The 54,964-nt window shown below is 43.8% G+C and overlaps 1 protein-coding gene and 4 long non-coding RNA genes across 10 annotated transcripts; 3 read left to right on the forward strand and 2 right to left on the reverse strand.

The window, feature by feature from the left end:
• The first annotated feature begins 10,978 nt into the window (after positions 1-10,978).
• Positions 10,979-16,650, forward strand: LOC140622121 (uncharacterized). Its single transcript, XR_012021840.1, has 2 exons — positions 10,979-11,389; positions 16,323-16,650. It is a non-coding gene; the product is annotated as an uncharacterized lncRNA (long non-coding RNA).
• A 791-nt stretch (positions 16,651-17,441) lies between these two features.
• On the reverse strand, positions 17,442-23,983 carry LOC140641245 (uncharacterized). The gene is made up of 2 exons (XR_012037788.1): positions 23,436-23,983; positions 17,442-17,645 (listed from the first exon to the last, which is right to left on the reverse strand). It is a non-coding gene; the product is annotated as an uncharacterized lncRNA (long non-coding RNA).
• A 9,022-nt stretch (positions 23,984-33,005) lies between these two features.
• On the reverse strand, positions 33,006-39,850 carry LOC140641262 (uncharacterized). Of its 6 annotated transcripts, XR_012037815.1 has the most exons (4): positions 38,150-38,548; positions 37,596-37,726; positions 34,951-35,149; positions 33,006-34,417 (listed from the first exon to the last, which is right to left on the reverse strand). It is a non-coding gene; the product is annotated as an uncharacterized lncRNA (long non-coding RNA). The 6 variants fall into 6 exon arrangements; XR_012037818.1 differs by lacking the exons at positions 37,596-37,726; positions 38,150-38,548 and adding an exon at positions 39,258-39,850; XR_012037820.1 differs by lacking the exons at positions 37,596-37,726; positions 38,150-38,548 and adding an exon at positions 38,555-38,609.
• On the forward strand, positions 38,626-45,237 carry LOC140641254 (uncharacterized). The gene is made up of 2 exons (XR_012037803.1): positions 38,626-38,727; positions 44,797-45,237. It is a non-coding gene; the product is annotated as an uncharacterized lncRNA (long non-coding RNA).
• Positions 45,238-47,952: 2,715 nt separating this feature from the next.
• Positions 47,953-54,049, forward strand: SPATA31E1 (SPATA31 subfamily E member 1). The gene is made up of 4 exons (XM_072840803.1): positions 47,953-48,276; positions 49,030-49,099; positions 49,624-49,684; positions 49,946-54,049. The coding sequence occupies exons 1-4, from the start codon at positions 48,091-48,093 to the stop codon at positions 53,988-53,990; spliced, it is 4,362 nt and encodes a 1,453-aa protein (XP_072696904.1). The 5' UTR covers positions 47,953-48,090; the 3' UTR covers positions 53,991-54,049.
• Positions 54,050-54,964: the final 915 nt, after the last annotated feature.

The raw sequence follows: 54,964 nt of genomic DNA on the forward strand, positions 1-54,964 counted from the left end.
ATGATCAGGGACTTGAAATGGAAAATTTCAAGCACATGATTGGAAAATTGGTATATGGATAAACTACCCTGAATGGGTCAAAAATATGAAGATATTTGTTTTTCATGTGAATTTTCACCAAAGGATCACCTCAGCAGAGGAGTATTTTAATAATCAAATACATAAAATGACTTGTTCTGTGGATACGAGTCAGCCTCTTTCCCCAGCCACCCTTGTCATTGCCCAATGAGCTTATCAACAGAGTGCTCATGGTAGCATGATGGAGGTTATGCATGTGCTCAGCAACATGAACTTCCATTTACCAAGGCCAACCTGGCTCTGCTCACCACTGAGTGCCAGCCTGCCAGCAGCAGAGTCCAGCACTGTCTCCAATATGGCCCAGTCCCCAGGGTGATAAGCCAGCTAGTTGGTAGCAGATTGATAACAATGGATAGCTTCCATCCTGGAGGGGACTACATTGTGTGCTTACTGAAATAGACACTTGTTCAGGATACAGATTTCTCTTCCCTGCATGCAGTACTTCTGCCAAAACTATTATCTCTGGACTTACAGAATGCCTTATCCATTGCCATGGTATTCCACACAGCATTTCTCCTCATTAAGAAGCACATATCATAAACAGACAAAGTGTTGTGATGGGCCTACGGTTATGGAATTTGTGGTCTTACCATGTTCCTCACCATCCTGAAGCAACTGCTTAACAGAACGATGAACATTGAAAACTCAGTAACAGTGTTGCTTGGGTGGCAAGATTCTCTAGGGGGTCATATGTGATCTTAATCAGTACCTGATACGTGGTGCTATTTCTCCCATAGCCAGGGTTCACAGGGGCAGGAATCAAGAGGTCAAAATGGAAGTAGTAGCATTGTTACCCCAAATGAACCTTTAGAAAAGTTTTGCTTTGGGCAGCCTGGGTGGCTCAGCGGTTTAGTGCTGCCTTCAGCCCAGGGCGTGATCCTGGAGACCCGGGATCAAGTCCCACGTCAGGCTCCCTGCATTGAGCCTGCTCCTCCCTCTGCCTGTGTCTCTGCCTCTCTCTCTCTGTGTGTCTCTCATGAACAAATAAATAAAATCTTAAAAAAAAAAAAGAAAAGTTTTGCTTCTTGTTCTCATGACCTTATGCTCTGCTGGTCTTAGTTCCAAAGGGATGAATGCTTCTACAAGGAGACACAAGAATTCCATTTAAATGTGAGTTAAGACTGCTGCCATTTGGCCACCATCGGCTCCTCACGCCTCTGAACCAACAGGCAAAGAAGAATGGTAAGTTTTATCCATCCTGACTATCAATGGGACTACTTGCAGACAACCAATTCCACAGTGAAGGTGAGGAAGGGTGGACCTGGAATACAGGGGATTCCTTAAAGCAACTCTTGTGAGGCCTAGACTCTGGGATTAGGTTCAACAGAAAATTTATAACAACCCAATCCAGGCAGGACTACCAATAACCAAGACCATTCAGGAATGCAGGTGTGGGTCACCCTACCAGGAGAAGAACCTCGACCAGCTGAAGTGCCTGCTAAAGATAAAGGGGATACAGGATGAATTGGGAAAGAAGATACAAGTACCAGCTATAATCACGTGACCACTTACAGAAATGAGGAGTATAATTGTCTGGAGTATTTACTCCTTTCTTTTGTTTTGAATATACGTGTGTGTGATTATGGCTTTTTTACTCTCCTATTATCATGTAATATTAGGATGTATTGATTTTATATCCTAGTACATAAGCATTATTGATTTCATATTAAGTTGTGTTACTCAAGGACTTTACCTTGAGTAACTGAGGTTCTCAGGATGGGGTTTAGTGCATTTTTTGTTGAATGTAAGACTGTTGTATCATGTTAAAATCAGGTAGAATTATGACTTTCTTATTGTCTTTATCAGAGGTTAAGTATGGTATAAGGAGATTCATATGAGTGTCATGTTGACGTAGGGTTTATTTGTGATGGCTAATTTTATGTGTCAATTTGGCCGCGCAGCACCCAGAATAAACATTAGTTCTGGATGTATCTGTGAGGGTACTCCAGGTGAAATTCATATTGAAATTGTTGGACTCAGGAAAGCAGATTGCTTTCCCCATGTGGGTGGGCATCACCTAATCTGTTGAGGGCCTGACTCGAATAGGAGGCGGAGGAAGGAAGAATTTGTCCCTGCTCTTCATTGTTGCACTGGGACATCTCATCTCCTCTTCTCCTGCCCTCAGACTAGCATCTACATCACTGGTTCCCCTGGTTCCCAGGCCTTTGGAATGAGACTGAGTTACATCAGCTCTCTTGGGTCTACAGCTTGCAGACAGTAGATCATGGGACTTCTCAGCCTCAGTTATTGTGTGAGCCAATTCTCCATTATAAATACACATGCACAAAACACACAAAGTACTACACATGCTACACACACACACACCACGTGCAAGTTCTTTTTCTTTGGAGAACGCTGATTAATACAACAGGTATCCACCATCATGATATTATGCAAATAGTTTCTGTTCCAAAATCTCCTGTGCTCCATCTGCCCATCCCTCTCTCCACCCAATCCTCGGACAACCGCTGATCTTTTTACTATAGTTTTGTCTTCCAAAGCGTCATAGAGTTGGAATCACGCAGTACATGGCCCTTTTAGATTGTCTTCTTTCACTTAGGAACGTGCATTTAAGGTCCTTCCATGCCTTTTCATGGCCGGATATGTCATTTCTTTTTATCGCTAAGTGATCTTTCATTACATGAGTATCGATAGCACAGTTTTTTAGTGTAGGCTTTTGTATGTGTATAGGTTTTCAACTCATTTGAGTATATACCACGAAGTTTGATTGACAGATCGCATATATAGAGTATATTTAGTTTTTTTAAGAAAGTGCCAAATTGGGATCCCTTGGCGCAGTGGTTTGGTGCCTGCCTTTGGCCCAGGGCCCGATCCTGGAGACGAGGGATCGAATCCCACGTCGGGCTCCCAGCGCATGGAGCCTGCTTCTCCCTCTGCCTATGTCTCTGCCTCTCTCTCTCTCTCTCTGTGACTATCATAAATAAATAAAAATTAAAAAAAACATTTAAAAAAAACTGCCAAACTCTCTTTCAAAGTGGCTACACCATTTCGAATTGCCTCCAGCAGGAATTAGAATTCCTGTGGCACCATATCCTCACCAACGTTTGTTGTTGTTGCCGTTCTGGATTTTGGCCATCTTAACAGGTATTTTATTGTTGTTTGGATTTGTAATTCCCTAATGATGTATAATACTGAATATCTTGGCATGTGTTTATCGGACATGTTTATATCTTCTTTGTTACATTTACTAAGTTCTTTTTTTGCCCATTTTTAAATCAGGTTGTTCAATTTTTTTAGTGCTGAACCTTGAGAGTTCTTTGTATATTTGTATAGGAGTCTTTTATAAGATTTGTGTTTTACAAATATTTTCTCCCTATCCATGGCCTGTCTTATCATTCTCTTGATATTCATTTCTTTTCTAAGTTTCTAACATTTTTATTTGTGTGTTTCTTTGGGATAATATCTCTTGCTTTTTGTTCAAGTTAGCTAATTTTTTCTGCAATATGTAATCTGCAGTTAATCTCATCCAGTGTATTTTTTATCTGAGCTGTTTTAATTTTAATCCCTACAAATTTGATTTGCATCTTTTTTATACCTTCCTTGTCTCTACTTCACATGTCCATTCCTTCATGGAGCTTCTTGAAAATGTGGAATGTAGTTATAATATCTGTTTCAATTTCCTTGTCTACTAATGTTTTCACCTCTCCATTTCGGGATCAGTCTTTTTTTTTTTTCTGGATCAGACTTTTTTTTAAAGATTTTATTTATTTATTCATGAGAGACAGAGAGAGAGAGGCAGAGACACAGGCAGAGGGAGAAGCAGGCTCCATGCAGGGAGCCCAAGGCAGAACTCGATCCTGGGACTCCAGGATCACACCCGGGGCCAAAGGCAGGTGCCAAACCGCTGAGCCACCCAGGGATCCCCCTGGATCAGTCTTAATGGATGGTTATTTTTCCTTCTCAATGTGGTTCGATTGTGCCTAATAATTTCTAATGGATGCTAGTCGTAATTTTTATTTTTTTGGTGCTGAATATTTTAGTATTTCTATCAATGCTCTTGACTCTGGTTCTGGGATGTAGTGAAATTACTTGAAAATAATTTTGTCCATTTGGGGTCTTGCTTTTAAGCTTTTTTAGCTGGGGTCCAACCAATGGATTGTTAACATCTTCCCCACTTTTCAGGACTGAGTATTATTCTAAATACTCATGTATGGAGGATTTCCCATTCTGACTAGAGACCAGGTATTTTTCTAGGCCCTCTGTGAGGAGCCAGGGATTTGTTCCATCTTTTGCTTTTTTTTTTTTAATTTAGTAGACAGAGAGGGAGCATGTGCGCATGTGCACACATTTGAGTATGTGTGAGCAGGAGGAGAGGCAGAGGGAGAGGGAGATAGAAATCCAAGCAGACTCCATGCTGAGCATAGAGCCCTACACAGAACTTCATCTCACGACCCTGAGATCATGACCTGAGCCGAAACCAAGAGTCAGATGCTCTACGGACTGAGCCACCCAAGTGCCCCCCTTCTGATACTTTGAGGCAGTTCTTTCTCCTGCCTTGGGAAATGCTCTTATATGAGTGGGCTGATCTGTGCTCATAAACTTCCATAACCTAGTTTCCACTCACCTATCCTGCTTTCTATGCCCTCACTGACTTGCCACATTCACAGTGGGGCTTGTCCAATTTCTAGAACAAGCCTGGCTCTTTGCAGGCAGTTTTTATTCCTTCAGCCTAGAATGTGCTTTCTCAGCCTGGCTTGACTGGCTCCAACTGGCATTCAGCACTGAGCTCCAATATTGCCTTTTCTTATGCAAATGTGATTCTCTAATTTTCTCTCAAATGCTGTTTCTTACCTTCAAATTGTTTTGTGATTTAAAATAACCAGTTTGTGTATTTTGGTTTTTTTTTTTTTAAATGTGCTTTCCTAAGCTGTCTTACCCAGTAGTTGATAATCATATGGGGACAGGAACTCTAATTTTTTGTTCACTACTGAATTCCTTGTGTTTTGGTTGACAGAACCCTTGCTTAACATCTATTTAACTATGGAACTTTGGCTTAATTACTGATTAATTAATAATCTGCATCTGTCAATTTTTACAGCAATGTAGGCCCACTATTGTATGACCTATAATATCAACATATTTATGGTTTACAGTAATACTTGTTATACGATGTTATTTATTTTCTGCAAACTGATCCCCTAGGATCTGTATTCAGTAATGATATTTAAGTGAAAGTTCAACATTATATGTTAGACTCTTTTGGTTTTCCACTCATCAGTTCCTGAGTTTTGAATGACATTGAAATAAATTTGGTAGAGTCAGAACTACATTTTTCCTGAAGATATTTTGATACTAACCACTAGTAATATCTTTTTCCATTTTTTTCTGATTCTGAAAAAAAGTCCCAATTCTGACAGTCTTAATAAAAAAATTTCTTGAATTTTTTTATGACTGGATTGTACATTTGAGTGACTGGATTGTACACTCGAAACTAATTTAATACTGTACATTAACTAACTGGATTTAAAATAAAAACTTGAAAATAATCTTCCAAGTCAATGAAAAACAAACTGTAATTGAAATTTTAAAATTTAAGAAGATATTTTCTGAGTTAATTATGTTATTGCTCTGAACAAAATATCATCTTATCATCATCTATTTAATTTTGTCTGCTAATCTATACTAATAATTGGCTTTTTATAGGCCTTGGAGAAATCACATTGGCCTAAAATATCTATTATTCCTATTAATAAAATTTAATTGCAAATAGGTTAGGAGAATATGGATGTAACATTAGACATATTACACAATTTAATTAATGGGAAAATATTTTGCAAATACTTAGTAAGCCACTTGTATCAACTGTCTCCTCGCTCTGGATCCAATTTATTATTTTATTTTTCTAAAGAGAGAAAATCCTTACAATGAAAAATTATCAAGTTTTTTCTACAACAGTTAAGAACACAATTCAGAATTACTTTGACTTTGGGGATTGTTCACTGTTAGGCAACAATTATACATTTTATAGGTTTTCCTGGTATGAAGCGATGTTGGAATTTCTCATCAAAATGTCCTGCACTCTGATGAGCAACACAGCAGTGACATCTATCTGCAGTGCAGACTGCTTGTCGGGCAGGAGGCACAGCTTGCAGATCCTGACGGAGTCATTTTGGTCCCATCAAGACATAAAAACTTAGATGCAATCTTGATTCCAGGAAGGAAGGGAGAATAGAGAGGAAATTGAGCTGAGTGAATCCTTTTTTCCTCCCTAAAGGGGGATAAATGTGTTGATTCCAAACATGTGTAAAAAGCAAGTAAGCAAACATTTGCTGTTTACGAAACCAAACTCTATAGGCTTACCGTGTTTGTGGGAAAGGTCTGATTTTGCGATAATTCAGGACCTTTCATCTAAAGACGTGTTTCTCTTTTCACAGCCAGGCCATTCAGGAAGCCACATTTTATGCCAAATACTCTCTGCCAAGTCTCAGAACCCATTTTCTACAATGAAACTGTAAAATCTTGAGCTGGTTTATGTTACTAGTTAATATGATGTGACATTTTTCCAAATTTATTTACAGTTTCAAGAGTTTGACCTGTCTCCTTTAGAAGTCTGTAAGGATGGGGCACCTGGGTGGCTCTGTCGGTGAAGCATCTGCCTTCGGTTCAGGTCACGATCCCGGGGTCCTGGGATGGAGCCCCATGTCAGGCTCCCCGCTCAGTGGGAAGTCTGCTTCTCCCTCTCCCTCTGAGCCAACCCTCTACCCACCCCCTAATGCTCAGCCTCCCACCCTGCTTATGCTCTCAATCTCTCAAATAAATAAAAAAAATCTTTTTAAAAAAATGTCCAGGGTACCTGGGTGGCTCAGTGGTTGAGTGTCTGTCTTAGGCTCAGTTCATGACCTTGGGGTCCTGGGATCAAGTCCTGCATCGGGCTTCCCCCAGGGAGCCTGCTTCTCCTTCTCCCTGTGTCTCTGCCTCTGTCTCTGTGTCTCTCATGAATAAATAAATAAAATCTTAAGAAAAAAAGAAAAAGTCTGTAATAACTTTGAGAGGGAGTCCGTGTAATCCTCTCCCACACATTCCTGTGAGTGTATTTTGTCTGGCTGGGCCAACTCCAGGATACCACAGACCCCTTCCTTCTCCTAACATGGGTCTAGAGTCACCAGTTTATGCTACCTGTTTCACCTTTGAAATCATCTGAGTGTGCAAATGAGACATGCTTCAATCCCCTTGTATGACAGAAAAAGAAACTAAAGCCAGAGCATGTAAGAGATTTGCCTAAGGCGGTGGGACCACTTTGCAACTTTCATGGGTGTATTAGTTTCTTAGAAAGGCTGTTAACAAACCCCATAAACCTAGTGCTTTAAAGCAACTGGAATCTTTTATCGTACAGTTTTGGAGGTCAGACATCTGAAATGAGTCTCCTGAAGTGAAGTCAGGAGTCAGCAGGGCTGCTTTCCTTCAGGAGGCTCCAGGAGAGAAGCTACACTCTTCCTTTCCCAGCTTCTGGTGGACGCCCACATCACTTGGCTGGTGGCCACATCCTCCACCTTGTAAGCACATCACTCCAACTCCTGCTTCTGTGGTCCCATCTCCTCCTTCTCTCTCTCTGACATATGCTCTGTCCTCTGAGGACCCTAGTGATCATACTGGGGAATCTAGGACCATCACAAAGTCCCTAATGTGCAAAGTCCTTTGGGCCCATGTGGGGGTCACATAGACACAGGTTCTAGGGACTAGGGCATGGACATCTTCCAAGGGCATTATTCTCACCCACATAATGGACACATTTGCATTATGGACTCTTTCCTCCATTATAAAATATTGAAAGTTACATCACATGACTGTAGTAGTATAAAGACAAATGTAATCCAGCCTCATTTTTTAAGATATACTCATTATTATTATATTCATTTTTTCCTCATAATTTTAGAAGATGTTAAAGTTAAGCCGTTTTGTCAGCCTGCTGTACCTCATGGACCAGATGAAAAAGCTAAAAACTGCAACTTGAGTCTTTGGACTTCCATTTTCTTCCTCTTTACACTAAATTTCTTAGGTCTGGCTTGGGATTTCAGACTGAACTGTGCTGTATTTCAGGGTGCTTTGGGATGTGCTATCAGGAATGGCTTTCTTCGACTTGATTAAGAATGTACTTGGTAATGCAATGTTTTGGCTGATGCCCGCTGTCGTTGAGGCTGTCCTTAAACAAAATCCAGCAGCCACCCACCCAGGAAAGATAGTCATCACACCCACAGAGGTCTTTCCTCACCAGAAAACACTTTTCCAGAGAGGTGTTTTAATTTTCCCACCTCCCACGCTCTTCTACACATTCTGGATTATGCCAAGATCCAGGAGGAAATTAAATTTTCCTCTGGAATTAAATTTTACCTTCTCCAAATTGCTAGCACACGGCATGAACGAGGAATCTGACAGTTTATTATATGACTTTGTGACTATTGAAGGTAGCACACTCCCCCAGCTAAGGGATGACGAGGAGATGGCCCCAGGCCTCCACCTACGTTGGGTTCCCTGAGTTCCCTGATTTAAGAATCAGCCTCCAAGGGGATGAACTATACTCCCCATGGCAAGAATCTTTTCTTCCTCATCCACACACTGGGATAGGTTTTTTGTCATGTCTTGACCCAGTTTTGAGGCTCCAACTTGAAGCCAGTCAGTTCCTCCTCTTGAGCAACTGGTTAACTCCACACCCAGCCACTTGGCCTGGGTGGTGGGCTTTCACACACCAGCCCACTAGCCCCTGCCCCAGGGCCAGGTACCAGGCAGCTCGGGACAGTGCCTCTGCCTTACAGCGTACTAAAATGGTTCAAATTAGCCAACCCTAAGCCTGTCTCCCCTGTTCCTTTTCAAAAAAACCACAATAAAGGTCCTTGGCCACATTTCCCCCCCAACTCCCTCTGCCTCTCCACTTCTCCATGTGACTCCCATGTGGCACTCCATGGTGCAGACTCCCTCCTGTGAGGACCTGCAAGTACAATAAACTCTCTTTTCAATGGAAGTCATCTTTTGATCTGTTGACCTTAGTATTAAGATACAAACATGTCTCCACCTCAAATACCCATTGAAATAATGAGACTTGGGACACCTGGGCGGCTCAGAGGTTGAGCATTTGCCTTTGGCTCAGGTCATGATCCCGGGTCCTGGGATCAAGTCCCACATGGGGCTCCCTGTGGGGGAGGCAGAGGCTCCTCCCTCTGCCTCTGTCTCTGCCTCTCTCTGTGTCTCCCATGAATAAAAAAGTTTTTACAATAAATGAAATAATGAGACTTTTCACAATATATGATTCCATGAATTTAACAATGGGATGTGTGAGTTGAAAGAATGAAACCTGAACATGCCATTAGGAGTGCAAAGATGAATGAAGGTACGTTTAAGGAAAGAATTAATAAAATCTGCTTCACGATTCACCTAATGGGAAGGCAGACAAACACTCACTTTATTGAATATTAATCACCTGTAAAGGATTTTGTAAAGACTTTTTTTTAATCGTCACCACGAACACATAAATTGAGAGCTGCTATCTCCTTATTAGAGATTTAGAAATTGAGGTTTGAGAAATGTAAGTAATTTCTTAAAGTCGCATAGTAAGTAAGTCATTTGGCCAGATATCAGTCAAGTCTGACTCATCACTGCCATTACAAAATCCAAGATTATACGTTTAGGTTTCTGCAAATATTTTTGAAAAACAGGAGTTGGGAATTGAAGCCAAAATTCTCAGTATCAAGCTGAATGTGGAGAAAATCCTTAAAAAGATTCCAAAATTGAAAATGCATCTAAGGAGAGAAGAAATTGTAAAGTGTTGGGTTTGGTAGGAACAAAAGAGATCTCCATGTCATTACAGAAAAGTCAAGGGCTCTGGTCCCTTTGAAATTGGTTTACTTTATCCAAGAGAGATGAAAGCCTCTAAAATAGAAGGAAACCCGCTGTTCCAAGTCGCCTTGTTTTCTGCCTTGTCCTGCCAGTTTCATACGATTCAGGCTTTGACCTTGTCATTTCCACCCTGAGGACACTGTAAATAAAATGTGCAATTGTCATGACCTCAATTGATTCTTTTCTATTAAAATTGTCATTTATAGCCTACTAATTCTTTGATCAAAGTCTTTGCAGCACAGATAAAATACTTTGAAATTTTTAGGCCGTTATTTATATTCCACTAATTTCAGTTCTTTTCTGTCTTAATTTTACAGAAAGGATAGATCTATCAATCCTGCCCTGTGCAGTATCATATTATATTTTACTAAGTCTCGTTTTTGTCATGATGCCTTTTTTGGTGTATGGTCATTACTTTGCTCAATCAATTAACAATTATCCAAAGTCTTATAGGCTTAAGATTCGTCAATTTTTACCCAGTGAACTATTTTACCACTTGCAGTTTTATCTCTTGTCAATATTACTTCAGGTCAATTATTTCCACCAATTATAAAACTGTGCATGTTTATTATCGCCATTTAAAATATTATCAAATTGTGTGACCTAGTAGTATTTTTACTGCAACCAATTAATAGCATCAATTCTAGTTTTTTCTCAAATTCTTCTACCGGCACAAATTATTATGAATTGGTTAATTTTAGGTGTGATGGCCATCATGTTTTATGACATATTTTCCTACCTGTTCATAAATGATTATTTGGCCTGATAAAAGGTTACCCCACATATTCTATTCAGGTGAGAGAAAAATCTTTCTAGACCTAAAAGCAGCAAAATAGAACTCTAATTTCATGAAATAGTAATTGTGGGAAAAGATGATCATGCTTCTATTAACTCTTGATCAAGAGAGTAGCCTCAGACTTGGAGAATTCCCTTCCATGGAAATAGGAGTCCTTGTAGCCTGTGCTGGCTTATCACCTCGTCTGGGAATAAATTCCCCTGTTCCAGACTTGACATGCAATTCTTTCTTCTGCTTCAATGTGTGTATGTGCCATGTGGCACCTGGCCAAGCCCACAGCCCTACCTATTCCCACCAGGGAGGAAATGAGGCACTTCCCCTGCTGAGATGGATGCATGAAGACCATCGTGGTGCACAGGCCGAGGGGTTAGACCCGCTGCCCATGGAGACCAATGCTCACTACTGAAGCCGATCTTGCCCCGTCCCTTCACCATGCAAGTAAAGCACTGTTCCATCCAGTGCCTGTGTGAGTCGTGTCTTTTTTGGCAGGCCCAGTATGTGCAAGCCGGACAGGGGGCTGACGTCCTGGGACTGCTGCTCTTGCTGGTAGGATCTTCCAGCAAAGGGCCTCTTCCCCTTGGAGCAGAACAGATGTCATCTACTTGGCAGTAATGACAAGACTCCAGCTTTGTTTGAATTGCCGTGCAAGACTGATTGTTCAGTTAAGTAAGTATAATATTGATTTTGTCTTGGATTTCGTTGAAGTCCTTGTGCTATATTTTCAAGAATCTAAGAAGTGTCTATAAATTGGAGATAATTAAATCGAAAACAAAAAAATTCTAAGCCCCTGAGAGCACATTAATCTTCCTTCCTTCCTTCCTTCCTTCCTTCCTTCCTTCCTTCCTTCCTTCGTTTCTTCTCCTTCTTCTTTTTCTTCTTCTTCTTCTTCTTCTTCTTCTTCTTCTTCTTCTTCTTCTCCTCCTCCTCCTCCTCCTCCTCCTCCTCCTCCTCCTCCTCCTCCTCCTTCTTCTTCTTCTTCTTCTTCTTCTTCTTCTTCTTCTTCTTCTTCTTCTTCTTCCTCCTCCCTCCCTTCTTTTCTTTCTCTCTTTCTTTTCTTTCTTTCTTTCTTTCTTTCTTCTTTCTTTCTTTCTTTCTTTCTTTCTTTCTTTCTTTCTTCTTTCTTTCCTACTTCTTTTCTTTTCTTAAGTGTCCCCATAACTATAAATTTTTACTATAAAACCACTGAAGAAACATTGGTATATTGGTGTAGTCTGTCAGAGAATCACTATAACAAATAAAGGATACAAGTTTTGTAATCCAAAAAATTGGGGTTGAATGCTGCTTCTACCATTGAGTAGATAGATACCTGACTGTGACACATTTATCTACACACATCTGGCTTCAGTTTCTCCACTGTAAAGAGAAGCGAACAATACTCATTTCTCAGAATTATGTGGAGACTGAATTATTTAAACTCATAGTTACAGAAATATAATAAATAGTCAGTACATGGTAGCCAATAAGGACTTGGCTTTTTGTTTTTGTTTCTCATAATGAAGAAAGCTTATTTTTGAAGGTGAAAGCCCAACCCTGCATTAATTTTTTCTAGTTATTTTTCTTTTTTACTGTTCCCTAAATCCAAGTAAGCCTTTTTTTTTATTTAATAAATTTATTTTTTATTGGTATTCAATTTGCCAATGTACAGAATAACACCCAGTGCTCATCCCGTCAAGTGCCCACCTCAGTGCCCGCCACCCAGTCACCTCCACCCCCCACCCTCCTCCCCTTCCACCACCCCTAGTTCGTTTCCCAGGGTTCGGAGTCTTCCATGTTCTGTCTCCCTTTCTGATATTTCCCACTTATTTTTTCTCCTTTCCCCTTTATTCCCTTTCACTATTTTTTATATTACCCAGATGAATGAGACCCTATAATGTTTATCCTTCTCTGACTGACTTACTTCACTCAGCATAATACCCTCCAGTTCCATCCACTTTGAAGCAAATGGTGGGTATTTGTCGTTTCTAACTGCTGAGTAATATTCCATTGTATACATAGTAGGTCTTCTGACAAGATGACGAGATTTAGGAATAAAATGCATGCTGAAGGGGAGCTTTACCCTTTAGTCAATTAGCAACATAAATATGGTCGTTTACTTACTGCTACCTTTCTCCAATGGGTGATTTAATTCTCTTTTTATGTATATCTGTCTGTAGGATTGAGGCAGGATGGGGGCACAAGAGACTGACATTTGTGTCAGGTACTGTGCTAAAAGATTTTTATTATTTCTCTCTCAATTCTCAGAGCATTTTTTTAAAGATTACTCATTTAATTTTACTTATCAAGAAATTAATTCTTGGAAGACTTGAACATTTTTCCACAGACAACATACCCAGGAAGAATTGGGCTGAGTTTTGAATTCCCATCTGATTCTATGTTCTTTCTACTGAGCCAAGTTACCACGGACATAAAAATCACATCTTCATAGTCAAGTGAAATGATTATTACAATTACCATTCAAAGATCACCTATGGTAAGAAATACCATTTGCATCCATTATAGATACTTTTATTAATTCTATGTATTGCTTTTAAATTCAGTGTTTCTCTTACACGATCTACAAACTGCAGGCTTAGCTCGGCAGAATCCAAACACTTCACTCAACTTGCATGTCGTGTTATTCTTGCCAATTCCCACATACCCAGCATCAGAGAAAATGAGCTTTTTTTCCCATCATCATAATTACTGAAAATGAGATTTTTACAGAAAGAAATTCCAAAGTTATCAGGGAAAGTAGGCAAATCCAGGAAAGTTGCAAGGTTGCCTATCTTCTGTGATAGAAGAGAAATAGCCTGGGGTATTCATCCCTTTTGGTCAGTTTTTATCAGGAAGGTCAGAATTTGACCAAAAGGACTCAAGTGCTCATATTGTTTTAGCTAAATTGGAAGACCCTATTGATTTTTTTAAGTGTATAGCAGACTGACTTATCGAGGATATATATGACTCCTAAAAGTGATTTTAGTTGATTCATAGCAAATCATTTTTTTTCTGAACCAATTTTAATGCAGTGGAGTTTCATATATATATCAATGCCAAATTACAAAAGGACTAAAAAGGAGGTGAAACATCGTGGTATTGTTTAATCTGGGTAATGTGGCAAGGAGATTAGTCAATGAACTTCAGGATATTTGTATTTGCATAAATCCAGATGACAGGCAAGCATGTCACATCCTTCCTTGCCACACAACACACGTTTCCTTGAAAGTGTATTTACCGACATAACTCTCTGATTTGTCTGGAGTCTCAGTTTCTTCCTCTACTTCTGTTTTTGCATCAGATTTATTTCCCTGCTGAGCATTTCCTCTTAGAGGTTTATATTTATGATTTTCTGTCTGAGAGTATCTTGCTTTATGATTTTACCTTCTTGTTCAAAGGAACCACTTTTGTTTTAGGTCCTGCTTTCAGAATCATATTCATAGGAATAAAATAAACTCACAAATTTAATTTTAAAAATCTTACTCATCAGGAGCAGTGTTTTAAAAATATGTATTTATGACCTTCAAATAAAGTATTGAGAGATCTTTAGTGTGGCAGTTCCTTTTGTGTTCATATTTTAAATAGTTTGATGAAGTAATTAGAAATGGAAGGAATACTTCAATGTTCTCTCTTTCCTAGCAGCCTTAAAGATTTCTCTTGATCGTTTTTTTTTTTTAGTTTATTTATTTATTTAAGTAATCTCTGTGCCCAGTGTAGGTCTTGAGCTCATGACCCTGAGATCAAGAGTTATATTGTCTTCTGACTGAGCCAGCCAGGTGTCCCATTTTGTCATTGATTTTTGATAGTTTTACTAAAAAGGACCAAGGTCTGGTATTTTATTTTGTTTTGTTTTGGCTCACCAAAAACCTCTTGGTTTTTGTTTATTTTAAACACTGAATTTTGCTTCTAATTTATTCTGTTTCTTCTCCTGAGACTCCAATTACACATCTCTTAGAAATGTTGAGTGTGTTCTACATGTCTCTTAAGATTGTATTTACCCCCATGCTTATAGTCTTTCCTATTTCTATTGATTTTTCTTCTAGTTCAACAATCCTGTCCAATATGCTCTCACATTTGTCCACTGATGTCATAATTTAAGATACTATATTGTTTCTTTCTAGAATGCTCATTGGATTTTCATACATTCCAATTCTCTGATAAAACCCTCCATTTTTTATCTTCTTCATCTATTTCTTAAATACATCAGTCAGTTATTTTAAAGCCCCAGTCTACCACAGTCAATAGCTAGGTCATCTGTGATTCTATTTCTATCATCTCTTGTCTCTCTTGGTTACCAGCTTTGTCACCTTGTCTCTTTGCATGGCTGCACTCTGAGAGTGTACTAGGCACATCCATAGAGGATGTGATAACATCTCACACTACTGAGAGGTTTTTTTTCTCTGTTAGATGATGTGTAGGCACTGATTCCCCACATCCAGTATTAGGGAAACCCTTAAAAATAAAGCCTGCTGCCAACCCAGAAAACATTTCCACAAAGATTAAAAAAAAAAAAAAACCAAGAAGAAAATAGTGTTCTTATTGAATAAGCATTAATTTAGCACTGTATAACCATAGACAAACCACTAAAGAGGTTGCGAAGACAGAACGGAAGCCCACCCTTTTCTATAGCTGGGCATACACAACTGTTGCATTCTTGTGAATTGTCTTTCTCTCTCAAAAAAGAAAATTTGAATTTGCGGTGTCTTTTTCATAAGCAGGAAGTTACTACTTGGAGCTAAGTGTCTAAAATTGAACCCCTAAGACAGAAAGACAGTCTCACACTCCTAGGTGTTTGTATTTCAAAGAGATATCTCCAAGATCTCCAAGAAAGACATTCCCAGGCTACAAAGAGTCTGATTTAGCTTTTACACAGATTTATCTACATCTCTTAGAGGCTGAGAGAGCACTTACAACTTCAAATTTCTGAAACAAAATGATACAGAGACATTAGAAGGGCAGAGTTCTCCTTCGCTTATGCACCAGGGAAACTTTTAAGTTTCCTTTTTCTTTTCAGGTAGGTATTTAGCCTTACACCAGTCAGAGTCATACTCAGTCAGAACTGGGTGGCAGTGTGGGTAAGTTTTAGTGAGATTCGGTCTACCTTAGTTCACCTCTAGTCCTTTCAATTGAGAATCTAGAGTGGATCTAGTGGGTTGCAGAAGATCTACTTCCTTTTTTCCACTTCCTCCTGAGCCAACAAGACAACAGCTTCAAAATCTCATAAATGTCTTGAGTGAAGAGTCCACTGCACGCTTCAGTTGGCCCCCAAGTCTGTAACACTGTTACTCTAGTCTCATGTAAATGACCCCAGCAGAGGTCTTCCACCAAATTCAGTAGAGGCCCTCAGGCCAGATGCAAGAGTAGACCTTCAGTGTTAACTCACTGCTTCACTCAGAGGTCCCATCTCAGGCACCTACTGCTGCAGGTCTTTGTTTCCCAAAGACTCTGAGGCTACAGGAGACCTTACTCTACTTTTCAGAAGCTTTAGTATCATGTTTTTACCTTCCACGCAAAATTCAGCAAACATCTTCTGAGAAAAACCACCCTGTGTCTAATGCTCGGAAGATTCCCACTGCCTGACTCTGCATGACTACCAGACCTTTGCTGGATTATTTTGTCCCCACAGGTGGTTGTCGGCCTTGGCCAACTCCTATTCCTCCGCAAGTGCCCAGAGCTGGCAACGCCCCTGGGGATGAAGACAGCTGGCTCTCAAGGTGCCTGGTTCCCCTCTTAGGAATGGCACATCACTCAGCCCTCATGGCTCCCATGGCCCTCTACCACCATTCAAAATACAATCTCTGTGGTGTATGCCTTTGTTGTAGGGGAGGACAGTGCCATGCCTATGGGATGTGCTGGAAGGCAGAAGTGTCCCCCCATCACTTTCTGAGGCTTCACTTCTGGGACAAAACCGCCTGTTTTCTTATTAAAATAAATAAATATATGATCCACATCTCTTCATAGTTTGATGCAACCAATTCTTCAAAAGCACAGATTATACTAACGTCCTATCATTTTTTTTAAGTGCCCACATGTCTTTCTGTTTTGTTTCACTTTCTTTACTTCTGATATTTTTCTCAAAAGACAGCACCTCCATGCCAGGCACAGAGACATCATTGCACCAGTCTATCTACCCAGATTGGCTTCCTCTCAGCTTTTCTGTCTGAGATGTTACTGGTTTCAGAAAAAAAAAAAAAAAAAAAAAAGTCATTAATTTGTTTGTAAACATTAATATGTTTCGATGAGATGTGAGGAAAGCAGAATTTCTTTTTAATAAATATCCTATTTACTTATTTTAAAGAAAGAGAGACAGAGAGCAAGTAGGGGAAGGAGTAGAGGAAGAGGAGGAGAGAGAATCTCAAGCAGATTCCCCACGGAGCACGGAGCCTGATGTGGGGCTTGATCTCATGATCCTGAGATCATGACCTGAGCTGAAACCAAGAGTCTGATGCCTAGTCAACTCAGCCACTCAGGCCTCAAAGCAGGATTGCCTTTCTTTGCATAGCAAAAGAGAAGGATGATTTTATGCGAATAACAACTCCTTAATTTATCTGGCTTGTTAGGTTTATATTCTCACTTTACAGAGTGCACGTTCAATGCATGGGCATATAATGGCTGGGAAAATTTAACATTTGGTTATCAAGTTATAATGATATAGACAGATTCAACAAAGAACAAGTCATACACACACTGCGGTATGAAGAAAATAAATCTTGGATAAGTCAGACGCCACTTTAGGGTGAAGCAGTCTCCTTTTGATTTTATTTATTTATTGATTTGTTCACTGATAGAACAAATATTGATCACTCCTAAATGAAGCACTCTGACAGCCACTGACCAGGAACTGTTCAGAATCCTCATTGGTGGAGAAAGTGATTAGTAGCCACTTATAGATGGATTTGGAAGATGACAGACATTCTCCAAAATGCTGGACTATCAGAAATCAGAGTATCTAAGGGAGAGAAAGCAGGATGTTAACAGCAAAATATGAGACACTCACAACTCCAACCATCTCTATTAAAGTGCTGGCAAAAATTATAGAGCCCAAAAATAGTTTATGTGCTTCATATATCATAGACATTGGTTAGTAAACTACTGCTCGGCTGAAAAGCAAATATCATAAATAACAGAAATTGAGATCGATAATACCAATATCTTGTTGTCTATTCCATAAAGACATATTCTTATGCTTTGAGGTATAAAAAAAAAAAAAATTAGGAGTCTTTATATGCACTATAAGAAAGGCCACAAAATCTTTAGCAAACAGGAAAAATGAAGTCTTTGGTGTGTTCATTATTAAAAACTGCAGCAGGGGGGAGCCCCGCCTGCGAGGCGCTGGACTGGCTCCCCGGCTGGAACACATCGAGCCAGCAGCAGGGCACTAATGCACTGGAATCGAGTTTCGGCCACGGCAGCACCAAGGAGATTCCAACCGGCAAGGCGGGCTGTGTCTCCCCACCGTGCGATCCCTACAGGGTAATTCCCTCACACCTTTGCATCCCTCCTGGAACAGCTGCGCCACCTGCCCGGCAGCTGTTCCACGCTCAGCAACGCCCGTGGCCGTGGTACCTGCAAGCTGTGGGGACAGCGAAGCCTCATCACCAGCACTTCTGTTCAGTCTGTTCCCAGCGATAAATAAAACATATTTGGGTCAAGAGACGACCACTGACTCGGGAAAGCCTTTTAAAGCCACGTCCACTGGGATGCCTGGGTGTCTCAGCGGTTGAGCGGAAGGCAGGGGGCCAGAGGGGGAGTCAATCACCAGTCCAATGAATTAATCAATCATGCCTGTGTAATGAAACCCCCATAAAAATCCCTAACTGGGGATACCTGGGTGGCTCAGCAGTTGAGCTCTGCCTTTGGCTCAGGTCATGACCCTGGGGTCCCGGGATCGAGTTCCGCATTGGAGCCTCTCCTCCTTCTGTCTGTGTCTCTGCCTCTCTCTCCATGTCTCTCATGAATAAATAAATAAATAAAATCTTTTTTTATAAAAGCCCTAATTGAAGGGGCTTCAGAGACCTTTCAGTTGATGAACATGTGGAGGTCCTGCTAGGGTGCTGCACCCCAGGAGAGCATGGGGGCACCCTGTCTCTCCCCCACATGGCTGCCCTATGCCTCTCGTCCATCTGGCTATTCCAGAGCCATGTGCCCTCTACTAAATTGATAATATTAAGTAAAGCACTTTCCCGAGTTCTGTGAGCGATTCTAGCAAATTACCAAACCTGAGGAGCGGGTCGCAGAATCCCTAATCTATAGCTGGTCCAGCAGAAGTATGAGTGGCCTGGGACTTGGTGACTAGTGTCTGAGGTTGTGATGGCCTGGTGGGAGTGGGGGGCCTGCCCTAACTCCCAGTTAGTTCCATCAGAAGTGATCTGAATCGCTCAACACCCAGCCAGTGTCATAGAATCAGAGACTGGGTTCTAGAAGGAGGGTGGCAGCTGGGAGGCTAGTCCAAGGGGACGCAGTCATCTGAGCAGGATGGGAGGAGGGCAGGATGGCAGCCCACCCGCTGCCGGACCCGTTGTCTTTGAACACCTCTCGGTGGGTGCTTCCTCTCACACAGGTGGACCTGCGGAGGCTCCTCTGGGCCAGTGGGGGGGGGGGGCGGGCAGGTGTGAGGAGAGTGATGAGAAAGCCTCACGGAGAGTGAGGACACGAGGGAGAGAAGAGCTGGCAAGCAGGCCTGGGCAGCTGAGTGTGCAACGCTGCCAGCCCTCGCTGGACACCATCTCGATGAGATCCGTATTATTACATAAGGACTTGGAGGGGCCCATGCCCCTACTGTCTGCACCCCTGCTGTCTGATTGATGGGGTCAATCTCCATCTATGAGTAAGATTTCAGGTAAATATCGACACACCTGCTCTCTGTGTCCCCTGGTTTTTAACCCGCCGCCTTCCAAACGGAGGTGTGGTCCTGCAGGGCTGGGGGACCTGGGGGTGACCCCCCAGAGTCCCTTAGGGAGACAGATACACACTCTCTGCATCCCCACAGGCATGGGTCCCAGGTGGCACAGGTGCTTCCATCTGCATCACTCAACCTTCCTTCCAGAACTCTACAGTGAGGACCAAGCACCTGTGCCACTCAACCTTCCGGAACTCTACAGTGAGGACCTTGAGACCAAAGTAGACAGAGGGTGTGAGGGGTATGGAGGGCATGGACAGGCCCACGGGAAAAGTCATTGTAAGCAGAGGGTATGACTGCTTGCAGAAAGGGTGGCAGGAGACAGTGCGGCTGGCAGCGACTTCTGGCAACTTCTGATGCATGTTGATGATGAGATTTGCCTGGAATGCGGGGCCCATGTGCTTTCAGGGTGTGCATGGGGTTGCAGCTGGTGCAGGGGCCTTGCATGTCGGAGGTGCGCAGCGTCATCTGCTAGGTCACAGGGAGGCAGAGGGGGTTTTCATTTTTTATTTATTTATTTTGTTATTTCTATTTGTTTCCATTGAAGTTTGATTTGCCAACATATAATATAACACCCAGTACTCATCCCATCAAGGCGGTGGGGGGTTCAAAATAAACAGACATGATGGAAGCACGGCTCGCTCGGCTCCCAGCCAGGTGGGGTAGGAACCCGTAGGAGGCGGGATGGATCTGAGAGTCAGAAGGCAGGACTGCCAGAGGACAGAGGGCAGGGGTGATACCTGAAATTAAATGCGGGGATCTGGGATCCTCCAGCACCAGGGGCGTCGGAGGAGGCAGAGATGTGGGGAACCTTTCGTTTGGGTCACACCGATCTCAGTGCGTGGATGCCACATTCAGGACATGGAGCAGTGCCTATGTTTCTGAAGGCCAAGTGTCCCGTTTAGGTAGCTAACAGTCTTTTTAATTTTCAAAATCAAACATCCACTCTCAGGGTTTACTCATTTAATGTAGAATATCCTGTGGATAAATGTGCTAACATGTCCAATTTATATTTAATTTTCAGTATCTCGGTTCACTATAACTTTCTGAAGACTTCTCATCCCTTTATTAAATTACACCAGAATAAATGAGTTAAGAACTTAGATTACTTTCCCAGTTCAAAGTTCCATATGCAATTATCCTCTGTTGTCTTACATTATTGCTTTTTCACTTATGTTATTTCTTTAACATTGTATTTCGCATTGCCTCCTATCTACACTTGACTCAAGAAAATCTAACCAGACCTAGTTTGTGGGACAGCTTGTGACAATTTGGGGACGGGGGGAGCATTATTTGATGGCAGGTGTTCCAGAAGAGAGAAGCCCAGCGAAGCCCAGCAGATTCATTCCATCGCCTAGAGGTCTGAATTTTCTATGTGTCTCTACACTCTGAGCACTTTTCTTCCCTTCATGAAGGAGCATTGAAACTTCACATTTTGCTATGGCTCTCTGGCAAGAGCAAGGAGGGATTTTGCTTCTCTCTCTCTCTCTCTCTCTCTCCCTCTTGCTTTCCAGAACCGTTTGCTCTTTCCCTCAGGGTGAGAAAACAAATAGGGTCAAGTAATCACATTTCCCTTCATCTCCCTTCTTTCAAAGACCGTTGGTGACCAGGGAGGCCAGCTGGGAAAGCAGGGTGCTTGGGGATTGAATAAATTAACTCCTTCACTGGTTTCATTTTGTGAGGTAATGATGGTTACCAGTGTCCAAGGTTATAAATCCAGCTTTTCGTAATCATAAAAAAGTAGAAGCAGTCCCAAAGTCCTTCAAGAGGGGAATGACTTCACAAACTGTGGTATGTCCATACAGTGGAACACTGCTCATTAACAAGAGGAATTACTGATTCATGCAACAATGTGGGTGAATCTGAACCGCATTTCACTGTGCAAAAAATCCAGGCCTCAAAGGCTCTCTATTCTATGATCCCACTCGTATACATTCTGAAAAGGGAAAAACAAACGGGGATGGAGCACAGATGAGTTACGGTCAGGGGTTGCAGGTGCCGAGAGGGCCCAATGACAGAAGCAAAGCATGATGGAAGTTTTGTGACAAAGGGACAATCGTGTGTCGTGGCTTTGCCAGCCGATATGTGACCATACATCTTTGTCAACACCCAGAAAGCCATCCGTATACCATAAAGTGTGCAGTTAACTAATGTTAATTAACTCTTAGCTGACGCATGCTGACTGGGAAAACCAACCGGGATGTGGGTGCAACCAAAACGGACCACACACTTTGGCAAAGGAGCCTTCCTCTGCTGCCAGCGAAAACTGTCCTCATGCTGGCTCCTTTGAAGACTGAGGTCATGACCTTCTAGCCTGGGGAGCCCCATTCCTGGGAATTAAGAACTCACTTTTGGGCAGGGAAAGCAAATCAGCACAAAGACACTACCAAGCTGCAGACTCAGAAAGTTGGGAAAGACCCCACTTAGAATCATTTAATTCACCCCTCGCTTCCAGCTTTGTACCTTTGTCTCATTCCTAAATGAAATCATTTCCAGAGAAGGATCAGAAAACTCTCCAGACAGCAGGCTATGTACTTTCAGCCCTCAGGATCAGCACACATCTGTGTAGTAGGAGAACAGAGGTGGGGCCGTCCTGGGCAGGCAACTCCATCTGTTTTTGGGACGCAGTTCCCAGCAGAGCTCACTACAGCAAGGGATGAATGGGAGTTTCTCTAATTGAATGACCGAGGAAATCTTGGGGTTCTCCTCAAGCCTTCACTCGTCCACCTCCACGGCCACCACACCTCACCGAGGAAAACTGCGAGGACCCAGGGGCTGTGGGATTCAATCTGAAATTTCCCACTGACCTAGGGGAAACGTAGAGCAATGAGGAAATAGAGGAAGGGGAAGGTGAAACCTGTTCTGCGCACAGTCACCACAGTGGCCTTTTACACGTGTGGATAGACCGTGTCACTGCCTTACATAAACCCAGGTCACAGGATTCCCTGCGCTTCACGGCACACACCGCCCTGCCCCTGGTGGGGTGACTGTCCTTGTGTGACCCTCCCCGTGCCCAGGGAAGGTCCACAGTCCTGGGCGTTGTATAAGAGGCCTTGCACGCTCCCATTCTTTGCTGACGGTTCTGACTTCACCCGCCCACTGACATCCTATTCCTGGGACGCCCTCCTGGCCGCGTGTAGCTTCACAAGCCACGTGTGCACATTCAAGCTGCGGCTCACCAGCCTGGGCTGGTGCCCTTACTTGCCCTCTGGCACCTATGCTTTGCACTGTTCAAAGTAGTACCTAACAGGCAAGTTTTTTTTTTTTTTAAGATTTTATTTATTTATTCATGAGAGACACAGAGAGAGAGAGGCAGAGACACAGGCAGAGGGAGAAGCAGGCTCCACGCAGGGAACCCGATGTGGGACTTGATCCCAGGACTCCAGGATCAGGCCCTGGGCTGAAGGCAGGCACTAAACCACTGAGCCACCCAGGGATCCCTAACAGGCAAGTTTTAATGGGAGTGATGGGTGAACTCAGCCAGGGGAGCCTTAGATTCTTTTGGACCTGGCCCCCTTAGAAAATCCTTTCAAACCTTTCTTGAGGAATTTTTAAAAAGAAAGAAGAGAGTTTTTAAGAATTGCATACGAGGTTGAGATAAGTATGGCCCCCCTCGAACCTACTGGGGGTCCCTTAGGTGGCTTTGCAAACCAGGCTGGACATAGGCTGCAGGCAGTTAGGACAGTGTCATCCACAGCAGGGAACGCTGCTGTGCCTGGACCAAGGGAATAAGCTGATCAAGCCACATTTTAGGGCAAAAGGTTATTTTTGTTTGTTTGTGTAGCAACGCTTAGGATGGACTGAAGAAGCTAACAATAATGAGATGAATTAATAGGTTACCTTAAGAGTCTTCGAATCAAAGAATGTGGACAGAGGCCGCAGGAGTGCAGAAGAGGTGGATTTCACGCTACGGAGACTGAGAAAGGGCAGAACATGGTCTGGCGGAGAGGCCCTGGGTCGGATTTTCCTTCTGTTTTGCTAAGGACCAAAGCGCATCGGGTCCTTCACCCCTGGACAGTCACAAGGACCTTGGTGATGGGAGGAGGGGCCGGGAAGGCCTGGACACGGGGTTGGAGAACCCGCCACCGCCTGCCCTGCACCCCGCACCCATCAGAGCAGCACCTCGCCGGTTCCCCGTCCCTCTCAGAAAATCGCCAGGTCTTTAGAACCAGGGCAGGCCCAGAGAGACGCTCCTCTGGTACTTTGTCCTCCAGTGTCTGTTTGCTTCGCTCTGGCTGCCCCAGCTGCCAGGGAGGGAAACACACAAGGCCACAGGCGGCAGGTGGAGACAGTCAACACTCCAAATTCTAAAAACTCACGCATCACTATGCCATTGATTCAGCCTCTCATGACCACAGTCTTAGAATCAAGGACTTAAGGCAACACCTAGATGATGACTGAGACTTTTGGCTTACACCCCACCCACCCAGCACCCAGGGATACCGCACCCAGCACCCCACCCACCCAGCACCCAGGAATACCCCACTTAGCACCCCACCCACGCAGCACCCAGGAATACCCCACTTAGCTCCCTACCCACTTAGCACCCCACCCACGCAGCACTCAGGGATATCCAACCCAGAACTCGACCCACCATCACCCAGGGATATCCCACCCAGCACCCCACCCACCCAGCACCCACAGACACCCTACCCAGCACCCAGGAGCACCCCACCCAGCACCCAGGAAAAGCATAAAGCAGAGATACACTTACTGCAGACTTTAGAATAAATTGTTTGAAGATCACCAAAGGCCCCTCTCCACCTATGGGTGTGCCTGTTCAGGATGCTGTACAACCAGGACCCCTTTCTATGTGCATGGTATCCCTCCCAGTTTGTTCTTTAACTATTAGTTTTAATCACAGTATGTTTTTCACCCTGCTGTTTATATTGAAAGACTATCACATAGTCCAATTTGTCAGTCATAAAAATACATTCCACATCACATTGCTATGAAAAATTATTCCCTCCTGTTTTTTATACTATTTGTAAGGTGTTGTGCTTTGTTTTTATTTTGAAATGAATTTTACTTAATTTTTGTTTAGTTTTGCAGAAAAGTTGCAAGGAGCACAGAGTTCTCATTTAGCCTCCACTCATTTTCCCCTAATGTTCTCTAACATAATCATCCTACATTTACCAATACTAAGAAATTAACATTGATGCATTATTATCAACCAAACTGCAGACTTGACTGGAATTTAACTAGTTTCTCCACTGGTGTCCCAAGATGCCAATTGCAATTAGTCACTGCTTCCTTAGATTTTCTCTGATGAGACAGTTTATCAATCTGTCCCTGTTGGTTATGATGCCTTTAGAGAGCCCTGGTCAGGCATTTCATAAAACACCCTTCAGTTTGGGTTTTCCTAGTGTTTTCTCATGATAAGAAGGGATTTCTGGGAAGATTTGGGGAGGAATAGATTTTTAGGAGGATACCACGCAGGTGATGTGCCTGTCCTATTACATTAGATCGGGGAATGTGTGATGTCAACATGACTTATTACTGGTGACATTAACCTTCATCACTTTGGTGCCTGCCTGGTTTCTCCACTGTAGAATTACTATTTTTCCCTTTCTATCCACTCTTTATTAGAAATGAGTCATTAATTCTAGCCCACACACAAGAGAAGGGAAATTAAGCTTCACCTCCTGGAAAGAGAAATATCAAATAATTTGTGGACATATGTTAAAACCATCATACTAATTAATAAATAGTTGGCATTCATCCATGAATAGTGCCTGCAGCAATATTCCTGTGATGTTCTAATGGTGATTTTCTATTTCCCTCGTTCTGTCTGCATTCATTAATTGGAATTTTTCTGTAAGGGCGATTCGCTCTTTCTCCCATGTTTATTTACTAATTCAGATACAGAGTTGGACTCCAAATAGATTAAACATCAAAAGAAGAAAGATGAGAATATAAAACTAACCCAGGGATAGGGAAAACATTATAAACACAGCAAAAACATTAAAGACAATTAGGCATTTCTAATCAACAATAAACACCCACAGAGTGTTAAGAGAGACTGTAACCTCCAGGATACAACCTGTATAGAGTAAACTGGATATTTCTGAAACACGTCTAAAAGTCTAGCTTATCCGGGATGCCTGGGTGGCTCAGAGGTTGAGCATCTGCCTTTGGCTCAAGTCGTGATCCAGGGTCCTGGGATTGAGTCCCACATCAGGCTCCCCGCAAGGAGTCTGCCTCTCCCTCTGCCTGTGTCTCTGCCTCTCTCTCTGTATCTTTCATGAATAGATAAATCTTAAAAAAAAAAAAAAAAAAGTCTAGCATATCCAAAAACCCTTACTAATGAGCTACCAAGACAGCAACCACAGAGCTAAGGGGGTTCCTATTTTTAAAAATCCAAGAGAGATATGGATGGGCAATTTCCAGAAAAGGACCCTAAACATCCATTTGGAGAAGAGATGCTCAATTTACTAGTAAGCCAGCAAACATATGTTGAAACAACGAGATATGTGTCACATCCATCAAAGTGACTAATAAGGTAGGTAATAATAATATGTGTCGGCCAAGATGTGAGGAAATGATCTTTCAAGCCTTTCTGTGTGAGTGTAAATCATGGAACATTCTGGAAAAGACTTTGGGAAACATTCAAAGACATAAAGTAATAGAGTGTCCTGTGAACAGCTACCTCGTTCCTGGGCGTATATCTAAGAGATACTCTTTAATTCATCCATTAGGAGACACAGAAAGGTTGGTGTGTCGTGGCAGGGAATTAGAAACAATTTGTTTTATATTATTAGGTGACTAGATGAGAAAAATAGAGCTGGTGCATGCTCCCGAATACTGCATGACAAGGAAAAACCCCAAAGTCTGAAGAAGTACGCAGAGCAGTGCTGGTAGATATCGAATGCACCAGGAAAAGGGTAAGACACAGAAGAGATTTCCAACACATCGGTATCCACACAGAGGAAAAAGCACAGGTTCAAAGCCACTGCATGTTTTACCAGGCAATGTCTTTAAGGACACCCACCAACATTGGGAGGAGTGCTTTTGTGGAGAAGGAAACAGACACGTGAGGATGAGGGTGGGAAATACTGTGGGAAGGGTGTTTGTGAACCCGTGGAGATCTTAATCACTACAGAGGAAGGTGGCTAACTTATTGTAAGTAATTGACTTTTTTTTTTTTTTTAAGTTAGGAAGCAGTAATTTGCAAATGCCCTATAGCTCAGAAGACACTGGTGCCTAAGGGGAAGGAGGTGAAAAATCCCATTGTTAGTGTAGAAATGCCACTGATTTCTGGGCATTGATTTTGTACCCTGCCACACTGCCGAAATGCTATATGAGTTCTAGCAATCTTGGGGTGGAGTCTTTTGGGTTTTCTATGTACAGTATCATGTCATCTGCAAAGAGGGAGAGTTTGGCTTCTTCTCTGCCAATTCGAATGCCTTTTATTTCTTTTTGTTGCCTGATTGCTGAGGCTAGGACTTCCAGTACTATGTTGAATAGCAGCAGTGGTGAGAGTGGACATCCCTGTCATGTTCCTGATCTTAAGGGAAAGGCTCTCACTTTTTCTCCTTTGAGAAGGATATTTGCTGCGGGCTTTTTGTAGATGGCTTTTAAGATGCTGAGGAATGTTCCCCCTACCCCTACACTCTGAAGAGTTTTGATCAGAAATGGATGCTATATTTTGTCAAATGCTTTCTCTGCATCTATTGAGAGGATCATATGGTTCTTGTTTTTTCTCTTGTTGATATCCTCTATCACGTGGATTGTTTTACAAGTGTTGAACCAGCCTTGCATCCCGGGGATAAATCTCACTCTGTCATGATGAATAATCTTCTTAATGTACTGTTGGATCCTATTGGCTAGTATCTTGTTGAGAATTTTTGCACCTGTGTTCATCAGGGATATTGGTCTATAATTCTCCTTTTTGGTGGAGTCTTTGTCTGGTTTTGGAATTAAGGTGATGCTGGCCTCATAAAACGAGTTTGGAAGTACTCCATCCTTTTCTATCTTTTAGAACAGCTTTAGTAGAATAAGTATTCTTTCTTCTTTAAACGTTTGATAGAATTCCCCTGGGAAGCCATCTGGCCCTGGACTCTTGTGTCTTGGGAGGTTTTTGATGACTGCTTGAATTTCCTCCCTGGTTATTGGCCTGTTCAGGTTTTCTATTTCTTCTGGTTCCAGTTTTGGTAATTAGTGGTTTTCCAGAAACTCATCCATTTCTCCTAGATTGCCTAATTTGTTGGCATATAGCTGCTCATAATATGTTTTTAAAATCTTTTGTATTTCCTTGGTATTGGTTGTGATCTCTCCTCTTTAATTCATGATTTTATTAATTTGATTTTTTTCTTTTTAATAAGGCTGGCTAATGGCTTATCTATCTTATTAATTCTTTCAAAGAACCAACTCCTGGTTTTGTTGATCTGTTCCACAGTTCTTCTGCTCTCTATTTCATTGAGTTCTGCTCAAATCTTTATTAATTCTCTTCTTCTGCTGGGTGTAGGTTTTATTTGCTGTTCTTTCTCCAGTTCCTTTAGGTGCAAGGTTAGCTTTTGTATTTGAGTTCTTTCCAGTTTTTTGAGGGATGCTTGTATTGCAATGTATTTCCCTCTCAGGGCTGCTTTTGCTGTACCCCAAAGATTTTGAACTGTTGTATCTTCATTCTCATTAGTTTCCATGAATCTTTTTAATCTTCTCTAATTTACAATGGTTGACCCTTTCATCTTTTAGCAAGATGGTCTTTAACCTCCATGTGTTTGAATTCCTTCCAAATTTCTTCTTGTGATTGAGTTCTAGTTTCAAAGCATTATGATCTGAAAATATGCAGGGGACAATCCCACTCTTTTGGTATCGGTTGAGACATGATTTGTCTCAATCATGTGGTCTATTCTGGAGAAAGTTCCATGTGCACTTGAGAAGAATGTGTATTCAGTTGTATTTGGATGTAGAGTTCTGTAAATATCTGTGAAATCCATCTGGTCCGGTGTATCATTTAAAGCTCTTGTTTCTTTGGAGATGTTGTGCTTAGAAGATCTGTCATTTACAGAAAGTACCATGTTAAAGATTCTAGTTTTAGTGTATTATTAAGCAAGTATGTCTTAACTTTGGTTATTAATTGATTGATATACTTGGCAGCTCCCACATTAGAGGAGTCAATCCCATTTACAATTGCACCCAAAAGCATAAGATACTGAAGAATAAACCTAACCAAAGAAGTAAAGGATCTATACTCTAAAAACTACAGAACACTTCTGAAAGAAATTGAGGAAGACACAAAGAGATGGAAAGATATTCCATGCTCATGGATTGGAAGAATATTGTGAAAATGTCAATGCTACCCAGGGCAATTTACACATTTAATGCAATCCCTAGCAAAATACCATGGACTTTCTTCAGGGAGTTGTAACAAATCATCTTAGGATTTATATGGAATCAGAAAAGACCCTGAATAGCCAGGGGAATATTAAAAAAGAAAACCAGACTGGAGGCATCACAATGCCAGATTTCAGGTTGTGCTACAAAGCTGTGGTCATCAAGACAGTGTGGTACTGGCACAAAAACAGACACATAGATCAATGGAACAGAATAGAGAAGCCAGAAATGGGCCCTCGACTCTATGGTCAACTAATATTCAACAAAGCAGGAAAGACTATCCACTGGAAAAAGGACAGTCTCTTCAATAAATGGTGCTGGGAAAATTGGACAGCCACATGCAGAAGAATGAAACTAAACCATTCTCTTACACCATACACAAAGATAAACTCAAAATGGATGAAAGATCTAAATGTGAGACAAGAATCCATCAAAATTCCAGAGGAGAGCACAGGCAACACCCTTTTTGAACTTGGCCACAGCAACTTCTTGCAAGATACATCTATGAAGGCAAGGGAAACAAAAGCAAAACTGAATTATTGGGACTTCATCAAGATTTAAATCTTCTGCACAGCAAAAGAAACAGTCAACAAAACTAAAAGACAACCTACAGAATGGGAGAAGATATTTGCAAATGACATATCAGATAAAGGGCTAGTATCCAAGATCCATAAAGAACTTACTAAACTCAACAGCAAAGAAACAAACAATCCAATCATGAAGTGGGCAAAAGACATGAACAGAAATTTCAGAGGAAGACATAGACATGGCCAACAAGCACATGAGAATATGCTCCGCATCCCTTGCCATCAGGGAAATACAAATAAAAACCACAAGGAGATACCAGCTCACACCAGTGAGAATGAGGAAAATTAACAAGGCAGGAAACAACAAATGTTGGAGAGGATATGGAGGAAGGGAAACTCTCTTGCCCTGTTGGTGGGAATGTGAACTGATGCAGCCACTCTGGAAAACTGTGTGGAGGTTCCTCAAAGAGTTAAAAATAGATCTGCCCTACAACCCAGCAATTGCACTGCTGGGGATTTACCCCAAAGATTCAGATGCAGTGAAACGCCGGGACACCTGCACCCTGATGTTTATAGCAGCAATGGCCACAATAGCCAAACTGTGGAAGGAGCCTCGGTGTCCATCGAAAGATGAATGGATAAAGAAGATGTGGTTTATGTATACAATGGAATATTACTCAGCCATTAGAAATAACAAATGCCCACCATTTGCTTCGACATGGATGGGACTGGGGGGTATTATGCTGAGTGAAATAAGTCAATCATAGAAGAACAAACATTATATGGTCTCATTCATTTGGGGAATATAAAAAATAGTGACAGGGAATAAAGGGGAAAGGAGAAAAAATGAGTGGGAAATATCAGAGAGGGTGACAAAACATGAGAGACTCCTAATTCTGGGAAACAAACAAGGGGTGGTGGAAAGGGAGGTGGGTGGGGGGATGGGGTGACTGGGTGATGGGCACTGAGGGGGACACTTGACAGAATGAGCCCTGGGTGTTATACTAAATTTTGGCAAATCGAACTCCAATAAAAAATACATACATACATACATACATACATAAATAAATAAGAAAAAGAAGAGATACATTAAATAAAAAATACAATACAATACAATACAATACAGTACAATAAAAAGAAACTCCACAAACAGGGGACACCTGGGTGGCTTAGCAGTTGAGCATCTGCCTTTGGCTCAGGTCGTGATCCCAGCGTCCTGAGATCGAGTCCAGGATTGGGCTCTCTCTCTGTATCTCTCATGAGTAAATAAATAAACAAAATCTTGAAAAAAAAAAAAGAAAGAAAGAAACCCACAGACCCAATGATATCCATATCCAGGATATGGATAAACAACATGCAACCTAGCCACACAAGGACTGTTATTCGGCCATCAAAAGCAATGCAGCACCGCTATGGTGAGGATGAACCTCACATCGGTCATGATCAGCACAGAAAGGCAGATGCAAAAGGTAAAAGGTCACGCAGGATGCACTTCCACTTACATGAAATTTTACAAACAGGTGAATCCTTAGAGACAGAAAGAAGGTTCTTGGTTGCCAAGTCAGTGGCGGTGGTGGGTGGGAGGAGTGGAGAAAAGTGAGCAACTTTCTAGGGGTTTGGGATCTCCTTTGAGGGCAGTAAAAAGGTCTTGGATCTACACAAAGGTAACAGTTGCCTAGAATGGGGACTGAACGAAACTCCAGTAAATTGTAGACTTTAAAATAGTAAATGATATGTTACCTGAGCTTTACTTCAATAAAAATATAATCTTCACAGTTATCACGGAGAGGAGCAGATAACTCCTCTCTGAAGGGACATAACCTTGTCATAAATCCCTAAATAATTAGTCTCAGCCCTGGAAACTGGGGGAAGCACATCTCTCAGAGTGATCATTTAGAGCAGAAGAACCAGAATGTATCTCACAAGTTTTTATACTCCATGCTTTAACCAGGAAGCAAATAATGGATTTTAATTATGTTTTAGACTATGCATTATTATGTTAATAATTAATAACACTTAATGCTTTTTTGTGGGCTAGATATATGTGGTTATTATGCATAATACATTAAATATATTTATATATTACAGAATTATAAAATTATGATCATATATATTTATATAATTATGTTATACATATTATTACATATATAATGTAAAATTATAATTATATAATTAATTATATATGTTTATAACATATATAATAATTATGTAATTTATACAATAACTAATATGTAATTATATACATTATACATTATGCATAACATGTATTATAATTATGTAATTATGCATCATTATATTTGTGTGTGTGTATATATATATATAGAGACACACACACACACAAACATATAGGTTAAGGAATGAGGCCCGAAGTGAAGTTTGATTATCTTCTCTTGAAGACTTAGAGTAGTTTCACAAAGGGTCTCTCTCTTTGAACAATGGATAGCCAATGAGACGTATCAAGAAGAGGATGGACAAATTAGATCAACATTTTGAAAAGACTACTCTGGCTGCATGTGGAGAATAGATGGCAGCGGTCAAACATGGGTGCAGGTGGGTCATGAGAAGTCTTCCACGGAGTTCAAAGACCACAGACAACTTGGATTTGGCTAACGTCACAGGAGAAAGACTTTCATGGCTGAATTTGAACTGCCCTTAGGAGAAGACCAAAATGACTGGATCTTGAGAGACATGATGTCAGGGATGACATCGGGATTCTGGCTGGCCTGACCACCGATCAGACAGTAATGCCAGCCGTGAGATCCTGGTTCATTTCCAAATGTGCTGGGATTGGGGTGTGTTTGATGATTCCTAACGTGGCTGACAGGTAATCGATACATGCAAGTGGAGGCTGGGTCTGTAACAATTGCTCTGCTCATAGGTGTCAAGCAAAGCGAGAGCCACGGAAGAGATGGATTATTGGATTCTAAAGTGAAACCGGCATCCATTTCTAGTTAATAATTTTAAGCATAGGTGAATTGAAAGTTTGACACCAATATTTGAGTTACAGGAGGATAAATATTAACATTTAGACCAAACTCAAAGTTGTATTTGAATATCACCCAACCTATTCAGGTCTTTTGGCATATTCTTTTTTTTTTTTTTTAAGATTGTATTTATTTATTCCTAAGAAACACACAGAGAGAGGTAGACACATAGGCAGAGGGAGAAGCCAGGTCGCCCACAGGGAGCCTGATGTGAGACTTGATCCCAAGACCCTGGGATCACGACGTGAGCCGAAAGCAGGTACTCAATCACTGAGCCACCCAGGTGCCCCAAGCCTTTTGGCATATTCTAATTAGTGATGTATAACAAGTACCAATCTCACTGGCAAATGGCCTAGGCTTTTCTGAACCAGGCTGAATCTGTAGATCAATTCCCCCTTTTTTTTAGTGAACTTTTTATTGTATAATAGTTTTAGATTTCCAAAAACCTTGTGAAGAGAGTACAGAGCATTCCCATATACTCCACATCCAGTCACCTCATTATTAACATCCTACATTAGTGTGATACATTTGTCACAATCAGTGATCCAATATTGCTACATTACTATTAATTAAAATTGATAGACTTTATTTAGATTTCCTCATGTTTCCTTGTAAAGTCCCTTTTCTGTCTCAGTACTCCATTTAGGATACCACATTACACTTAGTCATTAGGTCTCCTCTACATTGTGATAGTTTCTCAGACTTGCTTTGATTTTGATGATATTAACATTTTTTAAGGAGTACTGGTCAGGTATTTTGTAGTCTGTCAGTTGGGATTTATCTGATGTAGATCATTTCCTGTGTTAAGTCTCATTAAAAAGTAACTTTACAGAAAGCCAACTCTTAGTCCCAAAGTTAGACCCTGTAGAAGGAAATCCCACAATGCCTTGCTTTCCAACTCCTTAGGGCTCGTGAACTTTCAGAGAGCATTCTTCTTCCTCTGCGCACATCAAAAAACACATAAAGGTGTAAATTAATTTCCTAGACATTTGTCAAACTGTCAAATTTTATGTGCACACTTCATACTGTAAATTTGATAAGCAGCAGTAATTAGGTTCCGACTTGCAGTATACATCCAGTCAGGCATTCTCAGATGCGTTAATCGTGTCGGCACTGACCATGTGGTATTATATTTGTTCCTTTCTTTGTCAATCTCCTGTAAGGGACAGTGACCTCTTTGATAAAAAGAGTTTGTTTGTTCGTTCACATTTTTGTCTCCCACACCCAACACAGTGGAGGAGATCATATGAAAATAGGTGGACACGTGAATGAATGTGCGAGATACTGTAGACTCAAATGTGATTGACAGATGAGCAGAGAAGAGCGAACACAGCAGACCTGCCTGCTGCCCTTAGACGTGCTCTTAGCAGGTGGATTCCCATCTGCGGTCCGGGAACTTGGATTTGGCCAGAGCTCCTGCTATTGTGCTGAGGGTAGCGGCTCACGCTGCCTAAACTGTTGGGACAGACAATGTGGTTACGCTGAGCACCTGCTTTCCTTCTGGGAGTCTGGAATCTCAGTACGGGGTGGGCAGAAGGTGCCGACAGGACCAACCTCTGATAAAAATCTTGGACGCATAGACTCAAACTAGCTTCCATGGTTGGTAACAGGACACATGTTACAACTCATAACTCCCTGCTGGAGGAATCAAGTTATGCCATGGGAGTCCAATGAGGGAGGACTCTTGGAACTTTCCTCCAGACTTTTTCCCTTTACTGGTTTAGCTTTGTAGACTTTAGATAACAGCTGTGAGTCAAACTATATGCTCTATATGCTGAGTCCCAGGAGTCCTGGTAAATCGTCGAACATTGAGAGGGGGCCCTCTGGAAATCCCTGATACTGGGTCCAGCATGTACATGTGTGTATGTGCCAGCAGGGGAGCCTCACTCTCCCCTATGATTCTGGCCTTATCGGGACTTCCAGTCACTGCAGCTCAATTCCACAACCATTTGTTGACCAGCAGCATCCACAGGACCTATGCATAAAAGAAAACTGAAAGTGAGGGACAAAGTTGAGTTAGACAAACATGTCAGCTCTTAGAAAATGCATGATTTAGTTCACATAAACCAGTAACCATAAAACAAGTCAGATCATGGAAAGCTAGAAGGGAGGAGAGACAAAAGGGCCTGGGAGGAGAGATGAATGTCACTCACCCAAGGACAGGGGTGACATTCCAACTGTATAATGAAATGACAACAGACTTGCAAAGCAGGTGCAGTCCAAACCCAGCCCAAATGAGATGTATTCCCACCCCAGATTGGTTTGGGATAATCTATGTGGCTACATGTTGATTTGTTCATTTTCTTTCACATGGTTTCAGGGGAAGAGGGAGTCAATTTTCACGGCATGAGCATGACATGCCAGAGGCTGAACCTGTTGTTAAGTGGGCACCCTGGCCCCAGAGTCTCAGCTCATTCATCCTGCAGACACGTCTTAGGGACCGTCTGATCTCAGAGGAATCATGGGAGTATGAGATGATGCATTGCAACTGAAGAAGAATTCCAGTACTTTCATGACTCTGCTTGGGTTCTCTGAATCCAAAAATCGCTTCTCTGGGTCAGGACTTGTGATCCGGGCTGAGGACTCCCTCCAGGGGAGCCATTCAGGACCTCAGGCCGAGGAGGCAGGAACACAGGCAGCAGACATGAGCCCAGAGGTCACATCCGGAATCTGACCAGGACCACCAGGGTATGAAATACGGTGAAACCTAATCAAACATAATGACAAACATAATGATATTATGAACTGGAATTCACCAACCTGTGGAAGGTCGGCACCTCCTCATCTTTGTAGTATAGTGTGAATCACTAGGCTGGAATTACCAGCAGAGCTTGGAGAAGTCCTGATACCCAGCTCACCCCAGACCAATGAGGCTGACTCTCTGCCAGGAAAATGAGTTTTAAAACTTCACAGGAGCTTCCCGTGTGTACCAAGCTGGCATGGAAGTTGCCACATCCTAAAAGAGGGCTGAGTATAAAAGGATTTCGACACTCTATAGCAAAGTCACACCAGAAGAAACAAAAGCTATCATCTTCTGGCATGGTTTAGGGGAAAGGCTGTCCTCAGGCCAGAGCCCAGGAGACCAGCAGCCATCCTGCCATATTTTCCCATGTCATAGCTTCATGGGCATTAAGACCACTGCTGTACAGCATTATATTACTTGGCAAAACCCAGAATCTTGTCCTGTAAGGGAGTGAATTACAACACCAACAGAATTTGTCTTGCACAGTGTCTGCTATGGAAGGAAAATCCTGAGAATTGATGTGGGGACAGTTGGGAAGATATTCATGAATCTGGAACCACCTGAACTCCCAAATTCTGATAAGTCTGCTCTGCCCATAGATGGATCTGCTCCACCCTCATCTGGGAAGATTGATCCTGCTTTATCCCTAAAAAGCTATAATGGCCTCCCTGAAGTAGGGAGTTAACTTGCAAGACATTGCTGATTCTTTTCAAGGCTCAACCCCATCACTCCTCTTCGCTTCCCAATCTACAACTACACTGAATTACCAGCAGACCCCAGAAGGTACAAAGTATGACCTCTGAGCAGGGGCAATGAGCTTCTGGAAGGATATGTGATTTCTCCAGTACATGCACACATTAAAAAAAAGAAGGTGTGTAGAAATGAATATTAAGAGCATGGGTTGAAGGTAGAAGGAATATGAAACAGATCAGAACAGACTTGTCAATACAGACCCGGTAAGCAGAGAGTCTGCATCTAATGTTGCAGCTTTGGGTTGGAACAGGTCCTAACAGTTTGTTCAATTGGTTGATTGGCTGAAACATAACCCAAAAAGTGGCTGACACTAAATAAAGTCATTTATTTCTCACAGTTCTGGAGTCTACAAGTCTGAGATCAGGATGCCAGTGTGGTCAGTGTGGTCAGCTTCTGGCAAGGGCTGGCTTCTGGGTTGCACATTGTCAATTTCTCCTTTGACAGAAGGAGGAAGGGACGTCTCTGGAATTTCTTCCCTAAAGGCCCTAATTCCATTCATGAGGGCTCCCCAAGGACCTCCTCCCAAGACAATCACACTGGCGATTGGAATTTCAGCATATAGACTTTAGAGGACATCAGATTCAGTCTGTTGCAGAGGCTGGGAAAGTGAGAGTGTACTTGTCATTGGAGGTATCCTAACCCACCCTGAGAGGAACCAGAGACATACCTTTCACCAGGACTATGAGAAAAAAATTATTAGCAAATGGAGCCCCAAATCCTTGAAGTGTTCTGTATTGCTCTTTGCTGTAGGCCAGATCCTAGGTGGGAATTGTAGTTATAATTGGAAAACCTAAATGCAAAAGAATCAATTGGATTCAAGGTGGCATGGGCCAAGTGGCAGCACTCTATAGCTAAAGCAGTGATGGCCATAGTAGGCAGCAAAGTCAACTCAGCAATCAGAACAGAGACACAGAGACCCATGGCATTGGCCGCTTGGCCATTGCCTTCCTAGAAATGAAAGAAATGCGAAGTCTGATACTTGATCTGTATGAGCAGAAGAATCCTAGGTCAAGTGAACAAATCTTAACCTGAATCATAAAAACAGAGGCATGGCTTCTCTGTCAATTCCCAGACTCAACCCAGTTTACAGATCCAATACCCCTTGAACAGATGGAAAGCCAGGAGGGGTGACTCTGCTACACTGCGAAAACTTTACTGTTAATCCTTCACCCAGATTTCCCTATGGGGTTACTATGCATTGCAAAAAAGAAAATAATCAGATTTTTCAGAGACTATGGACACTGGCTCTGAATTCTCATTAATTTCAGGAGATTCAAAACATTCCTGTCGTCCACCAATCAGAGTAGAAGCTTATGGAAATCAGAGAGTCAATGGAATTTATCTCAGGCTGATCTTAGAGTTGGTCCAGTGGATCTCTGAATTTATTTTGTGGTTATTTTCCCAAGTCTGGAATGCATAACTGGAAAGACATTCTCAGCAACTGCCGGAATCCCTGCATTGATTCCATGGCCTATTGAGTAAGTACTATTATGGTGAGAAAGCCAAGTGAAAGCTACTAGAACTGCTTGTACTGTAGGAAAGTAGAAAACCATAAGTACTGGTATGTTCCTGGAGGGATTGCAGAGATTAGCACCACCATCAAGGACTTGAGGGGTGCAGAGGTGGTGACAGCCAATCCCTCCCCTCTTCAGTTCACCTATTAAATCTGTGCAGAAAACAGATGGATCCCGGAATAATGACTATGGATTCTCATAAGTTTAATCAGATGGTGACTCTGTGCTCCTGCAGCAGATGTAGTTTCATTGCTTGGAAAAATCAACACATCCCCTGCAATCGAATATACAACTATTGACCTGAAAAATGCTTTCTCCTCCAACCTGTTAGTAAAAACCACGAGTAGTTTCCTTTCAGCTGGCCAGGCCAACAATACACCTCCCCTGTCCTACCTCAGAGGCACATCAACTCTCCAACTCTATGTTATAATTTACTTCACAGGGATTTTGACAGCCTTTCCCTTCCACATAAGCTGTCACACTGGCCCATTACACTGATGATGTTATGCTGATTGGACATCGTGAGCAAGAAGTAGCAACTACTGTAGACTTACTGGTAAGACATTAGTGTGTCAGAGGGTGGGAAATGGATCAGACGAATTTCAGAAGCCTTTTACCTCAGTGAAATTTCTAGGGCCTGGTGGTGTGGGGCACAATAAGATGTCCCTTCTAACTTGGAAAACTTGTTGTATCTGACCTGTCCTACAACCATGAAAGAGATGTGATGCCTGGTGATCCTCTTTGACTTTTGGAGGCAAAGTAGTCCTCATTTAGATGTGTTACTCCAGTCCATTTACTGAACGACCCAAAAAGCTACTAGTTTTCAGTAAGACCCAGAACAACAGAAGGCTCTGCAACAGGTTCAGGCTGCTGTACTAGCTGCTCTGCCACTCAGTCCACATGATCCAGTAGTTCCAATGGTGCTTGAAGTGGCAGTGGTAGATAGGGTTGCCATTTGGAACTTTGGCAAGTTCTTATAGGCGATTTTCAATAGAGGACCTTAGGATTTGGGGACAAAGCCCTGCCATCCTCTTTGGATAATTACTCTTCTTTTGAGAAATAGCTTATAATCTGTTAGAAGAGCTTAGTAGAGATACTTAACCTTGGGCCACCCAGTTACCATGTGACCTCAACTTGACCCCCATTGTGACACCCACCCATCAAGTGAGTGGATGTCACTCGACCCATGATGTCACAAAGTGAACATTTAAAACAGCATTCCATCATCCAATGGGACTGACATATACATGGTTGGGCCCAGGCAGACCTGGGTGGGTAAGTTACACAAAGATGTTGCCCAAATGTTCATGGTCCCTACTCCTGGCACTCTGCCTCCTCTTCCATTATGCATCTATGGCCTCCTCATAGAGAGTTACTTATAATCAGTTGACAGAAGAAGAGAAGAGTTGTACCTGGATCATAGGTAGTTCTGGCATATATGTAGGTATGAGCTACAAGTAGACAGCTGCAATTTTATATCAATTCAGGGGCTGCAGCCAATGGTTTGGCTGGATGGTCAAAGACTTGAGCATGACTGGAAAATTGGTGATGGAAAATTGGGGAAAAGGTCTATGGATGGACTTCTCTGAGTGGCTACAAAATGTGAATATATTTATATCTCATGTCAATGCTCAGCAAAGGGTGACAGCACAAAAGCTTTTAATAGAGTCCATAGGATGACTTGTTCCGTGGCTACTATTTCCTTTTTCTCCAACCGCCCTCGTCATTGTTCAAAGGGCTCATGAACAAAGTGGCCACAGTGGAAGAGATTACGTATGGGCTCAGCAACACTTATTTCCACTTACCAGGTCCAATGAGGCTATGAACCACTGCTGCATGCCCAATCTGATGGTGGCAGAGTCCAATATGGCACCATTCCCCAGGGTGATCAGCCAACTACCTGGTGGCAGGTTGATTACACTGGACCATGTTACGTTCATCATGGAAGAGGAAATGTTTGTTTTGTTCTTCCTGTAATCGGCACTTGCTCTAGATATGTATTTGCCTTCCCTGCAAATTGTGCTTCTGCTAAGTCTACTGTCCTTGGTCTTATGGAATGCCTAACCCATTGGCATGGTATCCTATACTGCATTGCTCCTGAGCAAGGAATGTATTTCATATACGAGGAAGTGCAACAATGGGTCCTTGATGGTGGAATTCATGGTCTTACCATGTTTTCCACCATCCTGAAGCAACTGGCTTGCTAGAACAGTGAAATGACTTTTTGAAGACTCAGTTACAGTGCTGGCTGGATGGCAATAACTTGCAGCAAACTAGTCCCAGGGCAAGGTTCTCCTGGACTGGGTATGCTCTAAATAATGCATCAATATATGATGCTGTTTCTCCCACAGTCAGGATTCATGGGTCAAGAAAGATAGAGCTAGAAATGAGAGTGGCATCTGTATTACTCTAGTGATGTCACTAGGAAATCTTTGCTTCTTGTTTCTGTGACCTCATGATCTGTGGATCTTGAGGCTGTAGCTCAAATAGAATGCTACCGCTAGGAGACATGACCATGATTCCATTAAACAGTTAAGACTGCTTCTTGGCCACCTTGGGCTCCTCAGGCCTTTGAAAAAAACACAAAAGGATGAGACTTAAGATGTTTAATGATCCTGACTACACAGAAAAATGAGACTGTTAATCCACCGTGGAGGAAAAGAAGGGTATGTGTGCAGTACTGGAGATTCCAGAGGCATCTTTCAGTACCACTAAGCACTGTAATTAAAGTCAGTGAAAAACTACACCAATCCAATCCAGTCAGGACTATTAATTGTCCAGACAATGGACAGGAATAAAGGATTGGGTCACCACCAGATAAAAAACTATGACTGGCTGAGGTGCTTGCTGACAGCAAACATAATACAAAATGAGCAGCAGTAGTAGTTCTAAGACCAGTCTTGACCTTGTGACCAGTTACAGACATAAGAACTCTAATTCTTTTTTTTTTTCAAGATTTTATTTATTTAAAGAGAGAGTGCATGCAGGGGGAGGGGCAGAGAAGAAGGAGAGAGAGAATCTCAAGCAGACCCCCCTACTGAGCATGAAGCCCAACCAGGGGCTCGATCTCACAACCCTGAGATCGAGACCTGGGCCAAAACCAAGAGTCGGATGCTTAACCGACAGAGCCACCCAGGTATTCCGGGACTCTAATTCTTATGAGTATTTCTTCCTTATTTTGTTATGAATATTTCTGTGTGAGTCTATCTGTATCTTTGTTTTCTTCCTTCTTTCAGTCCCTTATCAGAGAACATAGATATATGGATTTTACACCATCCTATTGAAGTTATAGGGAGAAGAGGGGACATCTCCAAGGACTTTGTATCCTCCACTAAAGAATGTATTAGTGCATTTTAAGTTGTACGTGGGATAATTGTATCACGTTAGACAGAAGTATAACCTTGTTAGTGTCTTTATTTGGAGATTAAGCATGACTCAAAGAGATGTATGGGTGCTAAATCAACAGGGGTTCATTGTGATGGTTACTTATATGTGACAACTTGTGTGGGCCAGAGTACCCAGATAGTTGACCAAATACCTCTCTGGATGTTGCTGTGAAAATATTTTTATATGTGATTTTCATTTAAATTAGTAAACTTTGAGAAAAGCAGATTGCTCTCTGTAATGTGGATGAGCCTCAACTAATCAGTTGAAGGCCTTAAGAGAAAAGACTAAGATCCTCCAGAGAGGAAGGGATTCTGCCTCCAGAGTTTAGACTCAAGCTGCCACATCAGGTCTTCCCTGCCACCAACCTGCAGAATTCAAACCTGCCAGCTTTCACAATGAGTTAATGTTTTAAAATAAATCTCTTTCTGTGTCCATCTCTGTCTCTATCTCTCTCTTTCTCTCTCAACACACACACACACACATACACACACACATCTTAGAACCCCAACACAGAAAGTACTTAACATTTATAATTAAGAAAAAAAAAAGAATGAATAAAGTATGGAAGGTGGGCATCATATTTATTCAAAATTATTGGCATGTGCCTTGGTTGTTAATTATAAAATCTCTAACAAAAGTCTCTAGTAAATTCACAATAATGCACCTTTAAAGAAAGTATAGAAAAGGACTAGGCTATAAACTAAAACCTAGGGGGAAAAAAAGCAAAGTGAAAATCCAGTAACTACATGAAAAAGTATGAAAAGTGATAATAAAGAATAAAATTAATCAAGTAAAAAACATATACTACTGCATCTAAGAAGGGATATGTAATCATACATCAACAAAATATGAGAATGTGATTTGCTTCTCCTGGAGGCGGTGGAACCAGGTTGTCAGTTTTCTCCAAACTCTGAGCAAGCCAGTCTGGATTTGATTCTCCTGCACAGAGCTACCAGCTAAAGAGCTCATCTGGTGGTTTTCTTTCCCTTGGGGAATTGTTGATAGACTATCCATCACACACTTAGCGTAAGCCAGAGCATAAAGAATAGCAGTGTCAACCAAAATGGTGATTATTAAGAATGACTCTCATCCCCAAGCTAGCATGGTATTATCTCACAGAGATGAGCCTGGTCAAGAAGCTCAGAAGCAAGGCAACTCACGCTGGAATTCCCACCAGGTACAGGGCACGTGGCTCTAGGTTCAGCTGTTCATGGGATGGATTGGGAGCTCTGATTACCACCCTTATCAGGGTAATGAGTGGGTCAGATTGAGCAGGGTGGAGATGCACAACGAAGAAATAAGTGTATATACTCATGGCTGGCTGACTCGTAAAAGAAACAATGATGGGGCACCTGGGTGGCTCAGTCGGTTAAGTGCCTGACTCTTGATTTCAGCTCAGGTCAGGATCTCAGGGTCATGAGATCGAGCCTGGAGTCAGGCTCTGAGCTAAGCAGGGAGTCTGTTGGAGATCCTCTCTCTCCCTCTGCCCCCACCTTGCTCGTGCTTTCTTGCTCTCTCTCACTCCTTCGAATAAATAAATCTTTAAGGAAAAAAAAAGAATGATAAGAAAGGCTGCACAATTAAGCAAAATGAAATGCCAGTGAGTCATCATGACATCTGAATTTTCAAAATGATAATGAAGAAAGTAGAGAACAACCCATCCTCCTATACATGCCAAAAAGGGGGGGGGGGGATCTGTCCCCTTTAAAAAGTGTTCCCTTGGAAAGTATTTTCAAGGACATCTTCTCTTACCCACTCATTGGATTTCTTCTGAATATTTATGGCACGGGTATATAATGAATGCCTTTACGTAGAGCATGAATATGAAAACGGGCAGGAGCAATCAACCCAGCATCAGAATGTGTTGCTGAGGCAATGTCTGGTGCTGCAGGATTTCTTGGCATCAGGGCTGGATGTCAATCTGGCTGTGACCATGATGGTGTCTGTGGGGTGTTGTCTACTTATGGACACAGCTAAGGGGACAAAATCACTGACTACAGCTGACCTTCCCTTGTCTGTTTAGGGAGATGGCCAGGGCTCAGAATGGTTAAGTAAATTGTACATTTTTATTAAAGCAATAATCCAAAAGAGCTTTCTTTGAAGAGTTTAAATATTATTTTGCATTTCTGATGTTATGTACCACTTGAAGGGATGGTCGGCTCTTAGCACCAGTGGGACACCTAGGAGTGGTCCATGGGTGTCTACTGTTGAATAAAGTTGCATGAACTTCTAGGAGTTTCAGAGAAGCACAGGGTTTGCTCAGAATAATTTTTTTAAGATTTTATTTATTTGAGAGAGAGAGAGTGAATGAGTGAGAGAGAGCAGGGAGGGGGGGCAGAGGGAGAAGGAGAAGCAGACTCCTGGCTGAGTGGGAAGCCCAACCAGGGGCTCGATCCCAGAACCCCAGGATCATGATCTGAGCTGAAGGCAGATGCTTCACCAACCGAGTCACCCAGGCACCCCTCAAAATAATTTTTTTTAATTTAAATAGGGTTAGGAATTAGTCTCAGTCCCTTTCTGGATCACATTGAGCCATTTTATTTTTTTAAGATTTTTAAAATTCATTTATTCATGAAAGACACACAGAGAGAGAGAAAGAGGCAGAGACATGGGCAGAAGGAGAAGTGGGACTCAATCCCAGGATCCGGGATCACAACCTGAGCCAAAGGCAAATGCTCACTGAGCCACCCAGGTGCCCCACACTGCCCATTTTTAAAAAGGGGTAGAGAGAATGTAGCAATAGCATTGATTTATCAATTTCTGCTTCAGACCTCTGAAAACTCATGCTCCACCTTCTATGTTCTCCAGAAAAGGACAAACATCATTATTATCATATAAAACATGACCACACAAAATTCACATACGTCCTCATACAATCAACTGCACAGGTAGAAACACATGTGGCCAACCAGTCAGCTTGGTGACTGTAGCTGGGATCACTGGAGCCAGCTGAGCTGTTCTGAGTCAAGTCTGCCCAGAGAGATGCATTTTAAAGGAAACTTGCTGAAATGGAGCATAAACATCATACTGGAAGCATCAGAGCCCAGGCCCCCAAAATACAAGTAAATATCTCACTGTCAAGGAAGATCCATGCATTGTTCCCTTTCTCTCAAAAGTCAGAATCAGAATCTTTAAGTTCTTTGATTTAATAGAACAGGTCTTATCAAACTTGATATTTAGTATGTTCCAATGTCTTAGTAAAACCTCCTTCAGGTCCACTTCAACTTCCTTGGGCTTCTGAGGATGCAAGAAGCCAATTAGTGCCATTTTCATAAAAATCTTCCAATATATATAGAGAGGGATGGTCACTTCTTTACTTTGTTGCTTAAAGACTAAAATAACCCAAATCGTTGACCTTTTGTCACATATCTTCTTTTGATCCTGAGAGTCATTTGATTGGCCTTCCTGGGACCCATTGATAGATTGTCTTTTCGTCTTGTTGAGGATTGCTTTTCTGGGCTCCATACTTTTTCAGTGTTCTAAAAACATACACACAAGCCTATTTTTAAAATTCAAGATCTCTTCTTGGAATATTCTGGAGTAGATGACAACCACTCACACCTCACCAGCATAAATGAGAGCACCTGTTATCCTGCTCTTTTTCCAGCATCATGTTTTAGTTTAGCGAATCTGAAGACTGAAAACACATTACCATATCCTCCAGAGTGTGCACTTTGCTCTGTCGATGGAGGTCTTAGGTAGTGAGGCAAAGCGGCAAATTGAAAGGATATAGATTATATGCGGCAAAAGCATCCTCTGTATTGTGAAAAGGACAATAAAAGATCCTGCAGGTCTCATTGAGCTGGCTTTATTCACAAAAATGTTTATGTTGGAACTTGAACTACTTTCTAACATGAGGTACTAACATGAGTATTAAGAAATTTAGTTTCTTGGACAGCATTTCACTGCAAGCCTGGGAGAAATGCAGAATTATCTGGATGTTCTTGTCTCTTTCAGGGAATATCCTATAATGTGGGCCCAGAGCTTGGGCAGGCCCTCAATTTACCCACGTGGATTTGAATAGATGACACACAGGGCACTAAAGAACTGAATGTTATAACCTGCGCTATTGAATGAGCACTCCCAGGTAAAGCATTTATCAAATCCTGGCGTTCATCACAGAAAAAGTAAGATGGTACACCAAGTGTTCCATCGGCACAGAACTTATGATGTATCAGATGAAGCGCCAAGGAAGAGGGAATCAGGGATGCAGTCCGTCTCCGTGAGCATCAGTGTTGTCATGAAGGACATCATGCCAGCTCCAAAAAGGCACAGCTCAATGTCTACCCAGCGTAAATATGTAGAAATGGTGTTTTTCTTCTAAAAAGATACGTATTATACATAAATATTAAGATCAGTATTTATAAATAAACAAGAAAAATGCTCTAAACATGAAAAGCATATCTAAATTTCTTCAAAGGCAGCTATATATCTCACATTTTTACTTTTCCCCATGTTTTATTTATGAGAAGTACTTTTCTGTGGGTCACCTGGCAAGCTCAGGGCTTGTTCGCCTCAGAGTCCCTGGCCTAAATTCAGATACGTTCGCACCTCCTCCTCTTTGCTTTAATAAAAGCTCACCACAAGCATGAGGTCTGGTCTGATCTGTTTTTTGTCAAGTCACGGTCACCTTGCTCCAAGAGCCTGGATGGTGTGCCAGCCAGATCCAGGTCCCGCTGCCTGGCATAATCAGAGCACAGCCAGGGTGACAGCCACAGCTCAATACCTTCATTTACTGCTGAAAATCTCTAGCCAAGAGGAAGCAAGTGCCATCCACTAAGAGTCACAGATCTGCGTTTTACTATTTCAGGTTTGGAAACTATCAGAAGGTGATCTTATTTGAATCCAGCTTATTGTAAACAGGGCAGTGGGGAAATGGGCAATGCACGGCTTCAACACTCAAAGTCATGCTGGGGTCTTCAAGGTGTTGAGAACAAAGACTGCTCTAGAGCACAAAGCATCCCTATAATCGTTTTTTCTGCTCCCTTCCTTATGAGGCTGTCGGGCATTTTATTTTTGCTATGTTCAGTTTTATTTCCAGTGGGGTTGTTTACATTACCATGAAGTGTCTTGACTTTTAAAAGTTATGTTAACATTTATAAATTATTATAGAAGATGTAAGGGATAATGAAAAGAAAACCCATAGACATCCCAACCTAAGAATTGCGGTATTGTCCACATCTTTGGAGGTGTCTGTACTTCCCTCCCCACCCCGTTCCTCAATCCTGTTCATCACTCTCAGTATTTTCTTTATAATTTTACTAAAGTAAATGCATTGCTAAATAACACGTTATTTTGTATCGTATAGTTGTGAAACTAGAACAAATGGAATCATCCTGCATAAATTTTCTGCAAGTCGCTTGTGTTTTATTTCTTCCTCAGTAGTGTGTCTACATAACTTGCTTTTACGATGTTTAGCTATAGTTCATGCACTTTGACTTGAGCATGATACTCTGGCATATTGCAGAGCACAGACTTCTCACTCGATTAGACTGGGTTGTTCCCCATTTTTTGCTTATGTAAAATGGGGGAGTTTCTCCAGCTCTAGCCTTGGAATCGCTCTGTCAAAGGCCCACTCTCTTCAGCCTGTACCAGGTCATGATAAAGCGTTTTCCAAAGCAATGGCCCTAACTCACAGCCCCACTATAGTCAGAATAGATGTGCACGAGCACATCGTCACACAGGCAGCTTTCAGCGATGCCAGCAAAACACTCCGTATCAAAGACATTCTCAGAACCTAAGCTGCTTTCTAGATACTAACGTGAATGTTGAGAAATTCAGGGTCTCGGGTAGTGTTTTGCTGCAAACCTGTGAGAAATGCAGAATCATTTGGATATTCTTATCTACTTAAGGGAGTGCTCTCAGAAAGAAAGGAGGAGGGAGACAAAATATTTGTAGAAATAATGGCTGAAAACTCACTGAATTTGATGGATTCAGTGTTTACCTACAATAAAATAAAAAGAAGCAGATCCGCTCTTAAATAAGTCACAAACAGTGATGTAAACAACACAGTGGAAAAACAAAGTGGAAATTTTGAAGCAAGACAAGAACTTCTCTTCATACTCCAGAGGACCACAGTTAGAATAACCACTGACTTCCCATCAGAACCAATGAGGGATGGCCTTGAAATGACAATAGTCAACAAGTTGAAAGAAAAAAAAATTGTTGAGGCACCTATGTGGCCCTGTCGGTTCAGTATCAGACTCTTGGTTTCAGCTCAGGTCGTGATCTCAGGGTCCTGGGATCGAGCCTCACGTCTGGCTCTCTGCTCAGAGAGGGGTCTGCTTCTCCCTCCCCCTCTGCTCTTCCCCCTCCACTTGTTCTCTCTCTAAGATAAATAAATGAATCTTTTTAAAAAATTGTCAACCCAAAATTCCATATCTAGTAAATCTGTCCTTCAAAAATGAAGGCAAAATGAAGATATTCAAGGTATACAAACTTACAAGAATTACTAAGGGAAACCTTGGAATTGAAAAATAAAACAGTAAAACAAAAGAAGAACTTGATTCTTAGATTTGAAAATGCCAGATTTGTTAAAGAATGTGTGTGAGTGTGTGTATGTGTGTCTACAGAGAATGTTCTAAGAGTGTTTCTGCCATTCACTCTCTACTGATCTCAGAAGCAAAAATGCTAGAAACTTACAAAAAAAAAGTACTTTGAGGATTTAACTATTTCAATCTGCTTTATACTTATTTAGCTTTGTAAATTTTGAGTAACTATTCATTTTCTAAGTCCCTCTAGCTGAAGATAGTGAGAATTGAAATAAAACATTTTAAAATGTTTCCAAAACTCACACAGCTAAGGGTGTGATGCAAGGCAAAAACATAATATGTGGGGACGTTGGAGATGCAGACAGATAGCACCCAAAGAGCAAAAGTTCCTGGGAATTAACCAAAATTCAGGGACGACTCCAGATTTTTAGAAGCTATGAAATTGATGGAGCCCAAGTAGAGATTTCAAGGGAAGCAGGTATTACTTGAGTTCCGGGAGGGACAAAGAGCAAATGGACAAAGGGGAGAGAAGAGGAGTGGCAGGCCAGGGAGTGTGGAGAGATGAAGCTGCAGAGCCAGGTGGCAGGGAGGGGCTGCAGTCCTACTACTTCTGTCCCCTCACTGCCCTCAGGAGCCCTTTGTGACCAGACCACAGCTCTGTGATGTGGGCCTGGGGCTCTTGTCCCCAAGTCCACTCCCAGGGTTTAGTGGCCTGCAGGCAGCCGTGCAACCTGGCACTAATGCATTTCAGAAAAAAGAGATGGAGAATTACCTCTTCCCTCAGAAATACATTATTGCTAGTTGGCTGAGCTCCGGTCCCACTTCATGGGCAATTAATATCATCTTCACCTTCCTGTGTGGACTAGGACTCTTCTTCCTGTTATTCTCCTACTTCCGGAATGATGCATCCTTACCACCACACGAGAAACACAGAAACAGCAGGAAGGTAAGGAACCCTTAGCCCAGACCCAGTAGAGCATGATCCCATCCACTTTTCTATTAGTATTTCTACTTTTCTGAATCACTGGAGAGACTCCTGAGGTAGGAAAGAGCAGCACATGCATTGCCAGGAAGAGAGCAGAACACCATCTGTCCAGGGACAGGCCAGACCAGGAAGAGGTTAGAGGGGCACGAGGATCTCTACCTGATGATCTCAGGCCAGGAGTGCAGGTGTGGTGGAGGGCCCCAGGACAACATCCTCAACACACACCACCAGTGGCCGAGGACGGGATGGCTGAGGGCTCCATCTGTAGCACAGATCAGGCCCCTGAGAACCCATTCACCAGCCACCTTCCTGGGGCAGGTGTCTCAGGTGAATGTTGCTCTGTCGGGGCTGATCAAGGGCAGCGCTGGGCTCAGGAGGCCCCAGGAAGCAGCTGGAGTGGGGCTCTGACCTCGGGGAGCAGGGTCTTACCTGAAGAAACGCAGATGCTGCAGGTCTGAGAATGTGTGTGTTTCTTGAGCAGAGGATCAGTGACAGAGGAATTTCTCACGTAGAAAATCCTTCTGTACATTCTTCAAAGAAGAAAAACTGAAAACGTATTTATCTACTTTGAAAATGAGTAAAAGAAAAAAACCCATGCCCCCTCCCCTCTTAGTTAAATGTAGGAAGTCACATTGTTCATGAGCACTGAGCATCTGCAGCTCGCTCCAGAGGGCAGGGAGGGGGTCCCAGTCTCCCCATGTTCTCTCATCTCAGCATCGAGTGGAGCCTCAGAGAAGGAGCAGCAGGAGCCAGAAGAAAGCCCAGACTCTGAAGACTCTGAAAGGTGAGCCTCTGCCCCCGAGCCCTGCACACCCCAGGTACACCATCCCTCCTGCTCCGAGGGCCCAGCCCCACCGTCTCCAGGATCCTGGGGCCCGAGTCTGTTCCTTGGGAAACAGAGCCCTGGTGGGGGCTTCTGGGAAGCAGAGCAGAACCCTGACGCTTCCTCGATTCTGGGCCAGAACGAAGCCCCAAGGGGCCAGACATGGTGTTGCCCAGCAGGGGCTGCAGGGCCTGGTCAACCTCTAGCTCCAACTGTGGACAAGTTGTCCAACTTTGCTCAGAGTCCTCTGTGAGGTGACCCAGTCCTGTCTCCCCCAACAAGGTCATGAATGGGGATGTACTCTGTATAGGACAAGGCGATCCCCATCATGAGCCTTGATGTCACTGTGTGGCATGTGGCCCTGGACACTGAAGTTTGGGACTCCCGAGTCTAAACCACAAAGGTCTCCCCTAAAGGGACACTGTACCCAGCCTCCTCCCTTGGGCCCCTGCCTTCACGTCTATGACCCAGTCTCCTGTTTCAAGCTTGCAGAGATTGCCTGCAAGAACTGGAGGAGGTTCGGGAACTGATTTCCCTTCTCCAAAGGTAAAGAATCTTTATCCCTTCTCTGCTGGGTCCTCCTCCCAGAGTCTATGGTGTGAGCCCAGCACTGCAGGGACACTAGGGCTGTCCTGGGGGTGGGGGAGAGGGCAAAGGGGAGCCATGGAGACAGAGTGTGGCTAAAGCCCTGGGGTGAGGAACTGCAGGAGCACTGTGAAGTGGGTGTGGGGGTGCGAAGGGCCGTGGGACCCACCCTCCTGGCCACGTCTGCTCCTGGCTGTAGCTGGTGCCCCCTGCCTCCTGCAGCCACCTGGGGAGGTTCCCTGACCAGGAGGCCTTTCATCAGCTCCTATATCAAGAAGCCCCTGAGGAGGTGTCCAAAGCAGCGTCTGCTGGAGCCCACCAGCCATGCAGCGAGCCTGGGGAAGATGCTGCTCCCATCTTGGTCCCATCACCTTCCCCCGCTCCTCTGACTGGATGCCCTCTACCTCTGGCCTCCACTCTGTCACCAAGCCCAACGACCTCCTCAATTTCTCTTCTTTCACACTTCTCCCTGAGTGCTTCTTGGCCACCAGAGCCTTTCCTTCCCCTGGATGGCTTTTCACACCAGTCACTTGCTCTTTCTCCTTCCCTGCCAAGTCTCCCTTCTTCAGAGGCCTGTACTCCCGCTCTGACAGACTCCTCTGCCCCAGCATGGCCAGACTCTACTCTGACTCTCCCTCTGTGTGACTCAATGGCACCCCCACTGGGCACCATCCCACAGAGTTCATCTCCACGCACTCCTTGGTTAGCTTCTCCTGTTCCAGTCATCTCAGGCCTAGGCTACTCAAGCTGTCCTATTTCAGCCCTGTCCTGCTGGCAGGCAACTGCCAAAGCCTGGAGCTTCTCCACTTCAACACACTTAGAGTCCCAGCAAGAGCCTCTGTCCCACCAGCCACCAGAGGTCTTGCTCTGGGGAGACTCCACCAACAGACAGGTAGAGGCTAATATCCCCTCTTTCATCAACCCCGATATCCAGAAGCTTCTGGAGATACTAATCACTAAGAGAATAGAACTGAAGATTTGGAAGAAGGAAGGATCAGATGACCACCTAAACTCTTTGGGGAGTAGGTGCAAGTCCCCAGGTGACAAGCAGGACACCCTGGGTTGCCAATCCTTCTGGAGCATGAGAGGCATACAAGAACGGCTGCTCAGTCCTGAAGAGCCTCCATATCACGGGACTTCGGGAGACAATCTACAGCAGAAATGCAGCCAGCTCTTCTGGGGTCTCCCCTTTCTGCACAGTGAGTCCCTGGTGGCCACTGTCAGCATGGCTGGTTCCCCACTGGAGCTCCCGTCTGTCATATTCAATGAACTCTCTCAGACCTTGCCCCTCCCAATGCAGGCCAACGTAGCTTCACATCTTTCACCAGCCCAGTCCTTACCTGACGCTATGGTCCAGCCCCAACCCTTGACCCCAATCTTGTCCCAGTCCCCGCCCCTGCCTCTGGCTCTGCCCCAGCCCCAGGCCCACTTCGCACCCTCTGTTCCAATCGAATTGCCTCCTTCTCCACCCAAGATGGGGATACCTTGCCCTGCATCCGAGAAGAATACACCATCTTTCATCTCAACTGCAATTCAAAACCTGGAATGTCACTTTTTAAAGAAGCAATTAGAAAGGGACAGGACATTACCTGCTGTGGTAAAAAGATCTCAGGAAGTCTTTAACCAAGTCTCTCCCAACTTTCTGCAAGATGACCAGGACCCTGAGGCCCATGAGTCCATCTCTGTTCTTCCCGAGGATTTGATCAGCCCTGAGCTCCGGGAGCAACTGGAGTGGCACCTTTGGAAGAGGTTCATGAGGCACCAGAGTGGCCTGCCCCACAAAATCCAGCTGTCTGTGAAGCTGATCCAACCTCAAGACGAGGCCCTGAAGGTGACACAGGCACACAGTCAGCGCAGACCCATGTGGCCCTCTGCATCCAGAGACCGAAGCTGCCAGGCTGTGCAGAAGACCGGGTCCAGGAACCCAGCAAGGACCATGCCAGGAAAAAAGCTGGGCAAGGATACAAGGTCTAGTGTGCGGAAGATTCAGAAAGATCTATGCAGGGGCTCATCAACTTCTCCGTGGAAGGAGCCAGGAAAAGGTTCTGAGGAGTCAGACCCAGATATGATGAAGCGCTCGACAAGCAGCCAGGACAAGAAGCATCCAGAAAAGATCCTGAGAACCCATTTGGGCAGGAAGTTGGGGCAGATCAGAGAGGGGCAGATCCCTGTGGATGTTCATCGCTCTAGGCTTGCTGTCAACCATGCCTCAGATCTTCCCGGCAAGCCAAGCATCCACAGGAAAACTGGAAAGCCAGCAACTTCCAAGGGTTGGAAACCCTGCATGACCACTTCCCACGATTTTTCCATCCTCAGCCCGTACACTCAACGGATGCTAGAAGCACATATTATAAGGTTCCGGGTAAAGCACAGATGGAGCCTACCCCTCAAGGTTCTCAAGCCCATAAATCTCTTTAAGTTGAAAAAAGGCTCAATCTTTCCCTGGTCCTCCACTCCCCACCCAGCCACCAGCATATCTAAGGCCTGCTCAAAAGCCAAGTTCTTGGGCAAACCTCCTCAGCCCCATCGAGGGGAGAAGGAAATAACAAAAGAAGCAGTTCCCCCCTCAGAGAACCCCCTCCCTGCCCCTCAGCCTACATGTGAGGAGATCCCACAGACCCTGGAAGGGATCTCACTTGGTGAGGGCCATGGGCCCCCAGAGGCCCCTGTGGCTGGACAGGAGGCCAGACCACCTTCTCAGACCCTCACATACAGCTTTGTGGGCAGAATCTGGCACAGTGAAACTGTCTTGGGGGCTTTTGAGTATAGCAGCTTGGAGTCAAGTCCAAGTCCAGCAACGGCCACCAGTGAGCCAAGGAGGGAGACGGGGGGTTGGACCTCACGAGACTCCTGCTGCAACGTAACAGTGCTAGAGCTCAACTTAGAGTCCCAGTCTTTGAGTGCCAAAGAGTCCAGGGAGGCAGCAGAGAGTGAGGAGGCCCCTGCTTGGGGTGACACCTTAGAACCCAGTGTGCTTCCTAATGACCAAACCATCCATGTGGATCTGAGAAGATCGGGGTCTTCTGGGGGCAGTAATGGCCCCTCAGCATCTGTAAAGTTGGTTGCCCAAGACCCAGAAGAGCCATGCCTTGATGAACAGCTTAGAGAGTCTGCAGTCCAGAGATTGGCAGAGTCAGAGAACCAGCCTCAAGCCCCCGTCTCCAATGTGCTTCTTGAAGACTGTGAAACTGGGGTGATTCTTCAAGATTGTGCCACCAACAGTCTTCTTCAAGAATGTCAGTCCAATATGTTCCTTGCTGCAGACATGTTGGCTTCTCAGGGATCTCTGTCTGACTTCCAGAGTTTGTCCAGTGAAGACGCATCAACTTCCCAGATGCTGCTTGGCCTCGTATCGAGTGGGCAGGACAGCCAGTGGCAGCCAGAGACCCTGGTCCTGCAGGCCCCCTCTAGGAGCCAGAGCAAGTTGTCTATCCCCGCTCAAGAGAGAGAGTACTACAGGAGGCCCAACGCAGGAGAGCATGAGGAAGAGGTAGAAGAACTAAAGGTCTTCCAAATCAGTGAGATGAACCATCGTTCCCTGGACAAGGCATCCCCAGAGCCCTCAAGAAGCAAGTTCTGTCCCGTCTTGCTGAAGAAGGAGGAGGTTCCTCCAGAAAGCCAATTCAGAAGAAAGGTGAGGCACTTTCTGCAGTGGATTTTTCCCGGTAAAGGCAAAGGACAGAAAGATCCTGGCCCAAAAGGCAAGCCTTCGCCAACATCTGCCCAGAACCGAGCATCAGGCAGGTCGGCTGTGGGCAGGGGGCCTGCTGAGGCTCAGGTGCTCGTGACAGCCGTGGGACAGATCCTGGAGGAGAAAATGGTGCCTCACCAGGGACTGCGGGCCCCGGAGTGCAACTGCTACAAAAGGGATCAGCAGGCTGCAGCAGGTCCCAACGTCTGCTACCACAGGGTTCTTTCCTACCAAGAGCAGAGGAGAGTGATGAGAGAGACGGCCTCCAATCAGCAAGCCATCCCCAAGGGCCACAGCTGTCCCAACAGGGCCGAGTGGATCCTAGGCAGGGACAACAGGTGGGCCTTCCCGTCCAGGGTGGCGGGGTGCCCAGGCAGAGCGTGCCAGCACAGGCCCATGGTACCAGGAGCCTCAGGCCACCCTCCCCACCCCCACTGCCCAAGGCACTGCCTCTTCCAAAGATACGTCTCGTCTGGCCAGTCAGTGTGTGCCTTTCATGCCTTTCCTGGTAGGACTGTGCATACAGTACAGAGAAAAACTTATTTTTCTCATGTTAGCACATCCTCCATGGGCTAATGGCTTCTTTGAACCACGATTTGTATTGCTTCCCAAAATATATGGTTTTTTTTTTCTCATGAGAGGTGCTGCCCTCTGTGTGGGCCCTGCTGGGGAAGAGAGGGATGGAGTCTGCTCTCCCCAGTGCCTGCTTTGGCTTCCAGAAGGGATGGGGCCCTGGAGGGGGTGAACCCACGGCCTGCTCCCCATGCCCCCTCATGCCCCTTCCGTTTCCATAGCACCGTCCTTATGACCACACACAAAAGAGGAACAAGGCCTGGAAGGCCCCCACCCCAGGATCCAGCTGGGCCCATCCTGTCCTGCGGTGCCGCTACCCCAAACTCCTGGGCCGTAGGGAGGGTTTGCAGAGACAGAAGCCCCCTCTCCTGTCCCCCCCTCCCTGGGCTCCAGGTGGGTGGCAGACAGTTCCCCGTGTCAGAGGGGGGCATGGGGTCTGCAGGCGAGGCTGGCCCTGAGTGCAGAGTGGGGGAACCATGCCCCCCGGGCCTGACGGGGGTAGAGGGTGGCTCTGCAGGGGACTCTCCTGTCCCCGCTGACGCCGGGGGCCCTCGCAACTCAGTGGCAGCACCCCCTCGTCCCCTGGGGCAGCACAGGGCGAGGACACCCCCGGCTCTGAGGTGTGAGCAGGTGGGGAGCGCAGAGGCCATCCTGACCAGTCAGTCCCCTGCTCCCTGGGGCGCCCCTCCCGGGAAGTGGAGCAGGGGCAGGTGCCAGGGAGGTGGGGACAGGCCGCACCATGTGGCCACAGGTGGGGTGGTGACCAAAGCCCCGGGGGCCCCCGGGAGCCCCCCCTGCCACCCGCAGGCCCAGAGGAGGGAAGACAATGGGACGGGCCGTGGGGCTGTCACCCCAGGGTCCCCACCCCTCTCCCGCTGCCGGGATCAGCAGCCTAGGTGCAAGAGAAGGGGCCTAGGTAAAGAGAAGCCACCGCACCTCCCACACCGAGGGCCTGGCACCCGGAGGCACTGAGGCCT

This window comes from Canis lupus, chromosome 1, assembly GCF_048164855.1.
Source record: "Canis lupus baileyi chromosome 1, mCanLup2.hap1, whole genome shotgun sequence".
Taxonomy (NCBI): Eukaryota; Metazoa; Chordata; class Mammalia; order Carnivora; family Canidae; genus Canis; species Canis lupus.

Coding starts and splice junctions, on each gene's coding strand:
- SPATA31E1 (XM_072840803.1), top strand. CDS start 48,091: ATGGAGAATTACCTCTTCCCTCAGAAATACATTATTGCTAGTTGGCTG. Junction 48,277..49,029: donor AACACAGAAACAGCAGGAAG/GTAAGGAACCCT, acceptor CTCTCATCTCAG/CATCGAGTGGAGCCTCAGAG. Junction 49,100..49,623: donor GACTCTGAAGACTCTGAAAG/GTGAGCCTCTGC, acceptor TCCTGTTTCAAG/CTTGCAGAGATTGCCTGCAA.